Source organism: Malus domestica, chromosome 02 (genome assembly GCF_042453785.1).
Source record: "Malus domestica chromosome 02, GDT2T_hap1".
Lineage (NCBI taxonomy): Eukaryota > Viridiplantae > Streptophyta > Magnoliopsida > Rosales > Rosaceae > Malus > Malus domestica.
In genome coordinates this window covers 8,692,288-8,750,466 of record NC_091662.1, presented here as the reverse complement: position 1 = coordinate 8,750,466, position 58,179 = coordinate 8,692,288, and the positions used below count along the sequence as shown (strand labels likewise).

Below are 58,179 nucleotides of genomic sequence, written 5' to 3'. Positions count from 1 at the left end.
TTCAATTGGTTTGATTTATATCAAGTTTGGGTTGGAATGGATTTGACTGCATATCATGTGCAAGTCGGCAAGCAATATAAAGCAACAACATGGAATGCATATATAAAATGGATGCCAATTGCTTTGTGACTTATACATAAATCGCATATATGAATTAAATTTGTATTCATATCTAGATAGCATTCATGCATAGATGTTGTAATTATGGGCATGCGGCTTTATCTATATCAAATAGAACTTGCATAAGTTTCTCTGAATATTGATGCAAGCATACAAGAAAATATATGAACAAATGAATATATAAGGTAGATGTTTTATTGACCGCCTATAATGAGTCTTGTGACAATAAACTTTTAGCCATTTACAAAATATATATTCTATTATGAATCGGAAAACAAATAATTATTTGTCATCTTATTGGAAATTCATAAGACTAATGATATGCAGTTATCATTATTTTCTCCAAGGACTTGCTTACGAATCTGTATATAATTGATGATGGTGTTGACAATGAATTAAAGGCATGAAGATTTTTAATCTGGATTATTGTCGACTAATCTTATCATGTATATATATCGATGCATGCTTATTGTATATGTATATTTGTGATTTCATGATGCATGCTTCCGCTATTATATTTTGGTTGAAATCACAAATAAGGAGAAAGATGAACTTCGAGTTCTCCAGAAGAAATAGTAGTCTTGATTATCTCGTTTTAATCAAGATATATTGTTGTCATATATATCCAAACATTATCAAATTTTGGTTGATCTTGCTCGATGGATATTGAACTAGTTAAGATCAAATTGAATGCAAAAATATTGTGCTTGCTATTCTGATTTTGATCATTGTTGAAACTAGTGATTTTGAGTTTATGTGAGATAAGTTTTTCCGAATGGATTGTGACTATCTTTTGATACATAGACTGTTTTGTATAATGGTTTAGGTGTATATAACTAAACTGAGATTATGCAATAGGTAAGGAATCGGGAACCAATTGGTTCATATCTCCGATTTCTTTATTGACTGTGCAGTATATTCTCCTTATGCTTAAGTGGGAGAATCGTATGTTCGAATATAAGCATAAGGCTAAGAGTATTTAAGCCAGCCATTATAATTCATATGGATGCTTGAAAACCAGATTATGGTTTTATTGAAGCAATTGGTAATTATTTATGTTACTTAATTTGTTTAAGTAATGAGAAGTTTAGTGCTATTTGCTGGAACTAAACTTAACTTGATATAGTGGGAGCAAATCAATTTATGTGTTTGCTCTGGTCAAGTAAAATCACATTGTTGTAAATACGAATTGGATGAATGTGATCATGGAATTTGTTTGCGTATTGGTTGCGGCAATTGATCACATTAATAAGACATTCAGTGTATTGCAATGACTGTTAGTTAATACAGTTGATATTAACTTATACTTAACTTGTTTGTGTTAAGTATGGCCTAGATAAGTGGGAGCAAATTGGTTTGGTAAAATGCATAGGTAAGTTGTATGTGAGGATAAGCTTTTATTATCCAAAACATTTGGTAATTTTTATATAAATTTGAGCTTAGATACATTGCTATGAACATAAACTGGACATTGTGATTTGTAAGTTAAATCTGTATTTTGTGTTGCATAGGCAATTATAAATTCATTGTTTTGGTTTATGTAAGCAGGTTGTGTCTATGTACTAGTGTGATGGTGAATGACTTATCTGATCACCTTTATAATTTGAGATGATTATCTGTTGTGATGAATCATACTCAAGTGGGAGAATGTAAGAGTATGAGTATGATTCTTATAAGTCTTGGGATAATTGATATTATAAAGAAGTCTAAATCTGATAAGGAATGCAGTCTTGAGAGAAGTTCCAATTGGTTTTGGAAAAGAACTTTGTGTTGGAACTTTATAAAGTCTCATGAATCTTTATGGTTTGTATGTCTTTGAATCCTAGTCCAATTCTGATAGGGAATGGACGAAGGAGCACTATATATTTATGGTTCAAACCACTGCTCTTGCGATATTAGCTTATGTTGTTCTAAGTCCTATTGATTAGAAAAGCTATTGTGATCGTAAAAGAGGAGAAGGTTTTGAACACAGAGGCTGTTATGGTTTCTTCAAGTTCAAATTCTGCAGGTATGTTCTCGGCAATCCTTGTTCTTGTTCATAAGTTTTGTCACTTGACTTGTTTCAGAACATTGGTAATTCAATTGGCATATCATCGATCTGTGTTAAAGTTCTTACAATCCCTTCACGCTTCCATTTAGGATGGGAATAGCTAATACCATTCATTTTGGATAATTTTCATTTTCGTAACGAGAACAACAAAAAAAAAAAAAAAAAAAAAAACAAGAGAAGCAGAGGAATATGCAGTGCATTGAAAACAGGATGCAGGTGCAGAATTTATTTATATTTTTCAACAAAACGATAACGTCAGTGAGCAAATGTTAGGAAAATTCTGGTTTCACCAACAATAGATGGTTTTTGAGTTACCAAAGTAATAATGCATTTTTTCCTTAACCACACCCCCACATTATTTATATCCGGTTTGTGTCATTTTGAACCATATAAATAATGTCGCATACCTGAAGAAAGGTGAGTCATTTAAGGTGATTTTTTCTTCGACAAATGAGAAAATAATTTATACTAAAAGCCAAATAAACTTGGGGACTTTCTCTTGTCAAGCCTCATGCTTTTCTGCCTACCCACAGCCACAAAGCAGTTTCCTACGTGCTACCTTCCAGAATTGATGGAGAGGAGCTTTGGTTGCAACTTCTATTCATAAAGATTGATTTTTTTTTTTAGGGAATTTTAACAAAAAAACTTTTCGGTACTGTTCACTTTAACGAAAAACCATATTTTTATACTAAAAAGTCAATCCTGATACTATTTACTTTATCCTTTGTTTTGTCTTTATCATTAAAACTCAAATTTTCAAACCATTTTCATTAGTTTTATTATTTATTTATTATTTTCGTTTGTTATTGAAGCACACGTTCTTTTCACCCGCATGACACATAAACGATGTCATATGAAGCTACTATGACCGTATGACAAATCAATTATGTACATACAAAGGTTAAAATGCATGAAAATACGCAATTAACTTGAAAGACTGCAACAAAAGCATTTAAGATTTTTTTTTGTTCGTACTCTTTTTATTATTTTTATCTATTTTAATATTAATGAGTTCAATTGTTAAACGTTAAAAAAAAAGGGATCGATAAAGATTCAACACATCTCAGCGTTCATCGTATATTATGCGATCAGTTTTCATCATGTACAATTTGTGTTTAATTTTAAATAAATAAAAATCAACTGATTTATGATCATGCGATACACAATAAACGACTGAGATGTAAATATCCCTAGTTCCCCACATAATGGATCCGGAAGGAATCCATGTCAGAATGATACGACGCCAAAAATGAGTACTAATTATAAATCAAATCAAGATTAGTAAATATAAAGGCTTAATTACCAAAATGTCCTCGGAACTAGCACGAAAGTATCACTTTATCCCTCGTTGTCGTCTTTGCACTTGTATTAATCACATTACCCCTATCCTATCAATTTCGTTTGCTAACTATTACCTTGTGCTCCACGATATCAACATGATAGGAAGAGGATCATCTTCAGATTTTTTTTTTTGGGAATTTAGGGAGATCCTTTAATTTGGTGCGTTTATTGTTCATCGTTCGATCAATTTTCGTCAAATAATATTTAATTTTAATTTTAAATATAAATATTTAATATGATTTTTTACTACACAATAACGATAAATACGCAGAATTAGAAAATCACCTAAATCTCCACAAAAAGAATCCAATGGGAATCCTCTTCCAACATGATATATACCGATGATTGATTGACAAATATTAAGTATTCTGTACTCAAAAGTTAAAAAAGCACATCAACATGCAATTGACTTTCAAAAATGTAACAAAAGTATTACGTATTGTAGAGTGATTTTCTTCACACCCGATTCCTTCTTTTGTACTTTTTTTATTTTTTTACTTTTACCTATTAATTCTCCTTTTTGATTTTTTTTAATTCAAGAATAAAAAAGAGGGAGCAGTGCAATCAAACTTGGTCCCACCGACATTCGGTGGTCTTTTAGACTAATAATGCATTTTTTTCTTAACCAGAGTGATTTTTTAATGTGACCGGCACACGAAATAGTATACCATATGTCATTATACAAATGTTGGGATATGTATGTTAAAAGGTTAATAACTTAAAAAATAAAATTTCCCACCATTTACATAAACATCCGTGGTGGTAACCTGTATTCCCGTCACAATGAAAAAAAATTTAATTTTTTTATGTATATCTGAACCACTTCGAAATTTCATTGCTTCGAAGAACAATTTTCAATTCAGAACGCAGAAGAAGTTCTTGCAGTAATGTATATATATAGTTAAATAATTACAGTTATCAACAAGATTAATTTTCATTTCATCAGAAATTAAGAAGAAGAGATGAACCTAATTCAACGAGTTATTTCCAACTTTGCCATCTCATCACTACTTAGTCTACAGTGATTAGTCAGGTCCAGAATCCAAAGCACTGGTAGTTTTGGAATTTTATACAATGATGTACATCAGCTAGGTATAAATTGAATTCTTGCATGCAAAGGAGACAATAAAATTGAATTATTTTTTGTGACGAAGAGTTATGAAAAGTTCGTTTTGAAAGAATTCACTTAGTATTTCTCTTATGTAAATGATTTTTCTAGATTGCTTAAAGCGGGCAAAGGGTCAATGGGGTACAGATGCTTGGAAATTTGGAGTGGGAAATGAAGTAAAATTGAAGCCTAACTTAGAGAGGTCAGATGGTTGGACCTTGAAGCATAACCATTGCTCTCACTTGTGAGTTGGGATTTTTAATTGATTTTGTTTCTACTTTTGTTGAACTTTGTGGAGCACTCTTTGCAAGTTGGAGTGCCTTCGAAGCTAACATCTCAACACTGCGAAATTGCCTCTAAAAATTATTGAGAAAAAAGTGTTTTCAGATAACTAAGAATATCCTTTTCTTAATAATTTTGCAAGTGCTTTAGATAATCAAGAACGTTTACTTCATGATAGTTTATAAGTGCTTTAGATTTTGAATATGTTATCGACGCTTGTACATAATCATTTACCTCCTTACCTAAATATCGAACCGGTCACTTGGGCTGCTTCTAAAACCATCAGAAAAATGTTTTCAGATAACTAAGAACGTTCACCTTCAATTACTTACCTAACCAAAATATCACATTGGTCAAATAAAAACCTTAATAAGCAACTTATATTCCTAGTCTCCATAGAATATCTTTCACTTCATACTTTTGAAATAATGTTTTGTAATGTTGGCACGAAAATCGAAATTAAATTATAAGATGACAGAGATAGAGCCGAGAGATTTTTCAGTATACCCATAACACATGGTGATACATCATGTGTCACTAAACAAGTGATGAGATATTTGTGTGAAAAAAAAATTAAAAACTTGATTCTAGGCACAATAATGAAAAATTTCTTCATGAACAAAAGAGCCTGAGCAACAACTTGTTCAATTGAGTTTATCCTGTGTGCTGCTTATGTGGGAGAAATTTTTAGTTGTATGGTACACCATGTGTTTTTATGTAACCACACCTAAACTGCTGCCTAGTAACAATTTGACATCTCATCCGGCTTCAAACTTTCACTTTCGTATAAAACTTGCCATAAAATACGAGTCAGAAAGAAGTGCTGCCTTACATTTGTTAAAATCAGCATAAGCTTCGACGAACTCAAAGTTATGCTCAGTGCACCATTCCAAACATGTGTCTCTGGCCTATGACTCGTCATCCCCCAATAAACTGCTTCCTTCAGTCTCGGTGATTCCATACACAGTGAACCCTAGATCGTCGTCATCATCAAACTGGTCTCCAAACTTCTGCAGTCGTCTTCTATATTCGGTATGAACCGGGTGACCTGGAACAAGATCAACCTTATTCCCTATGCACACTAGTATATCGAACTTTTGAAGATCAGTTCAAGATACCTATTTCTGAAGCGCAGACAGAGACGACAACTGCAGCATAACGCGAACAAATTGATACAAGACACATCGAAAATCATGCTAAATAAGTAAACAAAATGACAAAGAGTGAGTGGCAAGAGACGGAAACCTCAGTTGTGTCGAAAACCAGATCAAGGCAGCCAACTGGTCAAACATTGGGAGGGACTCAATCGAAAATTCGTCATGGAGACGAGCCATCCATACCGAAACGTCAGCTGTGTAGTACTTTGTAGAGATATTCCATCTATTTTTTTAACACAAAAAAAATCATCAAAATTCACATTTCAAAAGAATTAAAAACGAATTCTTTGTTGCCAAAATTCCTAAAAGTTGTATTCTTTGTACCCAAAATTCCTAAAATTGAATTCTTTGATCCCAAAATTAAAAATTTACATACCCATTGACTACCAGTTGAGATGACGATGAAGAATCAGAAGCATTGTATAAATCCAAACCCAGTAATCCAACAAATCAACAGATCATGCTTAGTATCGGTCAAAGGAGAGAGAGCTTACGCGTAATGAGAGAGCGTTTGCCGACGCCGGGGGAGCCGAGGAAGAAGATGCCGGGCCGCTTCTCCAGCGAGTCTCCGTTCTTTGGTTGACTTTCCATTTCTCTGATTACTTTCGGAGAGACTGATAAAATTTGGATCTTTGCAAATCTAAACCCCTAATTCTTCTAACTCAATTTAGTGAAGACGATGACTGACTTTTCTCAGCAGACTTTCCTGTTGCTACTTGCTAGTGCTACACGGCAACTGGGCTCAGCTTAGGCAGCAGTTAAAAACAGTTTCTTTTTTTCTTCCTTCATATTTTTTCAAGACATTGTAAAATTCTTTTCATACAAACTTAAAAAAAAAATCTATATTATGGGAATGAAAATTCAAACTCAGGTGCATATATTGGCCGTTTAGGATACGTAAAGTTAGTGAATTTCTCCTTTGTAAATAAATTAGCAAGTCATATACTATTATTTGTCACGAGTTAAATAAGATCTTATAAGACAGTATGCAAATCAAATTAGTGTTAGACACACGTTTTTTTTAAATACAATGTAACGCATGAGCAATTTGATTTTGATCAGTTTCATATCTAACAAAAATTTAAACCATACTTCAGTAAGAATTATTGTGATCTATATTGAGTTATTTGGTATATGATCACAATAATAAGAAAGAGTGTCTACAACAATATATGTCTGCCTAAAATTAAATAGATAGGAAAATATAAGTGCAGACTGTTTTAAACTTCAATTTGGAACTACAAGGGTGGTTAATTAGACTGTTTTAAACTTCAATCAATATTTAGGATTAGATTAAGAATCTATGATTAGAAAACATGGTATCAAATAGGGTTTTCAAGCCATTTTCATTAGTTTTCCATATCAAATATACTTCTGCAGCATTAAGGAAGGGACATTGATGATTAGAAAATCACTTTAAAAAAAAGCAATCTAGTCATAAGCACTTCTCCAATTCAAGCCCTATCCTCACAATCCCAGTCTAAAATCAAACCAAATTTCAAACCCTCTAAACAATCAAATCACTTTTCATTGGAATCCGCAGATGCATCAGCAGCAGCTGGGTTTACACCTGCAGCAAAGAACTCAGAGATGACTTCAAGAGGCATGCCCTTAGTTTCAGGCACCTTCAAGTAAACAAATATCCAAGAATCGATGCACCCGACAACATAGAAGGTTGACAAACAAGAAAGTTTCTGAAACATCAGGCTGACTAACCAGACCACCATGAATGCACCAGAAATTGAAACAACCGACGCAGGCCGACACCAAAGTGCACTATCCTGATGCAAATACACTTTTTGAACTCCTCCTTCCTTCTTCCCGTCTTCGCCTACTCGGTCAGAATACTTATATATAAGCCAGCTGCCAACCTCCACCAGTGTCCATACTACTACTGATAGCCTCGCTAGCTTGTACATTTCCTTTCATCAAGATTGTATTGCATCTCACACCTAAAGCACTGCCGCAAGACCTAGGCGTTCCCATGCCTGTTGTTTGGCACGAGATTAGTGGACTTCTCAAGCTTTCATCACAATAAGCCCCGGATGCTTCAGATTCGTGATCCTCACCATCTGTCTGGCTCTCTATGTCCCAATGTGCGTTTTTATTATGATACTCCCCTGCATTCAAAATGCTTCCAAGATTTGGATAAAGCATGCTGCCTTTGCTTCCCCTTTCGGACATCTTCTCGTGGACACTGCCAAAGAGAGTGACCAGAGGATCCACGAGAGGCATGCTTAGGTTCAACGTGCTCCCGTGGTGAGATATAAAACTCTGTCCAGTTGCAGGTTTGGCGATGTATGATAAGCCCTTTTCGGGACCATATAGCCGTATTTGATTTCCCTGATTTTCAGTAAGCACATTGGGGGGACTAAGGATGAACTCTTCCAATGATGTTTCCTTGCCTGTGCGAAGCCAACTCACCTGTGGATCATAGAAGCCAAAAAGTTAGCTTGAAAATGTCAATGGAATGAAATAAACGGGCCCTATAAATTTCAAAGCTCATTTTTTAGCCTCCTGCACCCCGTTTGTGGGAGCAAAGAAAATAAACGGGCAAATCTAATGGACTCTGTCCCAGCAGCAACAGAGAAAACAAAGGAGCCATAAATGGCAAAAGGCAGGAGACAGAGTATTTGTCCAAAACCAAAAATGTGTCAAGACACAGTTGGCTGCAATTTTGACCCAAACTCCATCCCAGAATCTGCAAGGAATCAATATATAGGGACAGAGACCTGTGAAATTATGGCCATGTTTTCTACATATTGTTGTCTCATCTTGATATTAAAATCATACTAAATCTTATTAATCAACACCAAATCAAAAAATTTCACCTATTCGTTAATTGGAAATGCTCATAAAAAGTACTCTTATATAAACAGTACTCCAACAAGTTTTCCATCTCTGCGTGTAAACTTGATTAACAGAGGGAGGAGTACGTGCTCTACATGTTCATCCAAACGGTGTAGTTCTTTGATCTTCCTGCAGAAATTTTATACTTATAATCTCCATTTCTCTTTGTAGGTTTATATATCTGAACAAAACCAAGTTTTAAGATAATTAATCTTGAAATTTGTACTCATAATCTCATTTCTCCTTGTATGTTTTCCTTCCATTGTTGTTTGTTTTGATTAATTAGAATTTGGTTTTATTATTGAAGTGTGGCTTACTCACTCACAGTCAAAAGTACTTTAGGATACAAATGTGGTTTCTGTTTTTCTAAGAATTAGCCAGTAGCCACCTACAGATATGGAATCTTTGTTTTTGCAAATTGAAAATTGTTTAAATTCTTGGGTAAATTACATGGGCCACCTTAACTTTGGGTCTTATAACAAAGTTATACCTCATCTTTTAAACATTACAATGTCTTAGTTAACTTACGAATTTGTTGCAATCTTAAACCTCCGTTAAAATATCCATCAATTTATTTGTTAATTTTAATTTAATTTAGAACTAAAAATTCTTTAATTTTTAATATTAAATTAATTTTATAACCTAGTTAAGTAAGTGAGCGGATCCGTGTCTACCACATCAGCATTTAACATAAAAATTAACAGAAAAGTTGATGGAGGCATGATATTGCAGCAAATTTGTAAATTGATGTATAATATAGCAATATTTAAAAGATAAAATATGAGATTGTTATGTGACCCAAAGTTGAGGAGGTAAAATGTAATTTTCTTTTTTTTATGTATTTAATTTAAATTAATTAATTTTATTATATTAATCTATAAAGGTATCACAAATTCACAATACAAAAAAAAATTAAAAAAATTATTTAGTTATACTAAAACTGAAATGTACGTACCCAAACTCCTAATGAAGAAAAAATTGTGAATCATCTGAAGTGGATGGTTGCTCTTGCTCCTCCTCCTCAATATCAAAAGGACCATTAAGATCAATCTGCCTGCGTTTCGGATGATCATCCGCCGGGTTCGAAGATAAGGAAAGCCATTGTCGTTGCCGATCATATTCCTCGTGGACGGTATCTGAGGATCCAAGTGGACGAGGCGTCTTTCCAAGACTACTTGTTGGTCCCAAAGACAAGGGAAGCCATTCGTCTTCTTTGCGCAATAGTGGGTGCACCCCGCAACTTTTAATGCATGCGCCCTTGAGGAAAAGAAATTCAACATTACAAATATCTCCCTGCTTCTTTTCTAAATCCACACCAAATCAAATTTTCCACGTATCCATTAATTGAAAAAGCAGAAGTAAATGCTAATAAAAAAATAGTTGCAAACCCCGATTCTTGATTAAACAGTAGTCCTACAAGTCTTTCATCTCTGCGTGTAAACTTGATTAACAAAGAGAAGCATGTGGTTTACATGTTCAAACGATGTAGTTCTTTGATCTTCGTGTAGAAATTTTGTACTTATATGAACAAAACCAAGTTTTTAGGTAATTAATCTTGAATTTTGTACTTATAATCTCATTTCTCCTTGTATGTTTCCCTTCCATAATTGTTTGTTTTGATTAATTAGAATTTGATTTGATTAGTGAAATGTACTTCAAGATACAAATGTGGTTTCTGTTTTTCTAATAACTAACCACCTACAGATATGAAATCTTTGATTATGCAGATTGAAAACTGTTCAAATTTTTTCCTTTATTTAATTTAAATTAATTAATTTCTATTATATTAATTTAAAAAATGATATCACAATAAAGAACAATAAAAAAATTGCTAAAACTGAAAAGCTCAAGGGCTTTTCCGTACCTTAATATCAGAAGGAACATTGTGATCAATCTGCGTGCGTTTCGGTTGATCATCCGCTGGGTTCGACGATAAGGAAGGCCATTGTTGTTGCCGATCATCTTCTTTGCGGAATAAGGGGTGCACCCCGCACATTTTAATGCGTGCCCATACGGGGAATTGAAGTTTAACTTTACAAATATCTCCCTGCTTCTCTAAATCCACTAACATGAGCCCCATATGAGCTGTCTCCATGCTCTTCCCCATCCAATGAAATAATTCAAAATCACTTGCTTCGTTGATGTAAATACGAAAATGGTAAAAACATCCAAATTCTGATACCCGTGGTGGAAAAACACAAGATAGAGCCAATCCTAATAACGTCTCCCTCTCCTGTAAATTTAGACGAATTTCAATACTAAATTCACTACCTCCAACATATTCATCATCTTCTTCATCATCTTCATCATCATCTTCTTCTTCATCTTCATCATCATCTTCTTCATCATCTTCTTCATCTTCATTTCGTATACTTTCAATCCTAGTGGCTGTTAGATATTTAGACGCATAGCTGAACCGCTTTGGAATTTCATTGCCTGGATACATAACTTGCAATTGAGAGTACAGAAGAGATTCCTGCAATAGTGAATAATATGTAAATAACTAATTACAAACAATCGTCATCTGTTCTCCCTCCCAAGTATCGACAAATTATATATTTTAATTTCAAGAGAAATTAAAAGAGGAGAGACGAACCTGATTCAAGTTCAACAAATTATTTTCCAACTTTGCCACCTCATCGCCACTTAGTCCAAAGCAATTAGTCAACTGCAGACGCCTAAGCCCCAAGGGCAACTTTGGAATTTTTTCCAATGATGTGCAATCATCCAGATATAAATCACTTAGATTTGGTGGAAGGGCATGTGGAATTTCCCGAAGCCTCTTGCAACCTTGCAATCTAAGCTCATTCAAGTTGACAAATTTGCTAATGCAATCCGGAAGACTAACAAAATTGTTTGCCGACAGATCAAGATCTTCTAATGTGGACCAGCAATGAAGATTGGATGGTTCATATTGAAGAGGCACAAGGAAATCACTTTCTGATAAATTGCATCCAATAAGATAAAGCCGGCTTACGTTGAAAATGGCTAATGGCATACCGTTGTAATGTGAAGTATCTAAGCGAGTTGAAAACTTCCCAAATGTCACCAGTTTTGGGCATCCATTCATTTCAATATAGTAAAGATGTTGCAACCCATAAATGTGATGTAATGATGTACCTGTAAGGTTCTCACAATAATTTGCATGCAATCTTTGAAGCCCAGTAAGATATGCAATTGATGAAGGCAATTCTCTTATGCCACTTTCTTCTATAGCCAAATACTCTAGAGATTCCATCTTGACCTCTATTTCTGGGAAACTCTTGAGCCTTGTGCAACCACCAAGATTAAGCCTTTGAAGGGATCTCAATCTAAGTCTCGTCACAAATCTCTTAAGCCTAGAGCACCCAACAAGACGTAATGTAACAAGTTTATCAAGGAATCCAACAGAATCATCAACTTCAACTAAACGTTTACACTTATTTAGTATCAACTCCCTTAGGTTTGGACTTCCGGATAAGTTGGGAATTTTTTCTAAGAATTCGGAACCACTTAAATTCAAAGATGTAAGCTTTGCCAAATTCTGAGAAATCAAAATAAAAAAAAAATCACAAACTTTAAATAAAATAATTAATGATGAAAAGCTTTGGCAAATTTCTTTTTCCAAAAATAAAGTATACAATTAAATTAGTAATTGTCCAAATTAATTTATAATACGTATACATACCTGAAATACCTTCAATTGTCTGATGTCACTGTTTGGCATAATAAACGTGACAAGATGCCTTAGATGACAATTGGATTGCAAATTGAATTTAAGTTTGGATCCCCAGTCTTGAAGCCCATCTTCACCGAATTTAATCCACCTCAAATTTTCGGGTAGATACTCAACGCATCCAGAAAAATATGCATTATGGATTATAAAAATTTCAAGATTTACCATCTTGAAAAAGCTTTTTGCATTCAAGGGTATCACATCTAGCTTGGGCAACTTCACCACAATGCCCTTAATTTTCTTTGTTCCCTAAGATGGAAAAATAAATAGCGTTAACAAACAAATTGTATAACAAAGAAATCAAAAGGATTTAATTTTTTTTTCTTTCCAAAATCATGCCAATTAAATCAAATGCAAGAACATATATTCTACTTACTCTATTTTTAGTTAGAACATGGTACACATCTTCATGATGCCATAATCTGCTCCGCTCGCCTGGTTCAGTGGGCGATTCTTCCCAAACTATATGCTTACCCATTTTTTCTAGCAAGTCATGCATCAAAATCCTATTATATTCAATAGTAATAATGGCATTCTCAACGAGAACATCAATACAATGTTGACGTACTTTGAGGTTTGATCCTTTTAATATCTGTAAAACTTTGTCTTTATCTTCACCCTTGAAGAAGCATGCAATGTCTAGGAAAACTTGTTGCGGGACATAATCCAAGGTATCATAACTTTTCCGAAGTACTCTTTGAATCCCTCTATAAGGTTCTTCATCGTAACTATCTAAAATATCTTGCCAACGATCTATATTTTTACCACGCAGATGAGAACCTATAAGATTAAGAGCTAACGGGAGGCCTTGAGCATAGCCTATTGCACGCCGTGCGAGTCCCAAATAATCATCTGGAGGTTTTTCTTTTCCGAAGGCATTCCAACTAAAAAGCTCAAGAGCTTTGTTGTCTTCTAACTTTTGGACCTTGTATATCAGCTCAACTTTACAAGATTCCAGCAATCCTTTATTTTTTGTGGTTATGATCACTCTGCTACCCTCACCGAGCCATTTAACTTGAACCAAGTTGCTTAACTGCTCCAAATCATCCACATCATCAAGAATTAAGAGAGATTTCTTTCGCCTCAACAGTTTCTCTATAAGGATGTTTCCTCTATGAGGATTGACAACTTTCCACTCTGAACCACCAATCTCCCATAGAAGAGTGTTTTGTAGTTGGAATAGGCCTCCGTATTGCATTGACGTTTCTCGAACATCTGCCAGGAAACAACTACCTTCAAACTTATAAGCAATTGCATTATAAACAGCTTTTGCAACTGTTGTCTTGCCGATTCCAGATGCCCCCCAAATCCCAACCACACACGGATCATTTCCACCGAGACCTAAAAGCTCTTTCACCTTTTCTACACAGGACTTAATTCCAACTGGGTATTTGGCTACGTTCAAATGCATGCGTTGTTGCATGCGGACCAAGATCTCCTTTACGATCTTACTGATAAATGTAGCTTCATACCTACCAGTTTATATAAAAAATTGACACATTTAGCCAATCAACTTTTTCTGCTATATTTCTTTAAAAAAGGAAAAAAAAATGTAAAAAGAAGAAGAGAATGAAAAGAAAAAAAAGATTGAAAAAAACAGGGACTTGGATTGTCTGCCCTTCCCATTCCATGCCCTCCCCATGCCCTCTTATGTTATGTGGTCACGGTTAAGCCACGTTAACATTTTATATTAATTTTTTTTATAAAAATAATAAGACAAAAAGCAAAATCAATATAAAATGTTGACGTGGCTTAACCGTGACCACATAAATAGGAAGGCATGGAATGATGAGGGCAGACAATCCAGGTCCAAAAAACAGAGGAATGGATAATCACTGCTGCAGTCAAGTATGTGCCGCTTGCAGCTAAACACAGAATCATGTAAGATAATAATTGACACATTAATAAAAATTATTTACCCCTATGCCATTATTCACAATTTCACACTGTTTATTACTGTGTAAAATCCTAACATCTTTCCATATCCATACTTAAGACATTGACTTTTTCCTTTTTTTTTTCCCTTTTGTTTAAAAAAAATAACAATAAGACATAGACTTTTTTTTTCATTTAAATGTTATGTTGTTGTCTATTTTAACATATTGCATAATTACTATTAAGTACAAAATGAAATTAATAATAAAACTCAAATTTATCAATAAACCCATTAAACTCTACCATCACTTCTTGTTTATCCTTCATTCTGGCTAAAACCCTAATAGGTCTTCTAGAGAAAAACGAGTTTTTTTATTGATGGATGGTGATTTTGAAGTTTTGAATCCTCCAACTAAGGTATGACTTAATTTATGAATATTTTGTTCATTTGATTTAAATTTTTTTCATCAATTCCGAATGGTTTGTTAAGCTTTCTGCAATTGAAAAATTATAAGGAAAAACTTCTTACCAATGTTCTTAGATTATAAACTTCATTGCTTGTTGATAATATAAGAGGATGAATGGTTTGATTTGTTGCTTATGCACATCAGTATAAAGAAAAAAAGGTAAATGTCTAGATTTGGTAGCAGAAAGAAAAAAAGTAGCCATGAAAATGCTACTAGGAGAGGGGGGTGGGGCAAAGACGTTTCTTAAAAAAAAATTAATTACAGATGTTATTTTATAAAGGAAATACGTGTAAAGATAATTTAATATTTTGAATTGGGTTTGAGTGGATAGTTTAGGTAATAAATTTGGGTTTAAAGAGAGATTAATTTTTTAATAAAAAAACAATATGAATGAAGAGAGTAAATTTGATGTAAAAAAAGATTATATGAGTTTAAATAAAATTTCTCCGATGAAAGCAGATGTTTTGTATGGATATGTATCATTTATTTCCTAAAAGTACTAATTTACCTAACATCATTAGTAATCGGTAAATTATAAAACAACACCATAGGTACATTATTTGGGCAGATTAATTAATGGAGTCAAGTTTTGATCGGTGGGAGAAAGATCCATTATTCCGGTGGCGGAAGAAGTTCAAGAATCCACCGACAGATAGCATTTCTCATGGTTCGTTTCTGTGATTTCTAGGGCTCCAATTCCAAATATGTTCATCAGTTTGTGGATTTTTCCAACAAATTTTAAAATTTTGGACGTTTTGTTGCAATTTTGCATCTTTAATTTGATAGCTTCCAGGTCATTTGAATCAAATCTCGGCTTTAGGAGAGCAATTTAAGAGAGAGAGAGAGAGAGAGAGAGAGAGAGAGAGGACAGGGGAATCAGAATCTTGGTTCGATGCTGAGAAGCTCGCCGGTACGCTCTCCCTCTTAAACTGCTTCCCCTTTACTTGCAGATTCGAATTTTTTTTTTAACTGTTTCTGATATTCTTACTTCCACTTTTTCGATTTAATTCTTTTGCTTCGAACTAAATTAGTTGAATTGATGAAGCAGATCTCTTGCTCTCTACAACTCTCCAACAAAACCAATGACTATGTAGATTATAGGGGTTGGAAAATAAGATGTTAATTTTTTTTAATTTTTTTTAATTTTGTATGGCGGATGGAATAATAATGTGTGGGAAGATAAGAGTAACGGGGTGAGTTTATCAGTTCCCAAAAACAATGACAGAGTATTACACGAAAGAGGAGTGCCCGCAACAACAGGAGTCACTCCCTGATTCGCTAGCTTTGGTGAATGACAAGTCGATAATTATATATGAAGAAGATGGTCATGTAGGTTTAACATAAACTGGCCTTCATGCGCGTAGCGCGTGTGGAGTAAATCTATCCCCTTTTCATTAATGTAGATAATACACGCAAGAAATATCATTTTTATAACCGGCATTACATATCTTTTAAGATGTTTTGAACATGTTTAAAAATAGAGAAAATAATATTTAATTAACAACTGATTAAATCACATTATTACTAACACATTATGGTATTAATTATAAAAATAATATAAAATAAAACTGTACAAAAAAATTAATTATAAAAAAAATGCTGTTTATATTACCAAAATATTCCTACATTATTTCATGTATTATTTTAGACTTTTTTGAACTTTTTTATTTGAGGAGCATTTTTATCCCATCATTTATGGTGAAACCCGTGACCGCAAATGGGCTTCCAACTTTATATAGTAGCATTGATAAGAGTTATCTTCTTCATATGTAAATTATAGACTTGCCATTCAACAAAGCTGGAAAATTATGGAATTGCTGCAGTTTTTAAGTGCTAGGGATTTAAAAACTAGCAACTAAATAGGTATTATTTTAGTAGAAACTAAAACCTGAAATACAGAATCATATAATTAAACAAACTAAAAGGAGTGAAGAAATGTACGTACTCTTCCTCTTTGACAGTATGTCCTGACAAATTTGCTACTTCTTTAAGAGCACTCCTCCATAAGAGGATCTTCTCCTCGTCCTTGTATTTGCACTCTAGTCCTGTAAATGCGTCACCGAACCTACTCGTTTGATTTCGTACATGGGACGGATCCACCTTGTAGAAAACTGGCCAAACTATTTGCTGCCTTGACCTTCTACATTCAAGGATATGTACGAGCTCATCCAAGCACCATCTTGACGATGCATAATTTTCAGAGATTACAATGATTGAAATTCTCGACTCTTCAATTGCCTTTAGAAAAGCCGGTGATATTTCTTCTCCTCTTTTAAAATGGCGATCAATGAAGGTGTCGATTCTGTTACGATGCAAGGCCTCGTATAAATGATCTGTAAAAGTAAAGCGTGTATCCTCACCTCTAAAACTCAAAAATACATCATATGTCCATGAAGGAGGCAAGGAAGAAGAAGAGGCAAGTTGAATGGCCATAAGAGAATTAAAGACAAATAAACTAAAGAAAAGAGGCCTCTCAAAGAATTGGAATATGCAGTATGGTATGGACTATGGAGTGTGGACATTGGACTCTCTCTTGTTATATATATTAATATCAGGCCTTACGCATGCTTTTCTTCCCTTGAAGGAAGCAGCAGTTTCCTACCACCTTCAATGTGAATGTGGACTCTCTCTTGTTATATTAGTCCTCATGCTTTTCTTCCTACCTACCAAGCGGTTTCCTACCTACTACCTTTCAATATGAATGTGGTGTCAAGTTGAAGGAGATGAATTTTCTAGGCAGTTTCATTGACGATTGAAAAATATAAAATTGTTACTTGGGGTTCTTTAATTTAAAGGAGATAAAGTTTTGTTGCAAACTACTACCAACTACCTTTGATGTAACAATCCACCGTTATAATATTTTAAAATAATCACAGACAACTGAAAAATATAAAAATATTACTAATAGTGGCCATACCAAGGAAAGTATCTCCGATGATGATGTAGGTAAATTTCTCTCCACTATGGAGTTTCTTTTTCCTTTGATCTGATCACTATAGTTTGTCTGTATTCAATTATTTTTTGATATTGTAATCAACTGTGGCCTTTCTTCACCGGGAATGAAATAATAATTCCGACCCATTTGCCCACTTTCGAAGGCCACATCTTTGTTTTGTATTTTTTTTCGACGGACTTAATTAATTAATTGTCAGCTAAGCTGAAAAAATGAGCAACACATGATTTACCTCTCTCTCATCCTTCGTTATCTAGAGGAAGTTCAAATGTCGTTTGATCTTTATGGGTACAGCCAAACCGTCTTGAAACTTTATTGCCTGGAATCATAATTTGCAATCCAGAGCACTCACAAGCAATACTTTGTAGAATAAACATTGGAGGTCCTAGAAGGTCCAAGTTTCCTAGATAGGAATAGAGCCGGAACCACTCAAAAAGAAAATTTAGTTTATTCACTACGGCATTTCTTGAAACACTTGGTGAACTTATTATCATCGGCCAAATCATATTGCACACATGTGAACAGATTAATCCACACACTCAAAGTTCAATACTTGGATGACTTGAACCTTGTATTTAACACCCACAACCTTTGCACTAGTAGAATTTGTTGACGAAGAATGCAGCTGCCATTAAGCTTTTTCTTATTTCCCATGCAAATCTTAGCTTGCTTGTAGGACTTTCCCCAAATTTCTCTAAATATGATCGGCTGTGCTGGTGTACTATCCAGTACAGCATTTAAAAATTTCTCATCACCACCCGTCTGCCCTGTATCCAAATCTGTTTGAGTATTCATGCATTCCTGCTGCTTAGCGGGTTGCCTTGGAGCCTCGAATAAATTGAAATTTAGTGATTGCTTTGGAGATTTTTCAGTCGCATCCTGTAGCGGCAGATTAATGTGCACTTTTGCATGTGTCCGCATAGAATCTTGATTTTGTTGATCCGTCATGGTCTGCTGCTGCCTTTGGGTCATAACAGGTTCAAGGTCAGTAGGCGCTGTTTCTCCCGTTGGGCCTTCAATTTCAGATTCTTCCATTGTAGTATCGTTGGTTTTCCCCCCATCTCAATGTTTGATCTGCAGAGCACTCCTTTGAACCCTGTAGGTTTGCGATTGGTTGATTAGGGAAATTTGAATTGGAATCGTTTTCTTGTTCTTCCAATTGATACGTGAGATGCTCGATTTGCTGTGCCAGATTGTCGATTGAATTTATTTTCTGCAACTAAGGGGTACCCTCCATGAACAACCTAGTGGACTCCTCCAACTTAGCAATCTGGTCCTCCAAAGAAAGTTTTTGTGGCACACAGGGCTGCTGAAAAGCCTGTTGATTGCTTACCCACATAGAAGTAGGATGCTCTGTCCACCGATTGTAAAAGTTTGAATATGAATCGTTCTCATTTTCTATGAATTGATACGAAAGCTGCCCATCTTGCTCTTCAATTATCTTTGCTGATGGTTTGGTATTCGGCATGCTATCAACAAATTGCTTGACACACTCTGCCAATTCAGCAAGTTTGTCATCTAGAGTAGATCTTTGTGGCACGGTTGGCTGTTCAAGGGGCTCTTAGATTGTAAAGTTTTGAGTATGGATCGCACCTAGGCCTTTGAGAGTTCCTCATATTGATATAATTCCATGAAGGTAGCCCTCCTGTTGGTTGTAGATTCCAGCCCATCGTTTAACTGTTCTCAAAACCAACAAAACATAACCTATAAAAATAAAAATAAAATCAACAAGTAAAAAGATATTTACAAAAATAATTAACTAAGAATATGATAAACACAAATTATTTGAAACGATCCCCGGCAACGGCACCAATTTCTTGATAGGATTTTTATCACCTACAAAAGTAGGAATAAAAACACTTAAAAATATTTGTAAGAGTACAAGGGTATCGTAGTATAATAGCTCAAACAAGGTTGTTTGCCGCATAGATTGAATGAATAATTTGTATTTAAACTAATTCTTAGCTAATTATTTAGAACAAAGGTTTGAAATGGTTGGTTTTGGAATTTAAAATAATAAAAACGAATTTAAATAAAAATAATTAAGTGCTTGACAAAGTAAAGAAAGCAAAAGACAAAGGTTTTGGAAAACAATTTAAACACTAGGATTCTGCAGTCACCATTAACAATCCTATGTAATTTTACCAATTACTTATGAATTTCTACATACATGCTTTGAAGGTTAGGTTTTCCTAATACATATTTTCCTTGTGATGTTCAAGCGAAAATATATATCTAACATGCAATCCGTCTGTGATGTCCCGATCAAATATAAACGTGTAAGATTCATTAAGCTTTGTGAAAACCCTTCAAAAAACCATGCAACCCTAAGAGCATGATGTTCACCTTAAGTGAACTTACAATTACTAATCACAAGAAGCCTTCCTCAATTTCAGAGTGATGTTCCAACAGAAATTGCATCAAATTGCTTGTCTAAATACCCTAATGATCACGAATCACTAAAACAATTAGATAGCTTAATCGTCGTGGTTAATAATTCAAAGCAAGCATGTATCCATTCATAGGCAAATTAATAAAATCACATATTCATGCTAAGGCTTGTGGCTTCGCCCTAGCAAAAGAGCTAGTTACGAACAATCATAATAAAAAATAAATAAAATATATTAACTAGAAAAAAGAATGAAAACACCTTGTAGGTAAAAAGTTTGAAGTTCTACAAAATAATGCATACATTCTCCCCCCAGAACCCTAATGGCTAAAAAATCCTTATTTATACTACTCCCAATTTAAACCCTCATAGAAAAGGTTTCTAAAAACTAGGAAATAAAATAATAAAAGGATAACTAGGAATTGCATTCCTATTCTAACTACGAAATCTGCCCAGCAAAGAGATAACCACGTTTTTGGACCTTTAGGGCTCCAAAACAAGCCCAAATCGACTTGAATTAAAGGACCTCCTCTTCAAGTTTCAAGAAAAGTCCAAGTCCAAGTCCAAAATCCATCATCTTCCAACCCAGGAGTCGCAAATAAGCTCTGCAGCCCCATATGCCAACACTGCGCGTTGGGTATAAATTAATTCGCCACAATCAAATGCTTGGGGATAAAATTATGAAATTTTGATACAGCCTTCTTGACAGATTCATAAACCCGCTCCAATTGGAATCACTCAAAAAATCCACTGTTTGATTACTTTATGCTCATAACAAGTTCGCATGTCCTACATTAAAAACACATAACAAAGCATCAAAATCTCACCAAAATAATAACCAAAATATACCAAGAATAGGGAGTAATATATAGTATAAAATCGATTCATCAACTAAGATTGATTTGCATCCATCATTGGAGGAAATTTGTAATTTGTACGTTGGTTTTCATATCGAAGTTGAGAAACATCATCACTAATTGCGCTCATACAGGAATCGATTCATCCCTTCGATTTTCGAATGCAATCCCAACATTTCCATTGTTTCATTAAAAGCACAAGTTTCTTACAAACTCGGTTTGGGCACGGTTAATTGGTATCGACTATTCTGAACCTACTTATACAGTAAAAGAGAAAAGAAGACTGCCGATTCTCCTTTCCTTGCCACGTTGTGGAAAAAAGTCCAAGGGGATTCAGGGATGTGTAACACTCACATCTCTCTTAGATACTGTTTGAGCCCAAATTTACACCATCGGCCCGAGTAATCAAGGTCGTTGAGTAAGCACGTTTCTACACCGTCGATCGAAAAGTGAAGATAGAGGGATAATATTATGATTTTTATCATAATCATTATTTATCCTTTTCTTATACGGAGGAATAAATGGGATTTTCATTATCTCCAATGAAAACAACAACAACAGAGTTTGAATTAATTGTGGTTATGTAAAATACCATGCAGCATTGGAGTTCTATTTGGTATACGGAACCGTGGGGAGCAATTCCACAAAGTAATGGGATGATCAGCACATTGAGATGATGTGGGGAGTAACCAAAACAAGGTGATGTGACAGGATCATGGTGGTTTTTGCAGATAAAGCAAAAACCATTAACCATTTGTTTTAAGTATCATGTATGCGTGGATAAAGCATATGTGGATGGGTGAAAGATTAGGATTTGACCAAGCAAGAGTTGGTGATGTTTAGGATACTGTCTGACGGGAAGTAGAGTTCCAAGTGATATGGTCTCTTTTGGGCATGCAAAAGATAACAATTGAATAGCAATCCGTGGGGTTGTTGAAGGAAAATATTCTGAGGAATATTATTTTGATAGCTTGGATGCCGCGACGGATAAAGTTCAACATGGCCAGTAAATAGTATTATAAATACATGAGGCTGTGCATTATTCAAGAGGCCCCCACAAAAATCAATACAAAATTGCCCTGCGCAAATTCTCACAACTTGAGATCTTTTTCTTTTCCTTTTTCGCTGACACATCTTCCGTTGGCATCAACAGCACTGTGGAAGCAACCGGTGGTATCTTAAGTCGGCATAGATAGCTCTGTCACCGTAGAGTCGGTCGGTCTCGCAGTATCTTCCGTTGGCATCAACAGCACTGCGGCGAGAACGGTCGGTTACCTATCCAAGTCTCGGTCGAGAGGGGTTTTCGGATCCTTGTTGGTCGAGGTCATCTCATTAGCTTTCTCGGCGAGGTGAGGTGTCACAGTTATTATTCGGCACATTGCAAGCCGAATTCGGTTCGTGAACTTTGTAAGAAATAGCAGCCTTGTCTTCAGGCTCGAGAACCCAAGAGGCCGAGACGTGTTCCTTTCTCGGCCGCAATCGCAAGACGCAAAAGTCAGTAGCGCGACTCAACACAGCATCATCAAATTTATTCCTCGGCCGAACCTCGGCCGACGAGTTGGCACGCCCCGCAATCACCGAAGGACGTAGTTAGCTTAGAATATACTCGGCCTGCGCGCCACGTAGGCTTTGTAATTTCTAGGGTCAACATTTTGGCACGCCCAGTGGGACCCAGTGCTAAAACTACGAAGTTCACATGATAGATCAAAATGTCAATCTGGCTCCATTTAGCCGATTGCACGAGCTCCTAGAGGAATTGAAAAAATACAATGAGGAACAAAAAAAATCTTTGGAAGCATAAAAAGTTCTTCGTGGCCATAAAGAGATGCAAAAGTCATTCGCTTGCATGTTGAAAATAAAAGCTCCTGTTATCCTACAAGGGCAATGGATAAATGAAGACAGGGCTCGATTTAATGCCTGGCTAGATGAAGAAAATTTTCCTTACGTTTCTGATTACAAATCTATTCCATTTGAAAAATGGTTAGGCCTAAAGGCCGGGGGGCAATTTTTCGCTCCGGCCGTAATCAGACATCAGCCTAAGAAAATTGTTAATTTGGCCGAAGAACAAAAGCCACCTATTTTTTCGGTCGAGACTGAAAGTGTGGTAGGCCTAGAAGAAAAAATTCAAGTTCTTGAGCTAGATACAAAAATTGACTTGGAAAATGATTCGTCAGAGGAATGCTCCAATGACGAACAAGGCCAAGATATTGGCCTAGCCCAAGAAACTACGCCAATTGATATGATTATTGGCAATAAAGCCGATATGGAGAAATCCTGTTCGGCTAAGTTGTTTGAATTAAAAGCCGAAATTATGCCTGGGGGGCATAATAATTGTTTAACACATTCGGCGGCCGAGAATGAAAAATATTTCACCAAGTCAAAAATATTTGGAGAAAATTCTTTATTCGGCCTAGAGCAAAATCAATTTGAGAATTTTGATATTAAAAGATCTCGGCTTGGAGTAAAGCATCGTTGGCCTCCTCCTTACTATTGATCGGCCACTTTCGTTTTCTTCTGTTTTTTTTTAAAAAAAAAAAAAAGAGAATAAATTATTTTCTTAATCATCTGGCTAATTAAGCCGATGCATAAGAAAATAAGGGGGGCTACACAGATACTCGGTTAAATTTGATACTCGGTGCAGAAGAGAGAAAAAGTAGGAATAATTTTTGATGCACAAACTGGAAAAAAGGAGCATTTCGACCGTCTAGACCGAGGCCGAATAAAAGCCGAATAAAAAAAAAATAAAAAAAAGTTGGCCGAGATATATAAAAGAAGTTGGCCAAGGACGGCTTGTCAAGGTATTGCCTAGTTGATTTGGTTTTTCTTTTTGGGTTTTGTGCGCCTCAACTGAGAAGAACACTAAGACCACGTGCATGTGCTTTTGACCTCAACTATATATATGTATATGTATATATATATATATATATATGTATATATATATATATATGTATGTATAAAGTTAGCTTGCATGAAAATGTGTTTTAGTGTATTGTGTGCTGTCATAGATTGATGCCGAGGCTGTTGATTCTCCATGTTGCTCTGTCTGTTGGGTATTCGGCATAGAACCCAATCATCTGGTATATGGTTGCTTTTCTTCCTCGGCAAGGTTGTATTTAGAACAACTTTCTGCCGAGTGATTTTTTATGCGGCGGTGGATGCTCAATTCTCTTCGACTATATATTTCTTCAACTGCGCTAATTTCCTTAACCATTCGGCTTACGAGCCGAAGTGCAAGGAAATTGGGGGGCAATGTTTGAGCCCAAATTTACACCATCGGCCCGAGTAATCAAGGCCGTTGAGTAAGCACGTTTCTACACCGTCGATCGAAAAGTGAAGATAGAGGGATAATATTATGATTTTTATCATAATCATTATTTATCCTTTTCTTATACGGAGGAATAAATGGGATTTTCATTATCTCCAATGAAAACAACAACAACAGAGTTTGAATTAATTGTGGTTATGTAAAATACCATGCAGCATTGGAGTTCTATTTGGTATACGGAACCGTGGGGAGCAATTCCACAAAGTAATGGGATGATCAGCACATTGAGATGATGTGGGGAGTAACCAAAACAAGGTGATGTGACAGGATCATGGTAGTTTTTGCAGATAAAGCAAAAACCATTAACCATTTGTTTTAAGTATCATGTATGCGTGGATAAAGCATATGTGGATGGGTGAAAGATTAGGATTGACCAAGCAAGAGTTGGTGATGTTTAGGATACTGTCTGACGGGAAGTAGAGTTCCAAGTGATATGGTCTCTTTTGGGCATGCAAAAGATAACAATTGAATAGCAATCCGTGGGGTTGTTGAAGGAAAATATTCTGAGGAATATTATTTTGATAGCTTGGATGCCGCGACGGATAAAGTTCAACATGGCCAGTAAATAGTATTATAAATACATGAGGCTGTGCATTATTCAAGAGGCCCCCACAAAAATCAATACAAAATTGCCCTGCGCAAATTCTCACAACTTGAGATCTTTTTCTTTTCCTTTTTCGCTGACACATCTTCCGTTGGCATCAACAGCACTGTGGAAGCAACCGGTGGTATCTTAAGTCGGCATAGATAGCTCTGTCACCGTAGAGTCGGTCGGTCTCGCAGTATCTTCCGTTGGCATCAACAGCACTGCGGCGAGAACGGTCGGTTACCTATCCAAGTCTCGGTCGAGAGGGGTTTTCGGATCCTTGTTGGTCGAGGTCATCTCATTAGCCTTCTCGGCGAGGTGAGGTGTCACAGTTATTATTCGGCACATTGCAAGCCGAATTCGGTTCGTGAACTTTGTAAGAAATAGCAGCCTTGTCTTCAGGCTCGAGAACCCAAGAGGCCGAGACGTGTTCCTTTCTCGGCCGCAATCGCAAGACGCAAAAGTCAGTAGCGCGACTCAACACAGCATCATCAAATTTATTCCTCGGCCGAACCTCGGCCGACGAGTTGGCACGCCCCGCAATCACCGAAGGACGTAGTTAGCTTAGAATATACTCGGCCTGCGCGCCACGTAGGCTTTGTAATTTCTAGGGTCAACAGATACTCATAGCCTTTACTCGCCGATACTTTCCACTTCACCATCACTGCCAACCCCAAACATGGTAGCCATTTTCATGGCCAGCATTGCAGCCATATCAGCCATATCTCTTCTCTGAAAATCCGGCAGCAATCTCGAACTGTTGCGCAGGTTCCCAATCTCAGACATCGACTGTTCCAAATCTTCAAATTCAAAATTCGTACCCTCATCCGGTTCTGGGGCTTGGTCATGTTCTGTGTCCTGTTCAGGTTCTTCTGCACTGGATACTCCTTTGCTAATACTATCATCCAACGCAGCTGTCGAGTTCAAGGCACGGGGAACCTCCTTATTAGAACTGGTTCCATTCTCTTGTTTGCATTCTAGGACTAGATTACCTTGAGCAGCCAGTCCTCGCATATCTGAAGGTCCAGCAAAACCATTCGCAGAAACCCATTCTTCCGTGTCATCAAATGGATCAGCTGAACCTGCAGAGAGGACTTCATACTCAAATTCATAATCAGATTCTTCATCTGACAAGTCTAGCACAAAGGATTCAAGTTTCAGACATTTAGAATCCTACTTAATAGTAAAATATATATTATAAACCAAATATAAGCGGCATAGTATAAAACCTACTCCTCTTTCAGGTAATGACGGTTCAGCAATCTTATCGCCTGATTTCAGAATCATTTCAGGCCACATATGTGCGGAAAGAGCACCAAAAAGTCATTCAATACCTTGCGAGTCGCCATCAACTGACAAACCTGTAAAACAGTACCTTAAACTTAAAAGATATCCAACAAAGCAGGAAATTTGTGTGCCGTACGATCGACGTGCTCATTTATCACGATATCACTTTTATTCATTTTCTCAGGCTAACCAACTCTTTCTAATATTGAAGCTGACACATGAAAGTAACCTTCGAGCAGGGTACTTTTTATTTTTCACTTTCGTATAAAACTTGCCATAAACTACAAATCAGAAAGAAGGGCTACCTTACATTTGTCAAAATCAGTATTTGAAGCGCAAGCTTCAACGAACTCAATGTTATGCTCAGTGCACCATTCCAAACATGTGTGGCTAGCCCCCCAAAATGGCTCGTCATCCCCCAATAAACTGCTTCCTTCAGTCTCGGAGATTCCATACGCAGTGAACCCTGGACCGGCATCAGCAAACGGGTCTCCAAGCTTCTGCAGTCGTCTTCTATATTCGGCACGAACCGGGTGACCCGGAACACGATCAACCTTATTCCCTACGCATACTAGTATATCGAACTTTTGAAGATCAGTTTGAGATACCCATTCCTGAAGCGCAGACAGAGACGACAACTGCAGCATAATGAGAGCAAATTGATATAAGACACATTGAAAATCATGATAAACAAGTAAACAAAGTGACAAAGAGTGAGTGGCAAGAGACCAAAACCTCAGTTGTGTCGAAAACCAAGATCAAGGCAGCCAACTGCTCATACATTGGGAGGGACTCTATAAAAAATTCGTCATGGAGATGAACCAACCATACCGAAACACCAGCTGTGTAGTAATTTGTAGAGATATTCCATCTATTTCTTTACAACAAAAGTCATCAAAATACACATTTCAAAAGAATTCAAAACGAATTGTTTGTTCCCAAAATTCATAAGAGTTGAATTCTTTGATCCCTAAGTTCAAAATTTTACATACCCATCAACTACCAGCTGAGATGACGATGAAGAATCAGAAGCATCGTCAAAAATCCAAACCCGGTAAGCCTAGAAATCTATCGACCAAAGGAGAGAGAAAGAGAGAGAGCATACGGGAAATGAGAGAGCGTTTGACGACGCCGGGGGAGCCGAGGAAGAAGATGCCGGGCCGCTTCTCCAGAGAGTCTCCATCCCTTGATTGGGTTTCCATTTCTCTAATTACTTTCGGAGAGACTGATAAAGTTTGGATCTTTGCAGCTCTAAAACCCTAATTCTTCTAACTCAATTTGGTGAAGACTGAAGACGATGACTGACTTCCTAGTGCTACGCGGCAACAGGGCTCTGCTTTTAGGCCTGCAGTTAAAAACAGTCTCTCTTCTTTTCCTTTTTTTCGTTCTACAAAATTTTAAAAAATATTACAAAAATAGTAGTGCTATATTTATCATCTATTTGTATATAATTTTTTTACGGCTTGTAAATGCATGTGAGTCTCATTTTTATTAGAAAGATGATACAAATGATGATATAAATAAATGGTTAAAATAGGCAAGTCAAATTAGTATCAGACACTAATTTTTAAAAAATATGTCAGACAAGCAATCAGTAGATAGTGATGATTACAAAATCACTTTCTAAAAATCCAATCCAGTCATCAACACTTTTTCCAACTCAAATCCTGTCCTCATAATCCCGTCTAAAGCCAAACCAAACTTTCAAACCCTCTAAATAAATCAAATCAGTTATCATTGGAATCCAACAGATGCATCAGCAGCAGCTACCTTCAAGAGGCATGCCTTTAGTTTCAGGCACCTTCAAGTAAACAAATATCCAGGAACGATGCACCCGACAACATAGATTCCGAAGATGCCAGCAAATCCAACGGAGGAGAGCATGACAGGAAATGCGTAAGTGATGATGATGTCTCCAATCCAGAATGTGAGGGCACAGATGGCAATGCAGAGGCCGTGGATGCTCGTAGGCATGATCTCTGAGCAGAGAATGTTCGGGGTTACTCCAAATGCCATGACGAAGCAGCAGGCACGGCGGTGGAGATTGTTGCATTCAGAACAGTTCCCAAGTTGACAATGTTGGCAACTACAAGAAGAGTGAGGGACAATATAATGTGGAGAGCAGCAGTGACCTGCATACCAAGAAAGGCAAAAAGGAAAGCTTATTTTCCGCAAATATGCATAGATAGAACCGGTTACAAACTTTTAGTCTAAAATAGAACTGAAGGGACACTAAACTGTATTTTATCATTTGGATAGTGTACCCTAGTTATAATTTTGATTAAAAGTTAGCAATCTGTTCTAGGAAACCGAAGGTGTTCGAAATTATCTTCTACTAGCTATATCCATTAAGAAAGTTGTAATGGCACTTACGAAGAGAGATGCAGATGTCGGATTCAACCCTATGTCAGATAGAAGAACGGCGATACCAGCCTGCTCATACACCTGAGGAGTGTAGAAAAAAAGTTATATGAGTTTAAATAAAATTTCCCTTTTAACTTTTTCAACCAAACCTGTTCAAGAATTTGAAGTCCAATTCCAACAACTAATGCACGCGTCACTCCCAGGTTCCGATGGTGGAACACAAATAGACCGCAGGCTTGTCGGTTCCTTGGCAGAAACAACAGGCTGACTAACTAGAGCAGCAGCATTAATGAGTTCACTTTCTTGGCTTACACCAGAAATTTAAACAACCGACGCAGGCCGAGACCTATGAGATCATGAGGGTCGAGATCAATCAAGTTGATTCTAATAACTAACCACCTACAAATATGAAATCTTTGTTTCTAAAGATATGAAATCTTTGATTATGCAGATTGTTCAAAAATTTTCCTTTATTTAATTTAAATTAATTAATTTTAATTATATTAATTTAAAAAAGATATCACAATAAAGAATAATAAAAAAAAAATCACTAAAACTGAAATGTACGTACCCAAACTCCTAGTAAATCAGAAATGGTGGACGGTTGCTCTTGCTCCTCCTCAATATCAGAAGGAACATTGTGATCAATCTGTGTGTGTGTCGGATGATCATCCGCTGGGTTCGAAGATAAGGAAGGCCATTGTTGTTGCCGATCATATTCATCATTGACGATATCTGAGGATCCAAGGCTACTCGTTGGTTCCAAAGACGAGGGAAGCTGTTCATCTCCTTTGCGCAATAGGGGCTGCACCCCGCAGCTTTTAATGCCTGCCCCTGCGGGGAAATGAAATTTAACTTTACAAATATCTCCACTAACATGAGCCCCACATGGGCTTTCTCCCTGCTTCTCTAAATCCACTAACATGAGCCCCACATGAGCTGTCTCCATGCCTTCCCCATTCCACTTAAATTCTTTATAATCACTTGCTTCGTTGATGTGAATACGAAAATTGTAATCATATCCAAATTCTTCTGATAAAGGCCGTGGTTGAAAAACAAAAGATAGAGCCAATCCTAATAACGTCTCCCTCTCCTGTAAATTTAGAGGAATTTCAAAACTAAATTCACTTCCACCATAATAAGGTATAGTTGAATGTTTAGAGGTATAGTTGAACCGCTTTGGAACTTCATCGCCTGGATACGTAACCTGCAATTGAGAGCACCGAAGAGTTTCCTGCAATAGTGAATAATATGTAAATAACTAATTACAAACAATCATGATCGGTTCTCCCTCCCAAGTATCTACAAATTATATATTTTAACTTCAAGAGAAATTAAGAGAGGAGAGACGAACCTGATTCAAGTTCAACAAATTATTTTCCAACTTTGCCACCTCATCGCCACTTAGTCTAAAGCAATTAGTCAACCGCAGAAGCCTAAGCCCCGAGGGCAACTTTGGAATTTTCTCCAATGATGAGCACTCTTCCAGAAATAAACAACTTAGATTTGGTGGAAGGGCATGTGGAATTTCCCGAAGCCTCTTGCAACCAGTCAAATAAAGTGTTTCCAAGTTGACAAATTTGCTAATGCAATTCGGAAGACTAACAAAATTGTTTCTCGACAGATTAAGATCTGTTAATGTGGACCACCAGCAATGAAGACTGGATGGTTCATATTGAAGAGGCACAAGAAAATCACTTTCTGATAAATTGCATTCACCAAGATAAAGATGGCGTACGTTGAAAAGGGCTAATGGGACACTGTTGTAATGTGAAGTATCTAAGCTAGTTGAAAACTTCCCAAATATCACCAGTTTTGGGCATCCATCCATTTCAATACAGTCGAGATGTTGCAACCCATAAATGTGATGTAATGATGTACCTGTAAGGTTTTCACATTCATTTGCATTCAACATTTCAAGCCCAGTTAGATTTGCAATTGATGAAGGCAATTCTCTTATGCCACTTTCTGATATGTTCAAATACTGTAGAGATTCCATCTTGGCCTCTATTTCTGGGAAACTCTTGAGCCTTGTGCAACCTTCAAGATTAAGGCTTTGAAGGGATCTCATTCTAAGTCTCGTCGCAAATCTCTCAAGCCTAGAGCACCCATAAAGACTTAATGTATCAAGTTTATCAAGGAATCCAACAGAATCATCAACTTCAACTAAACTTTTACACTCATCTAGAATCAACTCCCTTAGGTTTGGACTTCCGGATAAGTTGGGAATTTTTTCTAAGAATTCGGAACCACTTAAATCCAAAGATGTAAGCTTTGCCAAATTCTGTGAAATCAAAATCAAAAGAAAACAAAATCACAAACTTTAAATAGAATAATTAATGATGAAAAGCTTTGGCAAATTTCTTTTTCCAAAAATAAAATATACAATTAAATTAGTAATTGTCCAAATTAATTTATAATACGTATACATACCTGAAATACCTTCAATTGTCTGATGTCACTGTTTGGCATAATAAACGTGACAAGATGCCTTAGATGACAATTGGATTGCAAATTGAATGTAAATATATGCTTTTGAAGAATATTGGATCCCCAGTCTTGAAGCCCATCTCCACCAAATTCAATCCACCTCAAATCGTCAGGTAGATACTCAACGCATCCAAAAAAGTGTGCATTACGGATTATAAAAATTTCAAGATTTTCCATCTTGAAAAAGCTTTTTGCATTCAAGGGTATCACATCTGGTTTGGGCAACTTCACCACAATGCCTTTAATTTTCTTTGTTCCCTAAGATGGAAAAATAAATAGTGTTAACAAACAAATCGTATAACAAACCAACCAGAAGGGTTTTCTATTTTTTTTTCTTTTCAAAATCATGCCAATTAAACCAAATGCAAGAACATATATTCTACTTACTCTGTTTTCAGTTAGAACACGATACACATGTTCAGGATGCCACAATCTGCTCCGCTCGCCTGGTTCAGTGGGCGATTCTTCACGAACTATACGCTTACCCATTTTTTCTAGCAAGTCATGCATCAAAATTCTATTATATTCAATAGTTATGATGGCTTTCTCAACGAGTACATCAATACAATCTTGAGGTACACTGAGCTTCGAACTTCTTAATATTTGTAACACGTAATCTTTATCTTCGCCCTTGAAGAAGCATGCAATGTCTAAAAAAACTTGTTGCATGACATAATCCAAGGTATCATAACTTTTTCGAAGTATTTTTTGAATTCCTCCATAAGGTTCTCTATCGTAAGAATCGTAACTATCCATTACAGCTTGCCAACGATCTATACTTTTATTATGTAGATAAGAACCTATAAGATTAAGTGCTAACGGATGGCCTTGAGCATATGCTATTGCACGTCGTGCGAGTCCCAAATAATCATCTGAAGGTTCTTTTTTTCTGAAGGCATTCCAACTTAAAAGCTCAAGAGCCTTGTCGTCTTTTAACTTTTGGACCTTGTATATCAACTCAACGTCATAAGATTTCAACAATCCAATATCTTTCGTGGTTATGATCATTGTGCTACCCTCACCGAGCCATTCAACTTGAACCAAGTTGTTTAAATGCTCCAGTTCATCCACATCATCAAGAATTAAGAGAATCTTCTTTCGCCTCAACAGTTTCTCTATAAGGATGTTTCCTCTATGAGTATTGACAGCTTTCCACTCTGAACCACCAATCTCACTTAGAAGAGTGTTTTGTAGTTGGAGTAGGCCTTCGTATTGCATTGACTTTTCTCGAACATCTGCCAGGAAACAACGACCTTCAAACTTATAAGCAATTGCATTATAAACAGTTTTTGCAACTTCTGTCTTGCCGATTCCAGATGCCCCCCAAATCCCAACCACACACGGATCATTTCCACCATCTAAAAGCTCTTTCACCTTTTCTACACAAGACTCCATTCCAACTTGGTATTTGGCTACATTCAAATGCGGGCGTTGTAGTACACGGATTAGGATCTCGTTCACGATCTGACCGATAAATGTAGCTTCATACCTACCAGTTTATATAAAAATTTGACACATTTAGCCAATCAACTTTTTCTGCTATATTTCTTTGAAAAAGGAAAAAAAAAATGTAAAAAGAAGAAGAGAATAAAAAGAAAAAAAATTGAAAAAAACAGAGGTATGGATAATCACTGCTGCAGTCAAGCATGTGCCGCTTGCAACTAAATACAGAATCATGTAAGATAATAATTGACCCATTAATGAAAATGATTTACCCCTATGCCATTATTCACAATTTGACATTGCCGTTTATTACTGTGTAAAATCCTAACATCTTTCCATACTTAGGACATTGACTCTTTTTTTTCCTTTTGTTAAAAAAAATATTAAGACAGACATTTTTTTTTTTTTGCATTTAAATGTTATTTTGTTGTTCGGATGAAAAAAAGATGTTTTGTATGGATATGAATCATTTCTTTCCTAAACATACTAATTTACCAAACATCATTAGTAATCGGTAAATTATAAAACAACACCATAGGTAAATTGATTTTTCAAACAAAATTAGGAAGACTTTTTATTCAAAATGGTCCTTGAGATTCGCATCATCCATAAGTTTGGTCCTTAAGATTTAAAATCAATAGAAGTAGTCCCTGAGATTGTCCACCATCCATGACTTTGGTCCTTCTGCTGAAGCTTTTGGCCAGAAGTTTAGGCAATTTTCAAAACTTTGTAAATCAATCGTTTCTTAACCAAATTCGACCAATAATATATCAAAATGAAGAAAGTAAAGTGTAGAATAAGATTATATCGAATTGGAAACCCAATGATTGCCAGAGATGGTCAGAAAATAGCCTCAAAGTTGACTGATCCGAGGGAAAATTGGAAAATTTGCCGAAAACTCGCCGAAAACTAGGTAAACTTTAAACGTTCATAACTTCTTCAATACTCAAGGAAATCAATTGCAAAAACTAAAATCATACTTCACAACGAGAAGAAGATAATGGTACCTTTTTCAACGGCTAACGCGCCATGGTTTGGCCGGAAAACGGCTTGAAAGTGGCTGTTGAAAAACAAGTCAGAAACTTTCGAGCCATTTTCCGGCAAAACCACGGCGATTTAGCCGTTGAAAAAGGTACCATTCTCTTCTTCTCGTCGAGAAGTATGAGTTTTGTTTTTTAATCACTTAATTTCGTTGAGTATTGAAGAAGTTATGAATGTTTAAAGTTTACCCAGTTTCCGACGAGTTTTCCAATTTTTCATCTGACCAGTCAATTTGGAGGCTGTTTTCCGACCATCTCCGACAACCATTGGGCTTCCAAATGATATAATATTATTATATACTTTCCTATCTTCATTTTGATATATTACGGGTTGAATTTGGTTAAGAAACGATTGAGTTACGAAGCTTTGAAAATTGCCCAAACTTCCGGCCAAAAGCTTCAGCGGAAGGACCAAAATCATAGATGGTGGACAATCTCAATGACTACTCTACTTCTATTGATTTTAAATCTCTGGGACCAAACTTATAGATGATGCAAATCTCAGGGACCATTTTGAATAAAAAGGCAAATTAGGAAACCAAAATATATTAATAAATTTAAAATTTGAACAACAAAAAATGGGTACACTCGGGTAATTAATCCAGCCAATTCGAAATTTAACGCAATTAGTAATGACCAGTTAAACTTGCAATAGGTTTAACACAATAAGAGGATATAAATATGCAAGAGAATCAAATTGTTATTAGGTGTGTTTTAGGAAACCAAAAGATATAAAATCTAACTTGTTAAGCTTAATTAGTCAAGCACAAAAACTAGGTTGAGTTTTATGTAAAGAAAATTGAATTTCAGGTAAAGTCATCTTTTCAGATTAAGGGCAGTATAAGGGGAAGAAATATACGTACTCTCCCTCTTTGAAAGTATATCCTGACAAATTGGCTGCATCTGTAAGAGCACAACTCCATGTGAGGATCTTCTCCTTGTTGTCTTCGAATTTGCACTTGAGTTTTGTAAACGCGTCACCAAAACTACTCATTTGCTTTCGTACATGGGACGGATCCACTTTGTAAAAAATTGGCAAAACTATTTGCTTCATTGACTTTCTACATTCAAGGATACGTTCGAGCTCTTCCAAGCACCATCTTGAAGATGCATAGTTTTTAGAGAATACAATAATCGAAATTCTCGACTCATCAATTGCTTCGAGAAGAGCCTGAGATATTTCTTCTCCTCTTTTAAGTTGATGATCAATGAACGTGGTGATTCTCTTGTCCTCCAACGCCTTGTAAAAGTGATCTGTAAAATTGGTTCGTGTATCCTCTCCTCTGAAGCTCAAAAAGACATCATACTCCCACGAAGGAGGACTGCTGAAGGAAAAAGAAGAGACAAGTTGATTGTTCATTGGAGAAATCCAGGTAAATTGAAGGGCCTTTCAAAGAATTGAGTATGGATGCTGGACTGGTACTCGCACCAAGAATTCGCTCTTGTTATATATCAGGCCTTTCGCATGATTTTCTGCCTATGTAGGAAGCAGCAGTTTCCTACCACCTTCAATGTCAACATGATAAAGTTAAAGCAAAGCAACCTTCCTTGGAACTTCCATTCATCAAACCGAGATTTTCCCTTGTGTTGACGACACGCTTTCTTTCACCTCACAGCACAGACAACAAAACTTCTATACAAAAAGTGGTGGATTTGTGGGGATTCCAAAGATCCTCATTTCAGTACGTTCATTTTACGGTCAACTTTTCTTAAATACTGTTGATATTTAATTTTAAATTTAAATATTTAAATAATTTTTTGATCGCACAATGAACCTTTAGGATTCGAGGATCTCCAGAATTTCCATAAAAATGATGCGGAGGGTATCCTCTTCCCAAAAAATCCATTGCTATATCATATCACACCAAACACGAGATTACACGCAAGAAAGTTAAAATGATTGTGATCGGGTGATTGAGTTACAATTTGCCACCATTCCATATCCCACATATAGATATTTCTTTTCAGTGGAATTTTTTTTAGAATAATTTTAAGAAGATTAAATTTATAGATTAAAATTTAAAAACAGTTGATGATTGGTTTATTACTTAAACGTTGATAAATGTATCCATTCCTATTAATGATACATTATTTAGTTTGTAACTTTTATCTTCAAATTTATTCTTTTTAGCATTACCTTTTTTTCTACATGCCATATTCACAGATCTCGTAATTTTGATGGGCCAATTCATCATCCCTTCACTTTTAATAGTTGGCAACAGCTCAGCTATGATCATTCATCTTTTCCTTTCGGTAAAATGATTCCTTGGACAAATCATTTTTGCTTTTGTTTTTCTTTTTTCTGTGAGAAAAATGAAGAAAAGTACATATCAATGTGAATGTAGTCATGTTAAAGGATTGAAGTTGCATCGAAAGCTCATCTCTTTCGTTATGTTAGTAACACGCTCTCTTTTTCATCTCATAACACTTACACGATACAACAAAAAACTAAAATGATAATATGTCAAATCAATCATACGCATAAAAAAAATTAAATGCATAAAACACGCAATTGACTTGAAATAACACAAAAGTATTTCATTGTGGAGTAATTTTCTTCACAACCCTTTTCTTCTTTTGCACTCCTTTTTTCTCCCACCTATTAATTCTCCTTTAATTTAAGAAAAAAAAAATTCAAAACCCAAATAATTATTCTTAACCAGCCCCACTTACTGCTCTGAGTCTTTGTTAGGGTCCCAATTCCCTATCTCATCCCTTCACACTTCGATTGGATGGGAATTAGCTAAAACGATTCCTTGTGGTCAATTTTCTTTTCCGTGATGAGAGAAAACATACAAGAGAAAAGCAAAGGAATATGCAGGACATCAAATTAAGGTGAGTCAATTAAGGTGCTTTTTTCTTTAACAGATGATAAAATAATTTATACTAAAGCCAAATAAACTGAGGACCCCGAGTATTGGAGAAATTTTTTTATTGAAATCCGGAACATAATTGATACATTACGTGTTTTTATATAAATTGTAAAAAAAATTAATTTTTAAGTTATTAAATTTTTACGTGTTTCGTTCACAGTGAAAATTCTCTTCTAGTATTGAGTGTGAAGTCCCCTTAGGGTATTTAATTTAGGGACTTTCTTTCGGCAGGCGTCGTGGTTTTCTTCCTACCCGCAACCACAAAGCAGTTTCCTACGTACTACCTTTTGGGTTGAAGGACAGGAACTTTGGTTGCAACTTCCATTTACCAAACGGTGATTTTTTGAATTTTTTTTTTTTTTTGAAGCACGCGCTCCCTTTTTCACCTTATGGCACAGAAACGATGCCATATGAAGCTATTATGACTGTATATCAATCAATTGTGTACATACAAAAGTTAAAATGTATGAAAATATGCAATTAATTTGAAATACTGCAACAAAATTATTTAAGATTTTCTTCATTTGTACTCGTTTTACTTTTTTTTTTATCTATTTTAGTGTTAGTGAGTTAATTTTTTTTTAGTACATCAATATTTTTACATTAAGGAAAGAGGAAGTTAGACTAAGCCACACAATAAACAACCTAATTTTGTATCGAATTTGCCATTTACGATATTCGAATTTAAAACCACTCATTTTTAGATAAAAATAAATACCAACAGAAAGTAATATTAAGTAAGTTAAATTGTTAGACGATAGAAAAACAGAGATCAATAGACATCCAACGTGCACCAAAAGGCATAACATTATTGTTTACTGTTCAGGCCTTTTGCATGTTTTCCTTCCTCAGCTTCCTACCACCTCTACCACCTTCAATGTGAATGTGATAAAGTTAAAGGAAAGCTACCTTCCATCAAACGGAGATTTACCATAGTGTTGCTGACACGCTTTCTTTCACACCTCACGACACCCAAAAAAAAAACACTTTCACGCCACGATGCACTGTTAAAGTATGTCACACCAAACACAACTTGACCCGTTAAAATGTTAGAGTGTATAAATAGTTGCAGGAGCAACAAAAAAGGTTGTTGGCACAACAGACAGAATTGGTCAATCTCGAGGAAGGTGGAGGTGGAGATGAGGCTTTCTTCATGGAGGAGGATGAGGATGATCACCATAGAAGGCAGAAGGCCTCACATTCCCGCCGTGTCATGAAAGTTGTGGGTCATATTGTCAAACCAAGACGTGCTGCAAACCTCGATAGAAAAAGGGAAAAACGAGGTAAAGATCTATTGGAAGATTATTTTATTCCCAATAGCATATTCCCTGATCATATTTTTAGACGTCATTTTAGAATGCAACGAAATTTGTTCGACAAAATCATGAGTGATATTTGCAACCATGATCCATACTTTGTGCAAAAAGAGAATGCTTTTCATGTTCTAGGTCTTATTCCCGAGCAAAAAATTACAGCATCCTTGCGAATGCTTGCATATGGAGCATCTGCAGATCAAGTGGACGAGATCGCTAGGATGGGAAAAACAACTGTTCTGGAGTCCCTGATGCGGTTTTGCTCTGCAATTGAAGCCCTCTACACCAATGAGTACCTCTTGACACCCATGCCAAGGGACATGCGAAGGCTTCTGAGGAAGGGTGAGATGCGAGGCTTTCCTGGCATGATTGGAAGCATCGACTGCATGCACTGGACTTGGAAAAATTGGCCAAGTGCGTGGCAAGGAGCATATGGCGACAGAAAATGAGCCAAAAGCATTATTTTGGAAGTGGTGGCTTCATTTGATACATGGATTTGGCATGCTTTTTTTGGTGTTCCAGGAGCTCAGAATGACCTAAATGTCATTGCCTAATCCCCAATGTTCGACAATCAGTTGCAAGGAAAATCGCCGAGATGCACATATTGGGTTAATGGTACCCAATACGAGGGATCATACTACCTTGCAGATGACATTTACCCAAGGTGGTCAACATTTGTCAAAACAGTGCCACATCCACAGACTGAAAAAGAAAAACACTTCGCAAAATGTCAAGAAGGGTGTAGGAAGGATGTTGAGCGTTGTTTTGGTATCGTGCAAGCTCGTTGGGCGATTGTTAGGGCTACAGCTAGAATGTTTGATGTCAAGGCTCTTCGATCCATCATGATAACGTGTATTATTCTCCACAACATGATTTTTAGGGCTGCAGCTGGATAACTATGTAGACCCATACTGTGCATAACAACTTCTGGACCGGTTGCCACAATTTTGTATTTAGGGCAATCTTTGACAATTTGCCAACATTCCCATCTGGTGAATGATTTGTTCTGGTTCTTTGAATTGTAGAATGCTTGAACTTGTAGTGTCTATAAAAATGTGGGATAAGATAGTGTTAAAAAATGCGGGTGTAACACAAATAAATAAATTCAAAATATTGATAGGGGTGGAATGCATATAAATTACATAAAAATGACATAAGAAATTAAATAAATTCAATATATTGATACGGGTGGAATGCATATAAATTACATAAAAATGACATAAGAAATTAAATAAAAATTACATAAGAAATTAAATAAATTAAATTTTTGATGCGGGTGGAATGCATATAAAAATTACATAAGAAATAACATAAAAATTACATACGAAATTAACTAAATCAAAATATTGATGTGGGTGGAATGCGTATAAATAAATAAAAATATTGTCACCTGATCCGCTAAACTTGTCCCACTACGGAGGTTACCGGAAGCATGAGAGATGACGTTTTTCCAACAAGTAAAGGATGCGTTGAGTTTTTTCCAACTACCTTGAAGACCTTGACTAATTCTGGCGTCTTTTCCATGTACATCGCAAAGCGCTTTCGTAATTTTACTCAACATTTCTCGCTTATCCATCTCATTACCCGTAATCGGGTCATGAGTAGTGTGAACCCAACATTCACACAACGTTACATCTTCAATGAGCTTCCACGAAGACATTTTTTTCTCTTAAAGTGTAGAAAATATTGAAATGTAGATAGTATAGAAAGTGTAGAAAATATTGAAATGTGGTGTAAAGGTGGAAGATGAGAGTTAGGTATTTATAGAAAAAAAAATAACATTTTAAAATTTTTCTGTATTTAAAAAAAAATATTTCTGTATTTTTTAATAATATTTCTATATTTTTTATAATTTTTAATAAATTTTAATATAGTTAATTAATCTGGACCGTTGGATTTGAAAAATATTCAAATCCAAGAGCCAAGGAGCTGCCACGTGGCCAACTGTAATAAATCTTACTGTTGGGCCTTTTTTTTTTAATTTTTTATTTATTTTTGGGGAAAAAAGCGTAGACCGTTGATCTATGATCGGACGGTCCAGTTTAAAAGTAAAATTTAAATTTTTTTTACCGTTGGAAATCCAACGGTCTAGAAAAACTAGCCGTTGGAAATCCAACAGCTATAAGCACGCCACATCGCTGATGGGCTCCGGAGCACAAGTGGGCTGACAGCCCTCTGCAGCCTTGTCGGCTACTCGTGCCCACGCGCGATTGTCTTGCACGCGCCAGCCAAATAGGCCGGCTCCTTGGTCTGTCAAAATTGGGCTGGTCTGTTGCCTGACATGGGCTGGGTGCCAGGCAACTTTATGGGCTGGAGCAAATTCACTGAGGGCTAGCTTGTTTTTTGAACTGAGGGTTGGGACATTTTGTTCCCGGTGAACTTGCTCTCACATATTATTAGTCGGGTACAGATCAGCTATAATTATTCCTCGTTTTCTTTCGGCTACATGATAAAGTGATTCTCTTGGACAAAGACTTTTTCTTTCTCTTTCTCTTTTCTATGAGAAAAATAAAGATAAATACATCAAGCAGAGCGTTTGGACGAAATGCAATTCCTTTCACATAAAAATTATTAATTAGCACCACAAATATGCAGGAAATCAGATTAATGCAATGGATTTGAATTCCATTTGAATTCTTTCTTCATATTCTCACATTCTATTCGTTTATCATACATCGTGAGGCTAAAAATCATTATAAATTTTTTTCTTTAAGATTAAACACTAATCAATAACTAACTAAAACTAATCATATAATGTACGATGAAGAGATAAAATGTAAGGATAGGACCCGAAAATGATCCTCATCCAACCGCAATGGCATCGTTTGCATGCCATCAAATATATAAAAAAAAAAAACTATTTTATTTACTTGAGTACGTTACTCATCTTCATGAAACCATAAGCTGCTAAGTTTCTCTAGTTCAATGGGTGATTTTCCTTGGAACTTCCATTCATCAAACGGTGATTTTCCTAGTGGTGCTGACACGCTTTCTTTCACCTTACGACACCGACAATAAAATGAACTTTAATGCAACAAATATACTGTTATTGGGAAATGGATCCTCTCCGATCCTTATATGGAGATCTTAGGGATTTTCATATCTCAGTTGTTCATTGTATATCATATAATCAGTTTTTATCAGATAATATTTATGTTTAATTTTAAATAATAAAATCAAATAATTTCTGACCGTACGATACACGATGAACGTTTGAGATGCGAGGATCTCTCCACGTAATGGATCTGGAGAGGATCCATTTCCCTGTTATTGTATGGCACAGCAAACACGGCATGACACGTAGCAAAGTTAAAATGATTGAGATTGGGTGATAATATTATAAAATCGCCACGATCCCATATACGACATAGATACTTTTTTCTTTTTGACCCCACCATAGTCTTAGTCTTTGCCATTGTATTCCAACGGGTATTTGGCGACATCCAAATCCGTGCGTTGTAGTGCCTTGACTAAGAAATCCTCAACAATGTTGCTGATTATTGTAGCTTCATAGTTAGCAATTAAAAACAAATCACACATTTAATTAGTGATTTTTTCCTTTGCTATATTTCAGAGAAATGTGGAAAAGAATGTGAAGACACAATAGACAGCAATATTACACGATATTAACAAAAACTGTACTTGAATATTTTTATATATTTCTATCCAAAATGCACTAGCAATTACTGAAGTCAAGTATGTGTCCCTTGCAAGAGATCTAAAAGGTCGTACCCAGTGCACAAGACTCCTGCTTTACGCAGGGTCTGGGAGAGGTGAATGTCGGCTAGCCTTACCCTAATTTATGGAGAGGCTGCTCCCTTGCAAGAGATCTAAATAGAAAAAAATGAAACACAAAACTATATTGACAATTATTTTAGGTTCTTACATTTTTTATTTTATTTTAGATGGGTTAGATCCTATGTTCCTCCTTTCTTGTAATGTTTTTCTGCTTCAAGGAGGATAAGGTTTATATCCCTTTCTTTTCTTGTAATATTTTCATGTTTCAGGGTAAGGTTTTTGTCCCTTTTTTTTTCTTGTATTTCTTTTTCGCTTGAATTTGAGGAATGAGGTTTATGTCCCCAAGACTAGATGTCATTTTGTCATTTTGATCAATAAATTTCCCTTGTAACATTAAGATTTTCCACAAAACAAGAAGTTAGGTTCTTATTTGTTACTTGATAAGTTAAACTTTCTAATCTACAGGTAAAGTACTGAAACAAATGAAATGGTTTGTCATGTAGACGAAACAAAAATGGGATACAGATATTGGTCAAGTGTAAGACACATATTAATGCATCTTTTGCATGGATGTCTCTTGAGGGACACTAAACCGACAATAACTTGTATGTAAACCACGGTTTGTGCCTCTTTATTCACGTCTAACTTCTCCTGGAGTTCCATCTTCTATTAGATGTTTGCAAAATAAGAACATCATGCTGAAATTCAGAAAGAAGAAATACAGTATTTAGTATTTATTTTTGAAAACGCCTATCCGAAGCCGGTTGAGTACAATTGAGCTCCTTCAAGTCTTACAATTGAGGATGACACAGAGATCGTCCAACACCTATTGTTTACTCTATAAAGCTACCAACTGGGAGTACATCTCTTCTTTTACAAAATCTCTGTTACTTTGGCACAGCGTAAACATTGTTGCACCCCAATGATTCTTCAACCTTGCAACTGCAGAAGTTCAGAAACCCTAGTCACGTACAAATTCAGTGCAAGAAACAGGACGACATGAAGCTTACAGCAACTTCATCAGAGCCCATACTCCTCATCTGGTTCAGTCATCGACTCCAACTCCATACAATGAGCAATAAGTAAAAAATATACAGTATGCGAAAATCATATATATCAATGTGATTCTAAAACTGTTAGAACATAAACCAAAATTATATCAAATATATAGTTGTGAAACAAGGCAAGCTATCAAAAGATTATAGTGGGAAATAATGAAATGTTTGAGGAGAATGTAACTGCAGGTATATTGAGTCCGAATTTTAGAAATGGAACTGAGGCCAAAAACAGGACTGTGGATTCCAGAATGTTTAAAACAGCAGAGAAGAACGATGAACTGAACAACTCCATCTTCCCAACTTCACCATCGATGAATACATCAGCATCTTCTCTTACTTGATTACACATCACAAGAAAAAAGTTCCACAAAGTTCCGCAAACGTGAAGGCCTAAAATTTAACTAAATTGTGCAGAGGGTGGCAAGACTTGATCAGTAAGCGATGAAAAAAATCATCCCACCTGCAATTCAGGCAGTGCCAATGACTCAAACGATTCAACATCTACTTTATACTTCCCTACTGTGGGCCATCTCAAGGACTATGGGCTGACATACAAAAACATGCTTTAGGGTTGAATGCTATGTAGACCCACGAAAATTGTTGATATTAACGAAAAACACTTTAAGAATCAAACTATGAAAAAACAAAAAGTGCTTGACAATCAACTGGTAATGTCCGGTGCAATAACAGTTAGGTCTATGGATTTTCATCTTCAAAACGGTGTTTTAAGTGTTTTTTTACTGCGAAATGGAGTTATGAAAAATAAAGCAACGAACAAACGTTAAGATTGGATGAAAAGGGATACCCTGAAGGCTGGAAATGGTGGAGGAGGAGAGGGGGGATGTAATATGACAACCTGGAACCCTACTCTCTCACTTCTTTCTCTAACCTCACCTACAAAATTACAGTCATACAAACAAAACAAAAAATTCACAAAAAATCTGTAAAAATATATGAAAAATTCAAAAATGAAAAAAAAGAGAGAGAGGGAATCAATTACTAGTGTAGAAGCCCCGAATCTTTAAGCTGGGATTTGATGCTTTTAGGGTTTCAAACAGTCTCATTACTAACGTGCTTTTGCCCACACCCCGCACCGGAAATAGCAGCGGCATCAACCAAAAGCACTTTCGAGAAAAGCACCGAATTTTGACCCCCCGGATCAGCCAACACGACTAATAGAAACGACAAGTCGTTGTGGAAGAGAGGGTACGCGGTTGATTTCTGCACTGCTTTGGGCTGGGTACGTTGGAGAATAAGGCCCGACCAGCCCATATCAGCCCAAAAAACTAGATCTCCTACGCGGTAACTTATTTGTGTATCTCCCTTAAAAAAAAAAATTTAATGAAAAGCTTCCGGTACTGTTTATTTTAACAAAAAATCAAATTTTTACTCTAAAAAGTCAATCATGGTACTATTCACTTACAACATATTTTTGTCATTTACGTTAAAAAAACAAGTACTTGGCTGAATCCTGAATACCTCAAAGCCAAAGTTCAAGCGCATGTGTTTTCTCAAACCCCATTCGAGAATGCTCGAGTAAAAACAAAGTACTAACACTATCGCTCTACATTTCTATAGCAAAGATACTTGTAAATCAAGCTATTGTAATCATATATAATTCAATGACTCAAACCTATCGAAGGATTCAAGCACAAACCTTCATGTTCTTCTCCGCTGCTGCATAATCCTTTATACTCTGTGTGGCAATAACATCACATAACATTTAAACGTGATCATATGACATGAAATCCTACGTGCTTCAACTTCCCACGTTACCTTAGTCGTGAACAAATAAAGGACCCATAAAAGGCAAAAGGCAGGAGACATAATTTTTGCAAAACCAAAAATGTATCAAGACACATTAGGCTGCAATTTTGACCCAAACTCCATCCCAGAATTTGCAAGGAAGTAATATATAGGAATAGAGACTTGTGAGATTATGAGGGTAGAGATCAATCAAATTTATTCAACGGCCATGTTTTCTATATTGTTATATCTTTTGATATTAAAATCCTACTAAATCTTATTAAACAACACCAAACCAAAAATTTCATCTATTATTTTTTCATGCAGTTAATTATTTTTCTTAAAAATGAGACAACTCGTGGAAAATCACAGTTATTCACCTCTTCCGGGCCCAGAGAGGCTATGGGGAATTTCATCTTACCCCGAGGCCACAGTCAAGCAAACTCACCAGCTCGGAACATTGAATACAGGACCTCCCACAATTTTTTTGTTTATTAGGGAGACACACTCCGCACCCTTACCAAGCCACTTGATGTGGTTTTTGGGAAATTTTATTTAAACCCATCTAACCTATTTCTACACCCAACTTACTCTTTTCACCCATTTGATTTTTAACTAAATTATTAATATCTTTTTAAACCCAAATTTAATACATAATATACCCCCATAAATCCAATTCAATATGTGGATTTATTTTTACACCCATTTGGTTTTTAGAAGCTAAATAGACCTGCGAACTCCTCCTCGGCCACTTTATTTTCTCGTAGAAGCTCATAAGCAGCAGAGGAGGAGAAGACAGCATAAAAATACTTACTGTGCAAATACTTAACAGACAATTAATTGCACAGTAAGTATTTTTGTACTGTGCAAATAATTAACATCTTTTGTGATGATATTGTTTGATACATAAATATAATAAAACAGATCATACAATTGTTGTTTTTGAAGAATACGATATGAAAAAGACAGCATAAAAATGAGGCAATCTAAAGATAAATGGATAAATTAGTGAAATAGAGCATGCACCAACTGTAATGCAGTGCAATAAGCAACTCAATGAAGTGGAGTCAACCTCATTAAGAATCACAAGTGATTTATCTCTCCCATCTGATAAGTTGAGCAATCGAGACTGAAGCTCCCTCGCTTCAGTTGCTAAAATTGCTTTCTCCCCAAAGACTTCTCCAGCATGCTGCACAGAAAGAATATAATCTCAGTTATGATGCACCCTTAATTAAAATTAGCAGAACTCAGAATCCATTAACTTCAAACTTTAATCACATTTCACAAAATACAACCATGTCATTTGCGTCTTTTGCATGTGCCAACATCTGTTTAAGCTCCTCCACCTTGACCATGATATCCAAACCTCCCCTAGAAGCTTCCTCTTGAACAATATCCACTGCTTTCTCCTGGACCTCCACTTCTCTCATCATGCTGATGACCGATTCCATGGCTGAAAATAGGGTTTTCTGCAACATTGTTAAACGATTAGGAACTCTATCATCGGGGAGGAGAGAAAAAATGGTGCCGCCAAAAACTAACTCCATGACAATGGTGGGTCAGCAAAATAACACAAACAAAACATTAAGAATACGCTTTCAACTATCAAAACAAGATTTATTATCCCAAAATAATACATATTATTGGTAAAAAAAAAAAACAAAACGAATACCTGCTTGTACCGGTGGAGTCCCAGGACTCTGAACCTGCACAGGACTGACAGCCAAAAATGACTGTAGCCAAGTTAAGGAACTCAATAGCAATAGCCCTCAGACTGCGAAAATCAACCTGACCCGAATCAGAAGAAATAATATGGACGGTCAGTTACAGTCAAAAGTAAACACAATCATTTACGAACCCCAACCTGTAAAATAAAAGCTTCTCTCTCAGCTTTCATATCTATCTGCAAGGAGGAGGAAAAGAAACCCGAATTTTACAAGAGTCAAAAGTTGATCCAAATCCTGGTCTAAGGCTCCGTTTGGGATTGAGGTGATTTTAAAAAAAGCCACTGTGAAAAAAAGCTGATGGTCATTTTTGTGTTTGGTAAACTGAAAAAAAAAAGGCTTATTTTGGAAGCTGCTGTGAGAATAAGCTGAAAATCAAAGGAAAAGCTGAAGCTGCTATTTGCTGCTTTGAAAAAAAGCCAGTTTTTTCAAAGCACACGGAGATACAGTGCTCCTTTAATGAAAAGACACACTATCATCCTGATTTTTTTTCCAAAAGCACTTTCACAAAAAAGTTTACCAAACACTCTACTGGCTTTATTTCACAGCTGCTTATTCTCACAGCACAGCCGCTTATTCTCACAGCAGCTTTTTTTCAAAGCACAGCAATACCAAACCAGCCCTAAGAAAACCCTATTGAGATTTCAGCTAAATAGAAACCAGAACAGGAAAAGAATTGTAGGGTTTAATAAGACTGCTGAAGAACAGAGTGAGATTGTGAATCGTGATCCTAGAGAGAGAGAGGAGAGAGAGAGAGGGTTTATTGATAAATTTGAGTTTTATTATTAATTTCATTTTGTACTTAATAATAATTATGCAATACGATAAAATACATAATTAATATTCAAAATTTTAAGTTGGGTGTCAAAAAAGGTTGCATGGGTTTAAATAAAATTTCCCGTGGTTTTTTCATGTATTTCATTTAAATTAATTATTTGTTCAAAAATTTAAATTAAATAATTTTATTATATTAATCTACAAAAGATATCACAATTATATATATATCAGAAATTGTGGATCGTCTGAAGTGAACGGTTGCTGTTGCTCCTCCTCAATGTTCCTTGAGATCAATCTGCCTGCGTTTTGGACGATCATCTGGTGGGTCCAAAGATAAGGAAAGCCATTGTCGTTGACGATCGTATTCATCATCGACGGTATATGAGGATCCAAGTGGATGAGGCCTCTTCCCAAGACTACTCGTTTGTCCTAAAGAACAAGTGAAGCCATTCATCTTCTTTGCGCAATAAAGGGTGCAACCCTTAGCTTTTAATGCGTGCGCCCTTAGGGAATTGAAATTTAACTTTACAATTATCTCCCTGCTTCTTTTCTAAAGCCACTGAGTTGAGCCCCACATGAACAACCATCATAAAAAGTCCGTGGTTTAAAAACACAAGATAGAGCCAATCCTAATAACATCTCCCCCACTTGTAAATTTAGAGGAATTTCACAACTAATTTCAATGCCTCCAGCAAATTTTCCTGCAGTTCTCCATTCATATTCTGGCATGGTTGTTGGATGTTTATCCTACAAACAATAATATGTAGATAACTAATTACAAGCAATCGTGATTTGATCTCTCTCCCAAGTATCAACAAATTATATATTTTAATTTCAAGAGAAATTAAGAGAGGAGAGAGGAACCTGATTCAAGTTCAACAGATTGTCTTCTAACTTTGCCACCCCATCACCACTTAGTTTAAAGCAGTTACGCATGTACATAAGATTTAGCGTCGGGGGCAATTTTGGAATTTTCTCCAATGATGTGCAATCATCCAGCTCTAAATAATGTAGTTTTGGTGGAAGGGCTTGTGGAATTTCCCGAAGCCTCTTGCAACCGCTCAATGTAAGTCCCCATAAGTTGACAAATTTGCTAATGCAATCCGGAAGACTAACAAAATTGTTTCTGGACAGATCAAGTTCTGTTAATGTGGACCAGCAATCAAGGGGCATAAGGAAAACACTTTCTGATAAATTGCATCCTTTAAGATAAAGGTAATCTAGGTTGGGAAGAGCAAATGTGTTACAGTTGTCCTGTGAAGTCTCTCAGTCAGTTGAAAGCAGTTGAGATTCGGTACTGCTGGATGAAACTTCATCAAACGTCACCTTATTCTTCCCAAATGTCACCAGTTTTGGGCATTCACGGAATTCAACCTGAATGAGATGTTGCAACCTATAAATATGATGTAATGATGTACCTGTAAGGTTCTTACAACCATATACTGTCAATTCTTCAAGCCTAGTAAGATATGCAAACGATCAAGGCAACTCTCTTATGCCACTTTCATCTATATCCAAGTACGTTAGAGATTCCATCTCGTCTTCTATTTTTGGGAAACTCTCGAGCCTTGTGCAACGACCAAACAAAGCCGTTCAAGGGATCTCAATCTAAGTCTTGTTGCAAATCTCGCAAGACTAGAACACCCCCCAAGATCTAAATCAACAAGTTTATCAAGGAATCCAATAGAATCATTCACCTCAACCAAACTTGTGCAGCAACGTAGATCCAAGCACTTTATGTTTGGGCTTCCAGATAAGTCGGGGATTTTTTCAAAAAATTCGCAATAAATTAAATTCATAGATGTAAGCTTTGCCAAATTCTATGAAACCAAAATAAAAAATAAAAAACAAAAACAAATAGTCACATACTTTAAATATAATCATTAATAATGAAAAACTTCGCAAAAAAATTCTTTTTCCAAAAATAAAAGATACATTTAAATTAGTAATCGTCCAAATTAATTTAAAATATGTATTCGCACCTTAAATCCCTTCAATTGTTTGATGCCGCTGTTTGACATAATAAATGTGACAAGATGCCTTGGAAGATACTGCAAATTGAACATAGCCATATGCTCTTGAAGAATATTGGATCCCTGATTTTGAAACACATCTCCACCCAAATCAAACCACCTCAAATCGTTGGGCAAATAATTAAAGCATCTAGAAAATAGTGCATTATGGCTTATAAAAATTTCAAAATTTATCATCTCGGAAAAGCTTTTTGCATTCAAGGGAATCACATCTGGTTTGGGTAACTACACCATAATGCCTTTAATTTTCTTCCTTCAATACCTTGTAAGTCGCCATCAATTGACAAACCTGTAAAACAGTACCTTTAACTTAAACGATATCCAACAAAGCATGAAATTTGTGTACTGTGTAGGTCGACATGCTCATTTATCATGGTATCACTTTTATTCATTTTCTCAGGCTAACCAACTCTTTTCTAACATTGAAACCGACACATGAACTTAAGTAATACTCTGCCATGTCTTACTCAGGCATACACGATGTGAAAGTCCTACTTCTCCCTAGACTTCTCCAGCATACAAAGATTCATATTCCTACGGCATGTCCTTAAAATTTGTTGATTGTGGTCATCCTTTACATTGACTATGAACTTACGAATGGACCCTGAAATAACGTTCGCTACAACTTCAATTGTCCCAACAGGTAAAATTTTATCAAATTCCGAATGACGAACTATCTTCAATCATCCTAGTTGCACAAAGTTTCTACATTTGAGCAGGGGTACTTTTCATTTTTCACTTCCGTATGAAAGTTGCCATAAAATACAAGTCAGAAAGAAGGGCAGACAGAGACGACAACTGCAGCATAACGCGAGCAAATTGATATAAGACACATTGAAAATCATGCTAAATAAGTAAACAAAGTGACAAAGAGTGAGTGGCAAGAGACCAAAACCTCAGTTGTGTCGAAAACCAAGATCAAGGCAGCCAACTGCTCATCCATTGGGAGGGACTCTATAAAAAATTCATCATGGAGATGAGCCATCCATAACGAAACACCAGCTGTGTAGAAATTTGTAGAGATATTCCATCTATTTCTTTACAACAAAAATCATCAAAATACACATTTTAAAAGAATTCAAAAGAATTGTTTATTCCCAAAATTCCTAAGAGTTGAATTCTTTGATCCCAAAATTCAAAATTTTACATACCCATCAACTACCAGCTGAGATGATGATGAAGAATCAGAAGCATCGTCAAAATCCAAACCCAGTTGTTGATGCACAAAATCAGCGAAGACTTTTGGTACAACAGAAAGTGTCAGGTTTTGTGACCTTCGCTTGGTTGCTTCGGTCACTAGTGAGGATAAGTACGTAAATGAATAGAGACAGAGAAGCAAACACAGGATGTATGTGGTTCACCCAGATTGGCTACGTCCACGGAGTAGAGGAGTTCTTATTAGTAGTGAAGGGCTTACACAAGTACAAAGGATCAAACTCTCAATTTAGTGAGTTCTTGTGAATGATTTAACACAAATGGCATTAGGCCATATTGTGGGGGAATGACCCCTATTTATAGAAAAACTTGTAGCTTTGTCACATTGACATGTGTCATGTTATGATTGGTTCTTGATGTCGACACGTGCTGCGCTCTGATTGGCTTCTAATCTTGACACGTGTCGAGTAGTGATTGGCCTCCTGGTCGGAGGGGAACTCTTCTGGGTCCTTGACAGTATAGCGTTGGCCGGTGCTCGGTAGTTTCGGGATTGGTCAAGTATGGTACAAACAGTGCTCCCCTAAGTTCCCGAGTGAGGGAAACTCCTCGGTTGGGGACTTGCAAGATCCAATCCCTTGAGTAATCACGAAACTTCTAAGTACCGAAGTGTGGTCTGATCTTCATCTGCCCTTCTCTGGAAGTACCTTTCCTCCATCCGGGAATGGTGTATTTAGCTGATGAAGATGCACAAGGTAATGTATCAATTTCACTTTGAAGCTTACTTGTAGTTTCGGGCTTGGTCAAGTGCGATACAAACCCTATAGTAGGAGTCCCCCAAGTCGCCGAGCTAGGAGATCTGCCGAAAGAGGTGACAGACAAGGTAAGCAGTCAAACTTCCAAGTAAGCAACCCAGGATCAGAGGTTTGACTTCGGCTTCCGGTTGATTGTTCTCCTTCTCCTTGTCTCTCATTCAACTGCCAGGATAAGGAGAAGCAAATGGATAAGAGATGATATGAGATACTTTTGCTTTTGAAGAAGTAACTTTCCACAGGCTTATTCTTGAACTGTGCTGGAGGGTTTTCTGGTGCCCTTCAGAGTATAAGGCCGACTCAAAAATTTGAGGGTCAAAACAAGTCCATCAAATCTAGAGTACGTTCGACCTTGATGATATGGGATATTTTTGCTGTTGACGGAATAATGAATGTGGTATGGAAAGGTGTCGTGCTGTAGTGATCTGTTTCAGCTCACCGTTGAACCTTCTGCTTCAATCTTTTGCATGGCAGAAGTGGTGTGCAACCTTTGCATTTAAATGGTCCTTCAGAACATTCCTTCATAGTGACTCATCCACGCTTGGCAGCTTCAGTGTAAAGAGCCAATATCTGATCAACTGTCATGAGGTATTTACTGGTGGAATTCGTGACCTTGACAGCAGTTGAGGATGAGTACTCGAGAGCAATGCTAAGTAAGCAACCAGGCAAAGGCTCCAGGCAGTCAGTTCCAAATTGGAGGTTTGATTTCAGGTTCCGACTGACTGCTCTCTTTCTCCTTGTCCTGCAGGTGTGGACAAGGACAAAGACAAAGACAGGGAGAAAGCATGATATGGGATACTCTTGCTTTCGACCCTGATGATATGAGATACTCTTGTTCTTGGTGTGGCTTATTTGCTGAGGTATTATCGGGGGGAAATAAAGCTGAGTATTTCGAGAGGTTATGTTGAGGGTGCCTTTTCGAATGCGAGAAAGGGTTGAGCATTTTTGCAGGTTTGCCTATCCGTTGAGGAGGGAGGTCAATGTATATAGGGATTTCCCAATAACAAGTAGTAATGCTATTCCTTTACCCTTCTTGGTCACAGCAATGTAGTGGGAGCTGTCAGCTTCACGTGTTTTAATTTTGTCAGAGCACTTTGAAAAAGTGGTATGTGGTATCTGGAAAGCTGATGTTACGTGTGAAGATTACAGACAAGCTTTATCTAAGGAAATCTGGCTCTCGAAGTTCTGAGAGTTGTGCCTCTTCGGTTTTCGAACAAGCAATCCCGTCGAGGATCTGACTCTCGAGATTCGGAAAGCGGTGCTACTCCGGTTTTTGAGAAAGTAATTATGTTGGGAGTCTTTTCTCGAATGTAAGTAAAGGTTGGACGTTCTTGCCAACCTGTCTTGCCGCAAAACACGGAGGTCGACACACATAGGGACTTTCCAGTTGTCAAGCAGTGGTGCTGTTCCTTTACCCTTATGGGTAATAGTAGGGTAGCTGGAACTTCGAAATTCTCGTGCCTAAACTTTGTCAGAGATCTTTGACAAAGTTATATGTGGTACCCGAGGAGTTGATGGTGCATATGGAGAGCGGTGATTGAACAGTAAGATTCACGTGCTTTCTACTTCACCAGAAATCTTCGACAGATTGCCCGTAATTTCCGCAAAGCTGAGTGTGCATGTGACAGGTGCTGACGAGGCTGAAAAAGCAGGTGCTTCTTCGATTTCTGAGATCGGCCCTCGTGGTCTCTGAGCAGCCCAGCTTTTGAGAAAGCAAACGCCTCTTCGATTTCTGAAGCTCCGTCGAATGCAGATTTTTATAGAGGCTGGCATTAAGTTCCACAGCACACTTGAATCTCTACCAGTAGAAGCTCATTTCTTGCACTTCTAAGATCTTGATTTGTCTGACCTCTTCCCTCTTCAACACATTTGAAAATGTCTGGACCCTCCGACCGTCGTTTTGACTTGAACCTTGGAGAAGAGACAGCCACGCCTTCTCCAGACAACATATGGCGCCCATCCTTCATATCCCCTACTGGTCCTCTTACCGTTGGGGATTCTGTGATGAAGAATGATATGACCGCTGCAGTGGTGGCCAGGAACCTTCTCACTCCCAAAGATAACAGACTACTTTCCAAACGGTCTGATGAGTTGGCTGTTAAGGACTCTCTGGCTCTTAGTGTTCAGTGTGCAGGTTCTGTGTCTAATATGGCCCAACGCCTATTTGCTAGAACCCGCCAAGTTGAATCATTGGCTGCTGAAGTGATGAGTCTCAAACAGGAGATTAGAGGGCTCAAGCATGAGAATAAGCAGTTGCACCGGCTCGCCCATGACTATGCTACAAACATGAAGAGGAAGCTTGACCAGATGAAGGAATCTGATGGTAAGGTTTTACTTGATCATCAGCGGTTTGTGGGTTTGTTCCAAAGGCATTTATTGCCTTCGTCCTCTGGGGCTGTACTTGGTAATGAAGCTTCAAATGATGAACCTCCAATGTCTCCTCCTTCTGGGGTTTTGTCAAGTACTGAGGCTCCGGATAACCACCCTCCGGTGCTTTCTCTTTCTGGGGCTCTACCGACTGCTGAGACTTCCCCTAAGCAACCTTTGTGAAGGCTCCCTTTTGTTTGTTTATTTTGACTCATGTATATGTACATATTTGTGGCTTATCGAAAATATTAATAAATAAGCTTTGCTTCATTTCAACATATTGTGTTAAATACACCAAAGCCTTCTTCAGAAAGTTCTCTGAATTTTTTTTTTCTTTTGTCGAAACTTGTATTGTTGAAGCTTTGTGAGTGAAGCATGTAGTTTGAGGTAGTGTTCCCTTAATTTCCTGAGTGAGGAAAACTTCTCGGTTGGAGACTTGAAAAATCCAAGTCACTGAGTGGTTGTGAGACTTCCGAGTATCAGGGTGCAGTAGCATATGGTGGGAGTCCCCCAAGTCTTCAGGCGAGGAGAGTTGCCGAATGAGATGTCTTGCTTGCTACTAATATGTCAAAGTAACGAAACCTTGTTTTGATGTCACACCTTCATATATGCCTTATCCAAAAATATTTCAAGCTAGGTTTAGCTTTGGGAGGGCCCAAAATTTTTGTGTAGCCCAAAACTGCTCATTTGTTTGCAAGCCCACGAAAAAAAAGGGATCCAGTGCCTTTGTTCATTTGTTATTTGTGTGGCAAGCCCAAAGAGGAGAACATGTTTGTGCCCACTCCCCTTTATTTAGTTTTTTGTGAAGCCCAATGTATTCTTGCTGCATATTGGGAGGTAGATAAATAATAACAATGAGACTCAAAGTCTCATCCCTTTGCCTGTGTCTTCTTCCCCATTTCCCCGGACCTTGTTCAATATGGCACTGTGCACTTATTCCTTTTGTCCGTCACTTTTGGTGGCTTTTGGCTATTCTTTTGACTGGCCTTTCTCTTTCTTTGCTGGAAAGGTCTTCATGTCCTCACAAAAATCTGAATGAGTCCAAAGGCATGATGAAGGAAAGTGGGTGTGGGAGCCAAGGAAGGGAAGGAAGGAGTTAACGGAGAGGGTGCAGTAGCTCTGCAATAAAACATCATGTTCTGTAGCTCAACTCGCAAGGTTGTCTTCATGAAAGTTGTTCCTTAGCTTGTGAACTACAACATATCCGAATTTGAGAGCCATCGGAGTAGTACAACTCCAGATATTCAGGTATGTTGAGTAATTGTTCGTCATTTGTATATCAACACGTCAGACTTGTTGTGAGCTTCACAAACTCCATTTTCTCTTGCTCAGATCAACATACTTTCTTCATCGAAGTTGTTCCTTAACTTGTGAACTACAACATATCCAAATTTGAGATCCCTCGGAGCAGTATAACTCCAGAAATCCAGGTATGATGAATGACTGGTTATTATTTTTCTGTCAACCCGTCAGATTTTTTGTGAGCTTCGAAACTCCATTTTCTCTTGTTCAGATCGGTATTCTTTCTTCATTGAAGTTGTTCCTTAACTTGTGAACTACAACATATCCAAATTTGAGATCCCTCGGAGCAGTATAACTCCAGAAATCCAGGTATGATGAATGCCTGGTTATTATTTTTCTGTCAACCCGTCAGATTTGTTGTGAGCTTTGAAACTCCATTTTCTCTTGTTCAGATCGGTATGCTTTCTTCATTGAAGTTGTTCCTCATCAACTCTTTCATAACATATCAAAAATGCAGGATGAACTAATGGTTAAATATTTCCAGATCTTCGAAACATCACAACAGCTTCGAAATCTGCAAGAAGCCGACTATCATGTTTGGAGCTTCAACACTTTAATTTCCGTCGCTCAAACAGAAATGATTCCTTCTTGAAAGTTGTTCATCTGCTCAAGAACTAGAGGGTGTCCAAAATTCAGCTCCATTGGAGAAAAGCAGCAGGTGCAAAAATTTGATAGAGGAAAAGAGGCGAAGCTTTGTTGGATTTCTAGTCTGGGGAAGATTCCAGTTTTTGTAGCAACTTCAGTACTGGTGAATTGCTTGTATTTTTGTCCATAACTAAATTTTGGACTTTGAATTATTATTTGATCTATTAGAATATGTTTGGAAACATATATATAATTGGAAGTCCGTTTATGGGAGGGACGTGGTTGATGTAAAACAAAAAATGTTTGTGTTTACCCACGTGTTTTTGTATACGTTTAAGAGTGGTTTTTGTGAACAAAATCCATTTCTTTGCCGCAAGGTTTTGTATTTGGAAAACTTGAATGGGTAAGGTTTTGTTTTAAATGAAGCTTTCTAGGTGAAGCTTTGATGGTGAAAGTATGTAGAGGGAGCTTTCTAGGTGAAGCTTTTTTTTAGGTGATGCTTTTTTTAAGTGAAGCTTTTCGGGTGAAGTTTTTTGGGTGAAGCTTTGTGGGTGAAGCTTTTTAGGTGAAGCTTTGTGGGTGAAGCTTTTTTAGGTGAAGCTTTTTGGGTGAAGTTTTTTGGAGGTGAAGTTTTTTTTTTTTTGGGTGAAGCTTTTTTAGGTGAAGCTTTTTGGGTGAAACTTTTTGGATGAAGCTTTGTGGGTGAAGCTTTTTAGGTGAAGCTTTGTGGGTGAAGCTTTGTGGGTGAAGCTTTTTTAGGTGAAGCTTTTTGGGTGAAGCTTTTTGGAGGTGAAGCTTTTCGGGTGAAGCTTTTTGGATGAAGCTTTTTTTTTTTTTTTTTTTTTTTTTTGGCGCTTGACACGGTCTTCATTTGCTTGTTTTGTAGTGACTGTGGAAGACGGATTGTTTTGTAGTGACTGTGGATATATCTGCTTTGAGGTTTCAACACTTGAGTGTTCCATTACTAGGAATGTAAAAGAGTGAGGGCTGAGTTGGCTAAATTGCCTCTTTATTGAATTCATTGCCAAATGACCTTCATTACATAGGATGCCGAACGGCTATAGCTCAACACTTGTACATCGTGAGTCTATTTGTAGTAGTACTTCAAGTGATCAGCGTTCCATGGATGGCCAAGGGTCTTGCCATCGGAGCTTCTAAGTGTGTAAGAGCCAGGGCGACTGATGCCAATGACTTCATACGGTCCATCCCAGTTTGGACTAAGTGTGCCTTCACTCGGGACTCTGTCGCAGAGTAATCTTTTCTTTAAGACCCAGTCTCCTATTTTGAAAGAACGAGGCTTGACCCTAGAGTCATAATAGTTGGAGATGCGCTGCTTGTAGGCGACATTCCTCAAGTGAGCTTGGTTTCTGTGTTCCTCGACTAAATCCAAGTTGAGGGTGAGTTGTTTGTCATTGTCACTTTGAATGTAGTTCTGGACTCGGAATGTTGCTTGCTCGAGCTCAACAGGGACAACCGCCTCTGTGCCAAAGGCAAGTGAGAATGGAGTTTCTCCTGTTGAAGTCCGATATGAAGTGCGATATGACCAAAGAACTTGGGGTATAAATTCTGGCCAACAGCCTTTAGCTTTGTCCAAGCTGGTTTTCAAAGTGCGCTTGATTATTTTGTTGATGGCCTCAACTTGTCCATTAGACTGGGGATGAGCTGGAGAGGCAAAGCATAAGTTGATGTTGAACTTAGAGCAGAACAACCTGAACTTCTTGTTGTCAAACTGTCACCCATTGTCAGTGACTATCGCATTGGGAATGCCGAATCTACAAAGGATGTTCTTCCACACGAAGTCTTCTATCTTTGCCTCAGTAATGGTTGCCAAGGGTTCTACTTCGGCCCACTTTGTGAAGTAGTCCACTGCAACGACTGCGTAACAGACTTTGCCCTTCCCTGCCGGCATTGGGCCGATCAAATCAAGTCCCCACTGGGCGAAGGGCCAAGGGCTGATCATAGGAGTAAGAGGCTCTGGAGGGGAATGAGGAATAGTCGCATATCGTTGACATTTGTCACATGAGCGGGATACTTTGATGGCATCCTGGTGGAGTGTTGGCCAGTAATATCCTTGGCGAAAAGTCTTGTGTGCTAGGGACCGAGATCCAGCATGATCTCCACAGACTCCCTCATGTATTTCCCGAAGGACGATTTCCGCCTCGGCAGGCGTAAGACACCTGAAGTATGGCAGGCTAAAACCTCGCTTATAGAGTTAATCATTGATGATCAGGTAGCGGGTAGACTTGTATCGAATTTGCTTAGCCTGGACTTTATCATTTGGGAGGGTGCCATGAGCAAGGAAATTATAGATCGGGGTGATCCAACTATCCCCCTGTTGTAAGTTGCATACTTCTGCGGCCATGGTGCTTGAGCAAAAGTTGTGTTTGCGCAAGATATGCTGCCATGGAGCTGTCCTTAGCATCAAAGTTGTTGGTAACCTGGTTGACCACTAATTGGGAGTCACTGAAAATATCAATTTGTTTAACCCCGAGGTGTTTGGCCAAACGTAATCCTGCTAGAAGGGCTTCATACTCGGCCTCATTGTTTGATGCCTTGAATTTGAAACGAAGAGCATACTCCATTGCTACTTTGTCGGGCGTAGTCAAGACTAGTCCCGCTCCACAGCCCTGTTGGTTGGATGAGCCATCAACATACAGACTCCATGCTGAGGTCGTTGATTCTACTTTCTGAGCTTCCGATGGTAATGAAGCTACTGCTTCAGGTGTAGAAGCAATGTCAACAGGATATGTGAAGTCGGCTATGAAATCTGCTACTGCTTGACCTTTTTCGGCTGGTTTTGGTTGGTAGGAGATGTCAAACTCACCCAATGCTATCGCCCATTTGATCATTCGTCCAGACGTGTCAGGACTCTGGAGTATCTGTCGAAGAGGGTGATTGGTAAGCACGATGATGGCGTGTGCTTGGAAATAAGGGCGAAGTTTCCGAGCAGACATGACCAATGCTAGAGCTAATTTCTCAATGTTGGAGTATCGTGTCTCC

The 58,179-nt window shown here is 37.0% G+C and overlaps 5 protein-coding genes and 2 long non-coding RNA genes across 16 annotated transcripts; 2 read left to right on the top strand and 5 right to left on the bottom strand.

Moving 5' to 3' along the window:
• Positions 1–7,378: 7,378 nt before the first annotated feature.
• Positions 7,379–17,461, bottom strand: LOC103407020 (TMV resistance protein N-like). Its single transcript, XM_070807710.1, has 7 exons — positions 16,911–17,461; positions 13,000–14,095; positions 12,576–12,872; positions 11,505–12,431; positions 10,773–11,384; positions 9,864–10,165; positions 7,379–8,482 (listed from the first exon to the last, which is right to left on the bottom strand). The coding sequence occupies exons 1-6, from the start codon at positions 17,396–17,398 to the stop codon at positions 9,872–9,874; spliced, it is 3,714 nt and encodes a 1,237-aa protein (XP_070663811.1). The 5' UTR covers positions 17,399–17,461; the 3' UTR covers positions 7,379–8,482; positions 9,864–9,871.
• Positions 17,462–20,956: 3,495 nt separating this feature from the next.
• On the bottom strand, positions 20,957–27,703 carry LOC103411492 (ras-related protein RABD1-like). Of its 7 annotated transcripts, none has more exons than XM_070807778.1 (6): positions 27,468–27,683; positions 27,355–27,422; positions 27,098–27,239; positions 26,673–27,000; positions 26,309–26,436; positions 20,957–21,096 (listed from the first exon to the last, which is right to left on the bottom strand). In XM_070807778.1, the coding sequence occupies exons 1-5, from the start codon at positions 27,543–27,545 to the stop codon at positions 26,399–26,401; spliced, it is 654 nt and encodes a 217-aa protein (XP_070663879.1). In that variant the 5' UTR covers positions 27,546–27,683; the 3' UTR covers positions 20,957–21,096; positions 26,309–26,398. The 7 variants fall into 7 exon arrangements, with proteins under 7 accessions (XP_070663879.1, XP_070663872.1, XP_070663887.1 ...); XM_070807771.1 differs by lacking the exon at positions 20,957–21,096 and adding an exon at positions 25,693–26,211 and having other exon boundaries at positions 26,668–27,000; XM_070807775.1 differs by lacking the exon at positions 20,957–21,096 and adding an exon at positions 26,017–26,157.
• On the bottom strand, positions 24,975–26,236 carry LOC139189248 (uncharacterized). Its single transcript, XM_070807823.1, has one exon. It carries the CDS (start codon positions 26,087–26,089, stop codon positions 25,709–25,711), a length of 381 nt encoding a protein of 126 aa, XP_070663924.1. The 5' UTR covers positions 26,090–26,236; the 3' UTR covers positions 24,975–25,708.
• Positions 27,704–27,909: 206 nt separating the features above from the next.
• On the bottom strand, positions 27,910–37,478 carry LOC139187647 (TMV resistance protein N-like). Of its 2 annotated transcripts, XM_070807712.1 has the most exons (9): positions 37,445–37,478; positions 34,563–35,205; positions 31,604–32,705; positions 31,160–31,474; positions 30,081–31,010; positions 29,298–29,960; positions 28,876–29,072; positions 28,736–28,807; positions 27,910–28,494 (listed from the first exon to the last, which is right to left on the bottom strand). In XM_070807712.1, exons 2-7 carry the CDS (start codon positions 35,057–35,059, stop codon positions 29,022–29,024), a joined length of 3,558 nt encoding a protein of 1,185 aa, XP_070663813.1. In that variant the 5' UTR covers positions 35,060–35,205; positions 37,445–37,478; the 3' UTR covers positions 27,910–28,494; positions 28,736–28,807; positions 28,876–29,021. The 2 variants fall into 2 exon arrangements, with proteins under 2 accessions (XP_070663813.1, XP_070663814.1); XM_070807713.1 differs by lacking the exons at positions 27,910–28,494; positions 28,736–28,807; positions 28,876–29,072; positions 37,445–37,478 and having other exon boundaries at positions 29,656–29,819; positions 29,902–29,960; positions 34,563–35,282.
• Positions 36,976–38,439, top strand: LOC114822749 (uncharacterized). The gene is made up of 4 exons (XM_070811379.1): positions 36,976–36,999; positions 37,645–37,855; positions 38,021–38,299; positions 38,408–38,439. Exons 1-4 carry the CDS (start codon positions 36,976–36,978, stop codon positions 38,437–38,439), a joined length of 546 nt encoding a protein of 181 aa, XP_070667480.1.
• A 3,665-nt stretch (positions 38,440–42,104) lies between these two features.
• On the bottom strand, positions 42,105–43,846 carry LOC103407029 (uncharacterized). 2 transcript variants are annotated; one of them, XR_011576775.1, is made up of 3 exons: positions 43,682–43,846; positions 43,487–43,575; positions 42,105–43,141 (listed from the first exon to the last, which is right to left on the bottom strand). It is a non-coding gene; the product is annotated as an uncharacterized lncRNA (long non-coding RNA). The 2 variants fall into 2 exon arrangements; XR_003767338.2 differs by having other exon boundaries at positions 42,105–43,575.
• Positions 43,847–54,400: 10,554 nt separating this feature from the next.
• On the top strand, positions 54,401–55,208 carry LOC139189263 (uncharacterized). 2 transcript variants are annotated; one of them, XR_011572970.1, is made up of 4 exons: positions 54,401–54,540; positions 54,625–54,722; positions 54,806–54,903; positions 55,079–55,208. It is a non-coding gene; the product is annotated as an uncharacterized lncRNA (long non-coding RNA). The 2 variants fall into 2 exon arrangements; XR_011572971.1 differs by having other exon boundaries at positions 55,052–55,161.
• Positions 55,209–58,179: the final 2,971 nt, after the last annotated feature.

Bases quoted from the DNA above. Each gene is read 5' to 3' on its own strand.
- LOC114822749 (XM_070811379.1), top strand. From the start codon at position 36,976: ATGCCATATGAAGCTATTATGACT. The intron at 37,000-37,644 runs GTATATCAATCA...AAATAGTTGCAG, and splicing joins CATATGAAGCTATTATGACT to GAGCAACAAAAAAGGTTGTT. The intron at 37,856-38,020 runs GTAAAGATCTAT...TTCATGTTCTAG, and splicing joins TAGAAAAAGGGAAAAACGAG to GTCTTATTCCCGAGCAAAAA.
- LOC139187647 (XM_070807712.1), bottom strand. From the start codon at position 35,059: ATGAACAATCAACTTGTCTCTTCTTTTTCCTTCAGCAGTCCTCCTTCG. The intron at 31,475-31,603 runs GTAAGTAGAATA...TTTCCATCTTAG, and splicing joins GTGTTCTAACTGAAAACAGA to GGAACAAAGAAAATTAAAGG. The intron at 29,961-30,080 runs GTTCGTCTCTCC...TCACTATTGCAG, and splicing joins ATTTGTTGAACTTGAATCAG to GAAACTCTTCGGTGCTCTCA.
- LOC103411492 (XM_070807771.1), bottom strand. From the start codon at position 27,545: ATGGAGACTCTCTGGAGAAGCGGCCCGGCATCTTCTTCCTCGGCTCCC. The intron at 27,240-27,354 runs GTATGTAAAATT...TTTGTTGTAAAG, and splicing joins TCTCAGCTGGTAGTTGATGG to AAATAGATGGAATATCTCTA. The intron at 26,437-26,667 runs GTAGCCCTTCTT...ACTGTTTTACAG, and splicing joins CTGATTTTGACAAATGTAAG to GTTTGTCAGTTGATGGCGAC.
- LOC139189248 (XM_070807823.1), bottom strand. From the start codon at position 26,089: ATGCGAGGACTGGCTGCTCAAGGTAATCTAGTCCTAGAATGCAAACAA.
- LOC103407020 (XM_070807710.1), bottom strand. From the start codon at position 17,398: ATGGCCATTCAACTTGCCTCTTCTTCTTCCTTGCCTCCTTCATGGACA. The intron at 12,873-12,999 runs GTAAGTAGAATA...TTTCCATCTTAG, and splicing joins ATGTTCTAACTAAAAATAGA to GGAACAAAGAAAATTAAGGG. The intron at 12,432-12,575 runs GTATGTATACGT...TTGATTTCTCAG, and splicing joins GACAATTGAAGGTATTTCAG to AATTTGGCAAAGCTTACATC.